The 72089-nt window shown below is 39.8% G+C and overlaps 1 protein-coding gene across 1 annotated transcript; it reads left to right on the top strand.

Annotated features, from left to right (window-relative positions):
* Positions 1-33179: 33179 nt before the first annotated feature.
* On the top strand, positions 33180-70256 carry LOC136882407 (heparan-alpha-glucosaminide N-acetyltransferase). Its single transcript, XM_067155041.2, has 11 exons — positions 33180-33456; positions 44055-44209; positions 47672-47784; positions 47863-47966; positions 51950-52077; positions 52154-52263; positions 55075-55182; positions 60853-61418; positions 61626-61750; positions 63221-63404; positions 69817-70256. Exons 1-11 carry the CDS (start codon positions 33384-33386, stop codon positions 69993-69995), a joined length of 1845 nt encoding a protein of 614 aa, XP_067011142.2. The 5' UTR covers positions 33180-33383; the 3' UTR covers positions 69996-70256.
* Positions 70257-72089: the final 1833 nt, after the last annotated feature.

The raw sequence follows: 72089 nt of genomic DNA, 5'->3' as shown, positions 1-72089 counted from the left end.
TTTACCAGGAGAATCATTTGATGGGGACTTCAGAGTTGTAGTGGCAAAATTACAGTTGGGAAAAGTGGAAAACTAAAGGAGATAAGAGGAAACAAAATAAAAGTATGGGAATTGAAAGACAAAAATGTACAAGAAGATTCTGAGAGACTGAAGCAACAAATCCCAGTTACTGAAGTGGAAAATTTTGAAGAGGAGTGGGCCAATTTTAAAAAGGCATTTGTCATGGTGTGGGTTACTGTAGTCATGTCCTAGTTCGTGAACCATGAGCAACGGCTGAGTGGCCTAGTAAGTGGTCCTGAGAGTCGGGATACCAGTCGTTATGGAATGGGAGTGGGCATCTCCGACATAGTCATAGCCCTCCTTGTGCTCAGGCAGCTAGGACTATACAATCCACCGATGGTCCATAACCCGTTAGAGGAGAGATTCTCACTTGGACTATGTGCAAATAGGGTAGCGTCCTGCTTCATGAATTTACCGAACTCAGAACATTTTAAGCAAGCCTCGGACTTATGGGAACAATGGAGCCCTACTCCCATTTGACAGGCGAGGGACTCCTCAGAAACAATTTGGCAAACGAAATTGAATTTGATGGGGAGCTAACAATATTAATGGGGCTTATGGAAGAAAGAAGAACAGGCTGAGTCAGCAAAGAGGATGCACGTGGATGTGCTAGGAGTAAGTGATATTCGGGTAAGTGGAGATAGCGAGGAAGAGATAAGAGATTAAAAAGTGTACTTGACGGCTGTTAGAAAGGGAAGGGCAAAGTCTGGCGTAGGGCTCTTATCAGGAATACCATTGCACGCAACATAGTTTCTGTTAGGCACATAAATGAGTGAATGATGTGGGTAGATTTGTCAGTTGGAGGAATTAGGACAAGAATTGTCTCAGTATATTTACCATGTGAGGCTGCAAATGAGAATGAAGTTGACAAGTTTTATGAAGCATTGAGTGACATCGTGATCAGGGTCAACAGCAAGGATAGACTAGTGCTAATGGGCAATTTCAATAATAGTTGGAAATAGAACTGAAGGATACGAAAGGGTGATTGGTAAATGTGGGGGAAAATATGGAAGCTAATGGGAATGGGAAGCATTTGCTGGACTTCTGTGCTAGTAAGGTTTAGCTGTTATGAATACATTTTTCAAGCATAAGGCTATTCACCACTACCCATGGGAGGCTAGGGGTACCAGATCCATACTAGGCTATATCATAACAGACTTCGAATTCAGGAAATCTATTAGGAATGTAATAGTTTTCCAGGGATTTTTCGATGATACAGACTATTACAAAAGGAAACTCAAAAATTTTTGAAGACATTCGTCTAACAGAGTGCGGAGAAATTCAAATACCTGAAAAAAAAAATAATTCAAGAAAATGGTTTAGAAAAATCTGCTGAAGAAAGTTTACTCAATATGAAAAGAGTATATGGCATCAGTAAGAATTTTTACAAGAAATGCTTACCTGTAGATCATAAAATAAGGCATACAATATAGTGGTAAAACCAGAATGTCTTTATGCAAGTGAATATCTAGTTTTGAACTTGAAGTACCCACTAAAAAGAAACAAAAATCTTAGGCCCAATACAAACAGAAAAATGGAAATTAAAAAGCAATAAGGAAATATAAAAGAAAATATAATAGAAACAATTAGAAAATTCCTATTATGAGTATATCAAACTTAGCCTTTCCAAGATTGAAGTGATGTTAGTACGAAAGAAACCTAAGAGAAATGAATGTGAGCTGGAACAGGTAGGTGACCGTTGTTTAAAGGGGGCATACAACTAGGTCATCAGCCCCTAATGGTATGTGAACAAAATTTCAAAATGTATCCACTGACTGCAGTATAAAACAAATGACTATGAAAAAAGGGTCATGAAATGAAAATCAGCATATTCTATTCACAATGCCTTAATTACTGGAATGATACATATATGAAGGGGTCCCAAATCCAGGTCACCAGCCCTCATCCCATGATGGTACTAGTAACTGGTAAAGCAGAACCATGGTGTTCCTCCTACAGTGGTACTAATCACAGGTAATATAGACCCATGATATGACAATGGCACCACTCACAGGTAACACAAACCTATGGTGTTTCACACAGGTTACTACTCCCAAGCAATGCAGAACAATGGTGTTGCTCACATAGTGGTACTAATAAGAGGCAATGTAGACCCACAGTGTATCAAGCATTATGGTAACACCCACAGGCACCAGTCAAACCCATCTTTTTTCTCACAAAGTGGTGCCAACCACAGGCAACAGACCCATGATGTTCCTCATAAAGTGGTACTACTCATAGGTAACTCAGTGGAACCGACTGGCAGAATGCACATCACAAACAACACCCAGACCCATAGTGTTTCTCGCGTAATGGCACTGGTTGTATGTAATGTAGACCCATGGTTTTCCTTGCAAGGTGGTACTAATCTCAAGTAACTTCGATCCATGGTGTAATATAAAGTAATCGCATGGTTCTAATATACCTTGTTCACCCCTTTTAGTCGCCTCTTACGACAGGCAGGGATACCGTGGGTTTATTCATGTGCGTCCCTCACCCACAGGGGGTGGAATAGGTAGATAATATAGTGAAATTGAATCAAGGAGAAGTAAAGCTAATGCAGTGAGTTCGCAGTTGCGATCAGCAATATTCTGTAAGAAAGAAGTCAGCTCCCGGACGAAACTATCTTTACATCGGTCTGTTTACAGACCAACATTGCTTTATGGGAGTGAAAGCTGGGTGGAGTCAGGATGTCTTAGAAGTAAGACATGAAAGTAGCGAGAATGATTGCCGATACAAACAGGTGGAACAATGCTAGGAGGGTATTTGGAATGAGATAAAGACTGACTTAGGCACTATGGACGAAGCTGCACACATAAACCGGCTTCGGTGGTAGGGTCATGCAAGGCGAATTGAGGGGGGTAGGTTACCTAAGATGATAAAAGTCAGTCATGGAGATGACAGTTAGGCAGGACACACAACTAGTTACAAATAGCGGACTGTTGTGGTGTTCAGTAAATTCACAGAGGCTTGCAGGTTGAATGCTGAAAGTCGTAACGGCCTATAATGGATATGCATGTGTAGAATGGTATAGAAATAGATTGACAAACATATTCAAATACCTTTGGGAAAAAAAGTCAACAATAACCTGGATTCTAGAGGGCAAGAAAGATTTAGAGAGAAATAAGAGAAAACTATGCATGTAGATATGTTTTAAATATTAGATTTTAAGAATGGAAAGGATTCCAAGGAAGAAGGAAAAGTCCAAAGTGGTCTGAGGAAAGAATAAACCTAAGTGCAATGATGAAGGAATACTGGAAAAAATGGAAGAGGAAATAGGGATGAATTGAAATTGGCATGTGGTCCCTAGCAGGCTTCATCGTAAAGAAGAAACTCGTGTACATGTATTGGTTCAAACCAGACCACACATGAAGTGGCCAGGAGAGAAGCACAACAACTCTGCAGCACAACCACACCCTCCAACAATTCTGTGCAATCTGTGTGGACACTTATTCCACACTAGAAGTGGTCTGTTCAACCATCAAAAATACATCCCACCGTGTCTCAATCTCTATATACTGTCTGCTCTGTGCCGCAAGAATTCCGTTTACAGCAACACTGCTGATGGCAGCACTTACCCCACCCATAGCACATGTTGGTTAAACAAGAGTTCGTCCGAAACGCCAATATAAAATGAAAAATAATCCTTAACACGTTTCTAATTGAGAAGATAATGCACATACAGAAACGAACATTTCACATTTGAGCTTGACTTTAGATATAGAAATGTAAAATGTATAAAATCTTACCAGTTACAGTAGATTAGGATCATCCCACTGGTGCATGGTACGGTACATAAAAATTTCAGAACTTTTTTGACACGAGTAATTGAACACCTTTTCAGTCCTTTCCTTACTGTTATTTACCAGCAGTGGACACAAATTTCTATCACTATTTTGCTGACCTTTGTTCATGACCAGATTTCAGGATACGTTTTATATCACATAACGCAGTGTGTGCGTCCGTCATGTCATTACATCCATCACCCAATCTCAATGCACTAAATAGAGCTATGACATCTCCATAAAATCGTTTAGTGAGAACATAAAATAACCGATTTTGTTACAGATAAGACATTCTACTATAGATTTCACCGTTAGCGAGACAGCACCTGCCGTCTCAGTTTTTCACGTTTTGATTCCAACTGAATTATTTTAATGTCTTGATGAAATCATAATTCAAACATTGTAAATATTTTATCTGCTGGTGAATAAAAATGCACACAATCTGTATTGTTTTGCTGAATATGCTGAGTTCTGTCAATGACGTTGTGGAATGTGAAAAATTTGTAAATTCATTCCATGAAGCGCACCGTTGATTCCGCGTATGGAAAGTCTAAATGTGTTTAGAAACGGGAATGGTTTTCTTTCATGAAGCGAATAGCAGCAGTGATTGCTGGGGAAATATTTTTTCAGCAGAATATTCATCTTTTCGAAATTCCTCTCTTTATTCATAGTACCGAACAGGCTTTGATGTGAAGTCTCTCAGGAGGCGATATATTTCTTTCACATATTTGGAGGCGATTCAATTGCTGTCATTTCACTGTCTAGGAACTGGGACCTCACAGTGGTACTAAACACACAACACACTGTTTTTCACATGGTGGTACTAATCACAGAGCCAGCCCCGTGGTGTAGTGGTAGCTTGCCTGCCTCTTACCCGGAGGAGCCGGGTTCGATTCCCGGCCAGGTCAGGGATTTTTACCTGGACCTGAGGGCTGGTACGAGGTCCACTCAGCCGACGTGATTACAATTGAGGAGCTATCAGACGGTGAGATAGCGGCCCCGGTCTAGAAAGCCAAGAATAACGGCCGAGAGGATTCGTCGTGATGACCACACGACACCTCGTAATCTGCAGGCCTTCGGGCTGAGCAGCGGTAGCTTGGTAGGCCAAGGCCCTTCAAGGGCTGTAGTGCCATGGGGTTTGGTTTTTGGTACTAATCACAGGTAATGCAGACCCATGGTATGCCACACAATGGCACCACTCACAGGTAACAAAAACCTATGGTGTTTTGCACATAAGGATACTACTCACAAGCAACATAGACCCACGGTGCTCCTCAGTGGGGCTAATCACAGGCAATGTAGACCCATTCTGAACGTAGGGGAACCAACCAGTAGGAAAAAAAACACACCATTATTACAAAACCTAGACCCGTAGTGTTCCTCACATAATAGTACTGCTATGTAACGTCGGCCCATGGTTTTCCTCAAGATGGTCCTTGTCGCAAGTAATGTTGACCCATGGTGTACCTCGTGTGATACTAATCACAACTATGGCCGGTTTCTGGAATGACAGTTATCTATAGATGCGTAGTTATCAGCGACTTAACATGGTGATAAGTATAAAATGAGTTTCCGAAACAGTTATCGGCTTCTTCACAGTTATCTGCGCAATGACTGGTTATTGCAGCTAAGTTACCTCAAATACAGTAGAGACAATACACGACACAGATACCGAGGGACAGTGATTAGAGCTCTGTCTAGCTGAGTGATTTGGAGTTGATTCTGTCGTAAGCGCACGTGTATTTCTTTGTGAAGTTTTTGGCGATATTTATGCATTTGCAGTACGTTGACATAAGTAAAGAGTAGCGCGCATTATTCCTTTACCTTTATATCTCCCATCAACATGAGTGGAATGATACGTGCTGTGTTTGGCTGCAATAACTAGGAAGTGCAAAAGGATTTCCAGTCTTCTGTTACCCTCGTGACAAGAAAATTTAAGTAAATATTGTGTTTGCATACATATTCTTCAAGTGACGAGATTTTTATAGTACCTTGTAAACTGACTGCGCGACCCATATTTTAACTGGTTTAAAATATAAAAAGCTTATTGTATAGTGCTGTAGTTAACCTTCAGTACTGATGTGTTGTAGGTTCGATCTGCGAGTTTTGATTTAATTCAGGATAATGCATATGCGTGGCTAGTTTTGTTCCAAATTTCCCCATTTGGAATGCCATAATGTGTTAAGCACTGAAGAAAATATGGGTGACTTAAAAAAATGTACATATTTTGTTGAAACAAAATAATGCAAATTTGCTTTATCCAGATGTAATGGCAAGTATTGTTTATAGGGAAATTTTGAATGTTTTGAGGCTAAATTTAGATTTTTTTTTCTGTTAATAGGCTTCACATTAAGAGGAAAATTGACCAGCTCTTAAATGTTAACTCATTGAATGTGTGTAAGGAATGTGCCGATATTTTTATCGATGAGTCTTAATGTGATGATACAATGTTTTTTAAATGAGAAAAAATCTAGCCATAAAAGTCAGGCAGGAATGCTAAAACTAAAAGTAATGCATAAATGAGAGACCAAGCCCTTTCATAGTAGTCCATTTCACATCTTGATTACATGTCTAATTTCAGTCTTTAAATAATAACCTGTTAAGTAATTCATTAATTTATCCAGAATTGCTTTATAAGCTTAGAAGTTAATATCTTAATAACACTTTCTAGATGTAATTTATTTATCCATTTCCGTGTATGCTTCTCCATTGATATTTGAATTTAGTGCGAATTTCCAGGTCACGCCACTTGCGAATTGTCTTCCATTTTAACAAGACTAAATCCAGAAGTGTCACGTATTGTCTCCTGTATTTGGTTACCTCTATGTTAGAACTGATTCCAACATGCCGATTTGAGGCGCCACTCCGGTTTCGTACAAGGTCTTATTCGTTTCATAAACATTAATAAGTGATAATGAACTGGCTATAATACAAGGCAATTCAAAACGATGTACCCGATTTCATAAATTTATTCTATGAAATCTAATGAACATACTGTGAGATATGCGCAAAGAAAGGCAAACTCTCAAAGTTTAGTTGAGTTTAGATTTCATCCCACGTGGTTTCATTTTCAGCTGTTATGGACGCACAGGAAGCGAGTAAAGAAAATGGCTGTGGCTGGAGAGCAGAAGTCGTTCTGTGTGCTTGATTACCATGTAAACAAGTCTGATTAGTGTTCAATGGCATTTGCGTACCAGGTATGGAAGAGACCCACCTACTGGAAAAACCATTCGTGTGTGGTATGCAAAATTCAGAGACACGAGCTGCATCTAAGCGAAAGTCGACTGGCCATCCTAAGACCAGGGAAGAGAGAGTGGAACGAGTTCGCGCCAGTTTCGTGCGGAGGCCGTAGACTTCCACCTACCAGGCAGAGAGGCAACTTGAACTTCCACAGGCAACTGTTTGGCGCATTCTGCGGAAACTTTTACGAATGATACCTTACCGCTTGCAACTGGTGCAGGCCTTAAAAGATACTGATTATGTTGCGAGCGCCTGTGCCGATTCTTGCATTAATGGAAGAGGGTGGGTTCTCCGAAAGGGTAATTTTCAGTCATGAAGCATCTTTTCACCTTTCTGGGACTGAATAGACAATGTAAGAATCTGGGGAACTTCTTATCCCATCAAGTTGTGGAACACCAACGCGATTCTCCCTAGGTGAATGTGTTTTGTGTCATTTCCCATGAGATGGTTTATGGACCCTTTTTCTTTATTGAACCTACAGTGACAGGAAATGTTTTTCTTGATATGCTGCAACAATGGCTCCTGACACAGCTCGAAGAGGATGGTGCAGATTTCATCCTTCAACTGGATGGTGCCCCTCCGCATTACCATGGCAACGTTCGGAGCCATCTCAACGAGACATTGCCACAACGCTCGATAGGTCGTGCATCTCAGGAGGATCAAATTCATTCGTTGGCCACCGCGTTCCCCAACTTAACCCCATGTGATTTCTTCTTACGGGGTTTCATAAAGGATCATGTTTACATACCACCTCTTCCACTAACATTGGACGACCTTCGTGCCTGCATCACAGCGGCCATTGCAGAGATTGGCCGAGACACACTACACAAGGTTTGGCAGGAGACAGACTATCGGCTTGATGTATGTCATGTTATGAGAGGTACTAACATAGAACATTTCTGATACAACTGAAAAAAAAACACAACAGTTTATCATTCTTAGCACATGTCTCACATTAGGATATGTTTATCAGATTTCACAATAAATATATGAAATCAGGTCCATCATCTTGAATTGCCCTGTATATTCAGTCATTCATTGTAGTTTTAACGTGCTTGGGTGTGCTGGAGTCAATATTTCAGTCAGTACGTTTACTTCCACATTATCACTGGCTTTAGTCACTAATTCCACTTGTATGGTGTCGTGTCCCAGCTGTTTCGATTACGATCTCCTCTGAGCATGACGCCTCTAGTGCAGATATATCTTCCAATACAGGAAATGAATAGTCAAATAAAATAGAACTCTAATCAAACAGATTTTCATCAGGCTCAAATTGATCATTCGGTGCACCCATAATGTTAAGATCTCTTTCGCCAGTCTTTGAATCATGAGTCCCACCAACAGTTAGTGAACACCCAATCTGAAATTATGGAGTATTTACATTTGTACCAAATAAATATCTTAGGCACCTGCATGCATTTAATATAGGCCTGCTGAATAATACAGATTTTTCTTTGGTTTTTTAATGTTATATCCCTTAGCCGGTGACGAGGTCTCAGATTCCCAATAAACATAAAACATCTGGACTTCTTTAATTAAAAATCTTGCAGGGAGCTGTAGTTTATGTTACCTTGTTATCTGTGTCAACACGACTTCACACCATGGGTCAGGTTAGCTCGCCATGTTCGATTGAAATTCTCTAGTGGACTTCAAGTCAGCAATTACAAGAGTTGCATGTTGTGTGGTTAGGGTAAGTAAAACGTCTCAAATGACTAGTCCGTTGCAGTTATTAAGATCTACAAATCCTTAGTTCGAGGAGTACATTAGGGAATGACTAATGAAAAATTTAATGGTATGGCTATTTTCTTTTGGCTATTGGAGATCGCAGTTTGAAACTCTTTCATGTTCAAGTTGTTCCATGGAAGCCCGGAAAAATGGAATTCTTGAAGAGCTTGGCATCTGATCAGGTGAAATTACATGCACATTTTACTTTTTTTTTGTTTACGTTTGTGTTCTGAATCAATGAAAAGTGATCTACTTGGTAATTGCAGTGTATATGTATAATTTTACTGATGACAACAATCAAGGTGAAATTTAAGACCATGTCTCTGTACTGTGAATAAGAAGGGGATATGTAACTAATTTTTTCATTATTAGATTGTACATGAGCCGGCCCTGTGGTGTAGGGGTAGCATGCCTGCCTCTTACCTGGACGCCCTGGTTAGATTCCCAGCCACGTCAGGGATTTTTACCTGGACTTGAGGGCAGGTTCAAGGTCCACTCAGCCTACGTGATTAGAATTGAAGAGCTACCCGACTGTGGGATGGCGGCCCGGTCTAGAAAGCCAAGAATAACGGCCGAGAGGATTCGTTGTGCTGACCACACAACACCTCGTAATCTGTAGGCCTTCGGGCTGAGCAGTGGTCGCTTAGTAGGCTAAGGCCCTTCAAGGGCTGTAGTGCCATGGGCTTTGGGATAGATTGTACATACAGTCTACTCATATTATGGGAGATTATTACATGCTGAATCAGTTTGATTGAAATGACATACATGTTTGCCAACCAGTTCTTATAGAAAACTTCTGCTAGTAAAAAGTAACTTAGATATTACCAAAATAATCATAAAAACATTTGCGTAGAGACATCTTATTGGAGGTCGAGAGATACTAAACACTACTACATCTGTACTGTTTATTACCAGGGCTTATAAATCTGGACATAAGTCTCCAGAAACTTGTTAAAGTTAACAGCGCAGTTAAAGTTACAAGCACATTGAGGTAACTCATAGGTAACTAGTGTACCAGAAACTGGCCACTAGTCTCATGGTTCTAATGTCATCATCCACTGGTTGCTCCTTTTTTCACCTCTCACAACAGGCAGGGAATACCATGGGTGTATTCTTTTATTCTTCTGCCCCCCACCACCACCACCACCACCACCACCACCACCACAGGGGATAGCAACTCTAACATTGAACAAAGTGGCATTACAAGTGTTCAGGAAAACTGAAATTTTGAACTGAAAGGTCCTTCTGTATGCAAAGGTTTCCATGGGTATGAAGATATTAAGAAGGGAAGCTCATAACAAGCACTTCCAATAATCAGATGTTTGTCAGTTTTTACTCTCAGGCCAATAAAAATGACCTTTGTATTTATTTAATAAAGATTAAGTCAGAGCACTGGGGTTTCTGATTGGTGTTCACAGAACATCATGCACCAGATTTTTTTTTTTAAACTATTGATACACTGTGCGAAGCTACTTAAACATGTATTTTTTGGCCGAGTCTACTATCCATTTCTGCTCGGCCATCATATGCTGGGGTCTGCCTGCCACAAAACTGACCTGTCGCATCAGAGCTTTCCTCCATTTCCTGTAGCTGCTTGCCGAACCAAGATATCCTACCACTGTCAGTCTGTTTCCCAGGATATATTCAATAATGTTACTAGCTTTACGTCCCACCAACTACTTTTATGGTTTTCGAAGCCACCAAGGTGCCGGAATTTAGTCCCGCAGGAGTTCTTATACGTACCAGTAAATCTACCAACTCGAGGCCGATGTATTTGAGCAGATTCAAATACCAACGCACTGAGCCAGGATAGGACCTGCCAATTTACAATATGTTACAAGATTGTGAGAAACTGCAAAATGACCTCAATGTGAGATGGACAGGAGACAATGGTATGATAACCTGGTTAAAAATCAGATTCTGAGTTTCACAAATAGGAAAAGTCCTCTCAGTTTTGAGTACTGCGTTGATGGGGTAACAGCTCCTTACGGGGATCATTGTAAGTACCTAGGTGTTAATATAAGGAAAGATCTTCATTGGGGTAATCACAAATGGAATTGTATGTAAAGTGTACAGATCTCTGGACATGGTTATAAGGGTATTCAGAGGTTGTAGTAAGGATGTACAGGAGAGGGCATGCAAGTCTCTGGAAAGACCCCAACTAGAGTATCGTTGCAGTCTATGGGACCCTCACCAGGGTGACTTGATTCAAGAACTGGAAAAATCTAAAGAAATGCAGCTTGAGTTGTTTTGGGAAATTTCTGACAAAAGGGTAGCATTATAAAAATGTTGCAAAGTTGGGCTGGGAAGACCTGGGAGAAAGGAAACTAGATGCTCGGCTAAGTAGTGTGTAATGCCAATATAATGGTCCGTTATTGAACATTTACTCATTCAGGACAAATATTTCAGGTTTCCTATGAGAATCAACAGCTATATCATAAACAGTATGTTCCGAGCTGTCAGCGGAGAGATGGCGTGGAATGTCATTAGTAGACGAATAAGTGAGTGGCGTATTTAAAAGTAGGAGAGATCACAATATGAAGTTGGAATATTTAAGAGAAATTGGGGCAAATATTCATTTATGGGTAGGGGAGTTAGGGATTGGAATAACTTACCAAGGGAGATGTTAAATATATTTCCAGATAAGGAATCTGCCACCTGGACAACTTCATAAACCCTCCCAAGAGTAATGAGAACTAGTTGTGAAATTTCAGCAAAATCTGACAAGTAGATTTTGAGTCTATTAATGTCGAATATACCAACATCCACTTTTATATATACATTCAATAATGTTATTGGCTTTACGTCCCACTAACTACTTTTACGGTTTTCGAAGACACCGAGGTGCAGGAATTTAGTCCAGCAGGAGTTCTTTTACGTGCCAGTAAATCTACAAACACGAGGCTGGCGTATTTGAGCACGATCAAATACCACTGGACTGAGCCAGGATTGAACCTGTCAAGTTCAGGTCAGAAAGCCAGTGCCTGAACTGTCCAAGCCACTCAGCCCGGCACCGATATATTCTTTGAAACCACGGTTACGAGATTTACCGAAGTGAAAACACCTCCAGTTGTATCTATTAGGTGGAATCATTGATTTATTTCTCTCAATTATACTGGCTAGCGATCAAGTGTCATTGTACCAGCCATGTCGTGCTGCAACCAAAACTAAAAGAAAAAGACGCTGTAGTGTATATGGCCATTAGCAAATTTAATCTCCACTTAACAGATGGTCACACACCTGACTGCCACTCTGTCATTAAAACAAGATCTGGTTTCTTTATGTACAATATATTAAAAAACTGGAACAATTTTTTTTTTTTATCGCAAGGTATTAAAAGTAAAGAGCTACTTCTAAAAGTCAAAATGGAGCAACACAGACCTGTTTGAGTAACTCCATTTCCCATCATAACGTGTCGCAAGTAACATGGTAAACGGCACCAAAAACTGCACACTACGGTGATTGAGCTTGTCGAGTATGGATGGGAAGTTTGTCGACACCACGGCCTCTTCTAGTCTTCTTTGAGCTGCTTGATCTACCAGAAATGGACAGAGCTGAACATTCCAACTTCAATGTCCAGCACACCTAGAAAATACAGAAACAACCAGTCAGTTATACCTATACAGCTGACTCAAGAATACATGATGTGCAGTAATAAGAAACTCTTCCCAAAAGAAAATGATCTAACTTCTAACAAAGTATGGGGAAAGTTGTTCCAAAGAAAGGCTACAAAACCATAATCCTCACAAGTGTACAGAGTCTCATGAATCCAGACCATCCAGCAGCACTTTTAATCTCCCAGACTTAAGCAGCAGTAATAGTTCTTGACCTTGCAAGGAGCGTGCACGTGTTCGCCTAGCAGTCACCACTCAATTTTAGCTGTCATCATGAGAGTTATTTTCATATGTAAAAGTTACTTTTAGTAAGAGTCTGCTCAACGTGTACGCGATACATTTACTGGCGAAGTGTCACTGTCATGAGCTAGGCGCAGGTATGTCAACGCACATTTCATACACAAATGTATCGGTAATTTCCTTGACTGTCCCAATTTACTCCAGCTCCAGTTGCTCCCAATTCATGTTTCTTCCCGCAACACCCGACAGGCTGCCACCTTTCACTTACCCAGGTGCGGAGCAGAATCACAGGATCTCTTGGTTTATGCAGGCCCTAAGATCCCCGAACGAAATTAGCGGAATGGTGGATATATTTCACTAGTCAGCGAGTGAAATTCGCAGACATCTTATGGACGCTTCATAGACAGTGTGGTGTTCCTTGTAACTTGTTCTGTGCATTTGGTAACAAAGTTATACTTCCTTCCTTCGATCATTTCATATGTTAAACTTTTGTTTTCATGGTTTTTCTTCCGTATGTGTTTTGTGAATATGTATATATTATATATCGCTTAGTTATAATTAGTAGCAGTAGGTGCTGTAAATACTGTTATTTGACTGTATTATATCATCTGTAATTGGAGAATTAATAACCATTGATAAATAAACAAATCAAATTATAAATACATTTGAAACTACTGGCTCAGTGCTCAATAAAAAACATGAGCAAACATTAACAGTGATTAAAACCTGCTGATCAAGCCATAAGAGTGGGATATTGTGAGTGGTATCTTGCACCACTAATCATTTATTTTACCCACAGCTTATGTTCTTTTCAGAAAAGGCTTGGTTTCATCTTAATGGTCTTGTAAACAGTCATAACTCCCTATTACATGCTAGTTGCTTTACGTCGCACCGACACAGATAGGTCTTATGGCGACGATGGTATAGGAAAGGCCTAGGAGTTGGGAAGTGGCCGTGGCCTTAATTAACGTACAGCCCCCGCATTTGCCTGGTGTGAAAATGGGAAACCCATCTTCAGGGCTGCCGACAGTGGGATTCGAACCCACTATCTCCCAGATGCAAGCTCACAGCTGCGCGCTCCTAACCGCATGGCCAACTCGCCCAGTCCCTATTACACGTGACAAGCTTTAACAGCTTCATTGTAGGTAAAAAGCTGTTGTGAACAAAGTTAAGTAGCGAATATTTAAAACTATTCTAAATATTATATTTCAGCGGTCCACCTATTCAACACATACATAATTTATTAAATCTAGTACATGTTTCTTCCCTTAACCCGTGAGTGGTCGCTATGAGATTTTCTCACATTTTTTATTGTGATGTTACTTCACAGGCATGAAAGGAAGGCAACATCCCTCTTCTAGCCGAGTTTATAACTCGTGAGTAGAGTGATTCACATTTTAAGCACCCCCTCCCCTAGTCAGAACAAAGGTTCCTATATGCCCGTGCATGCTGCGTACATTTTTATGTACACTGCATATGTTATTTTAAGTAGTAATTAGTGTCATCAATAAATAGCTTACTTCATTTTTATCTAAAACTAGCTGATGTACCCGCACTTCGCTATGGAATTCTACATTGTATACAGAATTCTGTGTTAGGTACAGTACACGTTGTGAGCAAGACTGCATTAAATTGCATAGCTCATAACGTTACCCTAGGAAAACTACGGAGAAATCACCAAACGTCTTCTCATGTGAAGACTGTTAGGGAATTTTCATTGTAGTGGTAGGCCCGCTTGCCTACCATCAGTCACAATCAGGTTAGGGAACTGCATTGTAATGGTGGACACTCACTCTCCACCTGCCTTTTTACATCCTCAGAAACACTGTCTTAGTGGTTCCCCCAACTGAAATGAACATAGGTCATTACAATGACATCAGTAGGAATCTGACTTGGAGGCAATTTTTTCCTCCAAGCCAGAGGAGAAACCCTCCCTCCTTACTGCTAATTTTGAATAAAATGAAAGTAGAATTTTTTAAGTGAAGAAGAGGCTCTTTTTAAGAAGGCTCATTTCAGGGTTGAATTTGGCGTTTAGTGAATTGTGGTGCTATAATTTGGAGTATACCTAAATTGTAATTCTAGACCAGGTCATACTACTACTACTACTACTAACAAAGCAATATATAATATATACATATTCACAAAACACATACGGAAGAAAAACCATGAAAACAAAAGTGTTAACATATGAAATGATCAAAGGAAGTATAACTTTCAGTTACGGTACCAAATGCATAGAAAAAGTTTCAAGGAACCATATCGTCAGCATATAGAATAAGCAATGTTTCTTTAGTTCCTAATTTTTTTCCCACGCCAGCAGTTTCAATGTTGAAAAGGGGGCCAATGGGGTCACCTTGCAGGACTCCAGTTGTTTGTACAATTATCTTATACTGTGATTTCACTGATCTGAAACAGGTTTTTATTTTTAAATGTTTTGTATGATTTTGGTTATAGTATGGTTTTCTCCAGTCACGTCTGCGAGTTTTGATATGAGTATTCCGCTGTCTACGTAGTTGAAGGATTTAGTATAATCTATGAAGATTGCATGATATTTCCCTTTTGGAAACCTCAGGTTGTTTTCTATGTCGTCTAATAAAACTTTCACCGCATGAAGCGTCTATTTTCCTTTTCTGAAGCCAAACTGGTTATCAGGTATTTTTTAGTCTATAATTTCTGTTAATTTGCTCGTCAAGATATTTGTGAAGGTTGTAAAACTCATGTTTTCCAGGGCAATTCTTCGATAAGAGTTCATGTCGTCTGTGACCTTTCCCTTTGTAGCGAATCTTTAGCGTTGCTCATCTCCAGTCCTTAGGGATTGTTCTCGATTTTAACCATTCGTTGAAAAATTCTGTCCAGAATTGACCAAGTATGTCCTTTGATGCCTTTAGGTGTTGGCATGCTATTTGGTCCAGTCGCCTTTGTTTTTCATTTTTGCAATGGTAAGTTGAACTTCCTCCCGTGAAAGTATTAGTTCTCTATATTTGTATTACATTTATCTTGGGTTATTAAGTATGCCTGATTCGTTCTGTGGTCAATATGCCGGAGAAGTGTTTTTCCACTTTTCAATTCGAATTTCTGCATTCCTACATTGATAATTCTTTTTAAGAACAATGAAGTGATCGCTTCTTGCATCCTCTGCTAGTTTTATGGTTTCTTCAATGCGTTTTTTCCTTTGTAACGTTTTTGCATTTCCTCGGCTGAGTTGCGTAGATTTCTAGATTAGGTATTGTTTTGGTCATTTTGGCTGTCCATAGTATTTGAAGAGTAATTTTTCTTTCTTTATAGCAAGACTTCTCAAACCATGGTTGTGCTCTCTTTGCAAAAGGTTTACAAGCTCCTCTAATTAGGCTGTTATCTCTAATGTGGCATCTAATCTTCCTTCTGTTTCCTTGCTTCTGCCACAGTCTTTTTGTTTCCTAGTAAAAGATCATTATCTAGAAGTCTTGATACTCTAATTTTCTGGAGTGACTGGAGTATTTTGTCTCAAGTCTATCTTAATTTGAATGACTGCTTCAAAAGGGATATGCTTTCTGATGGGGGCAGCAGCCGAAGTCCACATTCCTTGTTGGTTTACTATTGTAATGTGTCCTTTGGAGAATGTTCGGTTTGTTGCGCTCGTGCCGTTTGGAGCTATATATGTTGGCATGTCTTCTGTTCAGAGTGTAGCCGTCTTCACCTAAAGTTTCAAGTAAAATATCTTGAAGTTTTCTTTATCAATCGGGCAGTTGAAATCTCCTGCCAATAAGACATTTTTGTTTCCTCTTGTTTTAGATTCTGCTGTCATGATTGTTTCTATTATGTCTTCAGTGCTTGTTTGTGGTCTTACATTGCTATTATTGTCAGGTTTATAGTTTCTATTATCAGCATGTTCTCCTCTGTGTAGAAGTTTGAAGGTTCCTAGTATTGGCTTTATAAAACAAGAGACTCCACTGGATGGTCTTCATTTAGTTGGGATAGCATATGAATGTATTCCGTAAAAACCATTTTATGTGTGTCGGTTCTATTATGAATGTTTCAGTGAAGATCATGATATATTTGTTAATTTCTTCTCGCTGTAGGAAGGGCACGACGTGTTTAAGTACTTCAGCATTCCAATTGATCATCTCAAGCTTCAAGTACTCCATTTTGGTACGAGCAGCAAAAAAGAATTATTCCTTTAGCCCAAAAATCTGGAGAATCAACTTTCGATAATTCGTGAAGGCAATTCCTACTTTGAATGCCTTGTTTACTTTAGTTTTTAGGTCTTCCCAATCAATTTCTCCTGTTATGCCATTCTTTTTAATATAGTTTTTCAGAGCATCCAGAGTTGTTCCCCTTGTGGATGGGGAGCAGTAGAATAACACCCACAGTATCCCCTACCTGTCGTAAGAGGCAACTAAAGGAGGCCTCAGGGGCTCTGAACTTGAGAGCGTGGGTTGGCGACCACAGGGCCCTCAGCTGAGTCATGGCATTGCTTCCACTTGTGCCAGGCTCCTCACTGTCATCTATCCTATCAACCTCTCTTGGCCAACTCGTTCTTTTCAGACCCTGATGGTATTATGTATGGAGGCCTAGGGAGCCTTTCATTCTCATGCCCTTCGTGGCCATTGTCTTCCTTAGGCCGATACCTTCATTTTTCGAAGTGTCGGGCCCCTTCCATTCTTTCTCTCTGATTAGTGTTATATAGAGGATGGTTGCCTAGTTGCACTTCCTCTTAAAACAATCACCACCATCACCAGAGTTGTGTTATTGTTCAATCTACCAACAAAGAGCCATGCTACCTTAGGAGCTGCCTTAATACCAGGATCTACAACTTCTTTGGTCCCAATGGTTTGCCTTGGCCTGGGGATTTGTGCGTTTCTTGTTTTTGTAATTGTATTCCACGATTAGTTTCTTCCTGATCTGAGACCTGTTTCTTGTTGGGTAATTCCCACAGGAGACTTTCTTGAATGACTGAGGGTCTTTATACTGTATTCAGCTGTTTCCAATTTCCTTGTCCACTATCGTTATCAATGGTTGCATGCCATCACTTCGCTCATATGTGACTTCTTGTATTTGTGCATCAAGAATGAATGCCATTTTTTCCGTAAGCGTATGGTTTAATTATTCTTCCATTTTATTTTTCAGCACGTCACAGGTCTGTATCTCTTCACATGATTTACAATTTTCTATTACAGTTTTATTTGTTGTTCTAGTGCTCTCTTCTGGAGAAGATATATTGATACCATATTTGTCTAATAATATTCTACATTTATTACACAACAATAGTAAACTTCCCTTTTTATTTTTGAAGTCATGTATGACATGGTTGTGATGGAAGTACAATCGTACCACTTCTTACAGTTTCCATCACAACCAATGGCGCAGCTATCGTTCCCCTTGTCAAAGGATTTCTCACATTGCGGACAGTTTTCTGAATTGGAATCGATTGGCATATTTGCAGTTTGTATTTTAGAGTCACACGTTCACTTTATGGTTCACTAGGCTCACTGTAGTATACGTGTTATCAACTGTATTGTGTATTAACAGATTTATCCATTTCAATATCTTGGGTATAATATACTGTACGTAAATATTTATAATATCCATAGATAACCATTTACGGACGCGAATGAAGGAAGTGCGTATGTGGATGTTATTTTGTATATCTGCGCAGGGCTCTAATTGTTGGTCTTCGCACAGGCTCCGTGGCTGCTGTTCATGCATCTATATAAAGTAGTGTATGACGTGTTTACAAAGTTGAGGCTTGTAATCATGGTGGATAATTCTGATTCGAAGGGATGTGTAGGGACAGCTAAAATGTATGAATTATGGTCTGGTATATTTGGCTGTATGAGACGATGTAACAATTCACAGGTACTAGATTGGGTTAAGACTTCACTAGCTGGTTCGTAAGAGACATTACCGGTCCGATATGATGCGGCTGACGTGACGTGGCCACAACGTGGGTATGAAGTACGTCCGGCAAGTACGAAAAGCACTAGTCTGGTTTGGTTAGGTCTGGGGACAAGCACGTCCCCAGGTTAGGGCCACGAAGCAGCTAACAGGCCTCTAAGCATCCCTTACGAGAACAATATTGTAATTCAGGAAAAACCACTGATAGTGACAGGTTAGGTGTGACAGCATTGCTAATTGAGCGGCTGTTATGACTTCAAATAGTTTCAACCATCATTCGCAAAGGAGTAATTATGAAGTATTTTTTTACTATTCTACACTATGACGCTGTTAAATTTTAATACAGAGCAGCAAATCGATTTTTTTTTAAACGAGAATGGAAAGTAGGCCTATACTGAAAGTTAACTCAAGAGCTGTGGAAAAGTATCCTTCCGCATGTAAGCACATTCCCTGTTCCCTTTTCCCATCTCTGTTCTCCGCCACAACTAGCTTGCTATTAACGTTGTGCGTGTATCGCACAAGTACTTCATTCTCAAATAGTATAACATCAAAAGAAATCTCTTCCTTTCACATAGCTGTACATTGATTACGTACCATACCTATTTATTCCTTTATTGACCCTGTAAAACCTACAGATTACTGATGAATACTGAGGCAACAGAAGCAAGGTTTATTTTTCTTTCATAATGCAATTTCTGAGTGGCACATGGAGACTCAACGACAAGTATGACGATATAAGTATGATTCCTCTCCCATGCAACGACTGCCAGTGGCAGTTTCTCACAGTTCAACAGGCTGAAAACCCACCTATGAGTGGGATTGCAAAATACAGTGTTTCCAGGAATGTTGTCAATATTGTAGTCTCTCCATTCGGATGGTAAAAACAAACTCATGATCCCCTCATGACATTTCTGCAGATGGAGGGCAGTTACGAATATAAAGTACAAATTATTATTATTATTATTATTATTATTATTATTGAGTACGCTAAGGATCCTATACCCACATGTTACGGCCCTTCCTGTTTTACTTACGGCAAGTGCATAGTTGGAACTGAGCTGACACATAGGCCTACTGATGAAGTCAAACGAACAAGTTTTCTGTCACGTAAATCTGGCATGCAGCTCAGTTGAGTTACGTTTTGTTTCACTTTCCTTATCACCTTGATTGCTTGTTTCCATAATTCAGACACTTTCTTGAAACTAAATTTTCAGCGACTTTGGGGAGAAGCATCGTCAGAAATCCTCACGATATAAGTAAAGAACCACAGGCCAGCATATACGATAAGGTACCACAAAAAAAGATACGAATTCCTTTAAATTCCACACGAGCTATATAAACACTGTACGTAAAAACGTTGGTCAGCTGCGCTGTTTTTTTCACCACTTCCACAGCGGATTCTCATCTCATAGGCTACTGTAAACGTTCATAAGAATTTGTTTAGACTTTCTACTTAATTCCTCCCCAATTTTATTAGCTTTGAAGTATTTCACTTGCGGCTCAAGGGCGACAGCTTCACCCACGTGTTGCTCACAGCTGGCAACCATCTATATATATAAAATCAGTTTTGTCCGTACATTGCTCAGAATTTGAAAAGAATGGTATTTCTGTATCGGTCATGTCCACAGTAACAAGGAAATGCACATTTTATTTTACCATAATTTCTGTCTATGCATGTATGTACACGCATTGAGAAAACGGCTGAAGAGAATTTAATGAAAATCGGTATGTAAAGTCGGTGGATGAGCCACTACAATCTAGGCTATAAATCATTTTATTCATGCTGAGTGAAATGGTAGTTTATGGGAAGGCCTAAAATGTAATTCCAGATATTTTTATTTGTGGTTCTATCGATAAATACTTCACAACTAAGTTATATAGAATTAAATTTCCAATCATTTATGTCTTACATGTTTACCATACCGGTTGTGATAACATTCATGAATTTGTATTTTTGTTGCCAACTCCATATCAACGCCGAGCCACTGGAAAATGGGTGAAGAGAATTTTAGGAAAATCAGTATAACGAGTCAGGGAATAAACTACAGTATAAGCTATAAACAATTTTATTCACTCTGGATGAAATTTTAGTTTAGGGGAAGGCACCTAAAAATTATGTACCTATATTATTGGTCCTATCAAAAAGTACTACATAACAAGTGATAGAGAATACAAATTCCAATAATTTATCTTTTATTCAGTTTTACCATACCAACTAGGATAAGAGGGGTAATTCAGAGTCTGAAGAAAGCTAAATGTGAAGGCCTACAATATCGAAAGCACATAACATTAACACAATAACGTTACATTGACCACTGTTGTGATGTTCTTTGTCACTTATGCTGCCGCTCAACTCCGATAGATGGGATTACTGCTGTGTACCAAATATAACAGCCCGACTTAATATTGGCGGGAAATAGTTGGGGAGTAAGAAAACTTTAATATGCCATTCCTCTGGTTCATACATTTTCTGATACTGCTGGTATGTGACACTGGTTCAACGTAGTATCCCAGATATTCGATCCCTACTCTGACGCGCTGTTTTGAATAAGCAGTGTGCACACTTACCCCATTAGCGCTTGAATTATTTTTTTTCTGAGATTTGCTTATTTGTGTTTTGCCGCATGTTTGAGACCAAAATGAACTAATATAACAAGTTTCAGAATTTTGGAATCGCTGATGTTGCCATATGGCAACGCTAGGCGCTTGCACTACGTATTTTTAAACAATGAGTTCTGAAAGTCAAATTAGGTTGCAAAGTGTGTTTTGTTTTCGTGCAGTAACAATGTTGAAATATCTTAGTATTATTTATTGTAAAAATATGGAACATCAGTTTTTATTCACATCACAGCAAAAAAAGAAAAATAGAATTATTGAACAAAAGAGAAAATATATGTTTGCAGTACACAGACACATACCATACGTACAGTTTGTTGCCTGTCAAAACAAAACTCATTGGAACAATAGAATAAAATTGAAAATAAGAAAACGAACAATCAAAGAACTTCAGATGCAGTTACAAACTATAGAGTAACTACAGTAGTCTATTTTCAGAGGCATATAAAAGCCCACCCTCAATACTTGCATTTAGCCACAGAGAGAATGAATCTTTCACCGTCTTCATATCATCCTGCGTATCCCAATAAGAACGCTTGGAGGGCAACCTATTATATCCAGAAATGAAAAGTATGGCAATAAAGCAACAAATTTCATCAGAAGTTATTTGTGGGTCCGTAGAATTTAAAAACACTGCATAAGTTTTAGTCTCTCAAACTAAATGTTCGATCAGCTGGTTATCTGTAAACAATTCAAAAATGTCAACAACAGTCATAAATGTCAAATTTTCACTTGCTATAACTAGGTTCCGGAAATGTCAACAGTCGCCCAATATTGAAATCAGCCCCATCTGTCTATCTTTGTTTGTTATTTGACTTATTTCCTCTATCAGTTATCCGCTCTTTTGCAGCATCGGGTATTGAAACAGATCTTGCATCAGTAGACAGAAAAGGCACTTCGTCCTCTGGTAACACACCGACACCATTGTAACTAATCCTGATCCTTTCATTATTTACAAGCTTCATTTCAGCACTGACACTTCACTGACGAGAGATTATCAATAAGCCCACCATCATCTTCATCACCAGAAGCCCTCATCTGTAAGTACATTTAGATGGCGCGGTTCCACAAAAAGATCACCATCAAGATCTTCAGTCAGTAGCATATCCAGTGCTTCTAAAAGGAAAAATCCCTTCCTGCAATGAAGATGGCATTGTGCACCCGTACTATTTCAAATGCTTACAACATATATAATGAAGTGTGCACAACACTACCGTAAACATAATCAATGAAAGAACTTCACTTATAGATTTTATATCCTTTTTACGTGAAGCCGGCAGCCATTTCGCAGGAATCTTAAAATAACCAAGCGTCCAGTCTTTGTGTTACAACAATAGACTTTAAAATTAAATAAACGTGATTACTCGATTGTAAATACTCTTCTCTAACTGCTGGATGACACTACAATCTTCCAGATTTCTTGTTGCAAACAGTATTAAAAGAACAAGGTGCAAAAATCGTTGCCATATGGCAACGCAAGGCGCTAATGGGTTAAGGCCGAGGCTCACTTAGTAGCCAAGTTAGCTGTAAAGAGGAAGTTTCTCCTCCGCTTTGGAGGAAAAAATTGCCTCGAAGTCAGATAGATTTTTCCACCGCCAGTATAGTGAATTGAGATTTGACTCATCGGGCACTCTTAGGAAACAGTTTAGTAAAAGGGATAGATTTTGCCCTCTGTCTTTCCACTATTCTCCCCCCCCCCCCCCCAGAGGAAAAAGTGTGTTCACGGCACTGCCAAGGGGGGGGCGAGGCCCCCCCCTACCAATATTTCCTGAAACTAGATCGAGGATCAGCAGCTTTACGTACGGTATAAGCAACTTAAGAACTTACGCCAAAATATTAAATTAACGTAGCGACAAAGAATCTACTAGCAAGGATCAGTAGGACCATACATAATTCTCCATATTTGTACTGCTTGAATGAAAGGAACACACTTAGGATTGTGATGCGCAGGTATATTTCCCTGTAGAGGCCTCAGTATTGGGAATGTAACTGTTTTGACAAATGTCAAGAGGTGGTGAAAAAGGCAATTAGCAAGGGATTACTCATTAGGGGGCCAGAACATGACCGAGATTACGGGGCCCATGGCCAGAAACAGTTGCAAGCTTAGAACATCGTGTTCGCTTTTGCACATCGGTTCCAGGAAACAACAAGGTTATAGCGATCCTGAGATTGTACCATGGTTGAGAGATGTGTTTTAGTTGCAGTGTTGGGAAGACTGACAGGATTGTGAGCTGCACGTTAGTTCCTCATTTTGTGCCATTTAAGTAAAGTTTTTTGAAGATGGGCTGCTTTGTCACAAAGAAGCCAAAACTATGTGCATCCTCGGTATGAAAATTTTTTATTATAACAGTAGCAAGACAGATCGTAGATGCGTGCCTAAGTTCAATAGGTAGGCCTATATATTTTGTCAAATGCCCGGGGACTGATTGGAACCTCAAATAGCACTCAAAAGTGTGGACAATTATTCTGAAATTAGCAGGCGTGATAACTCGGTTTCAATGGTTCTGTCTTCTCATCAAGACGGCCGAGGCTTGAATCGCAGTCGATGTACGAAACATTTTATTCGGATTCTGCTTAAAACACTAGATTCCATCCCTTACCTTTCTTTAGTACTTTTGAGCCATAACTGCATCACTGATGGTGTATTATGAATATCCAATAAGACGTGATACTGTATACGCATTTGGGCTTATGCCGTGTCAAGAAAATAAGGTGAAATCCTTTACGTTTTACAGAGAACTATGGGGATGGAGTCTGACTGATGCCTTCCTTTCTTGGATGTTCTAGTAATAACAAAACCAGATGTCTCCTTAGGACATACCGTCTATCGTAAGCCTACCCACACAAATCTATCTTCATGCAGATTCTCACCACCATCCAGCACAAAAACAAGGCATTCTCACGACACTCGCCAGGAGGGTGAGACGAATTTGTGAGCCATCAAATATCCAGGTGGAGATGGACATGATCAAAGTCACGCTCAAGGGTAATAGTTACAGCAATTTGCGGATTCATAGAGCCCTGTATCCCAGAGAAACGACCAAACAAAGCTCACAGAAGAAAGTGAAGGGAACTGCCTACTTGCCTTACATTCAGAACACTACAGATCAAACTGCCAAGGTCCTCCGCAAACACAATATAAAAACAGTGTTTGCTCACAGTCTGAGTAAAACCAAGGACAAATTGTCCCCACTTTTACATCCTGGGCTCTATGAAATTCCTTGTACTTGCGGTAAGGTATACATCAAGGAACATGAACGTAATATCCGTTTCAATCCATCTCAATCAGCCAGACAAATCGGCAATAGCTGAGCATGCTCTATCATCGGGTCATGATGCCATGTTCCAAGATGCTCGAGCTCTTACACACAGACACTACAGGTCCAGGGTTATATGGGAAGCTGTTGAAATACAAAATTTTTTAATCCACCCTCTCAATACTTAATCATGTGATGTTTACAAAAACCATTACAATGTGCTATTACAAGTTACTAGTTTCGGTCCTATAAGGCTGATGATGGTCCTGATGTTTTTGTAAACATCGCATGATTGTTAAGTATTGGTGGATTAAAAAATTTTGTATTTATTTTATGTGTAATCTTAACTCAATACGGTACCAACTATGAAGTTGGTAACCTTGAAAGCTGTTGAAATCCGTAGAAATTCTAACAATTAACAGGGACACTGGCTAACAAATAATACCTGGTTGGCAGCCATTAAGGATTTACACAGGTAGTTCCCTTCCCTGTCCCTTCACTATTGTTATTTCGTCTTTGTGTTTTCCAAATTCATACGTTCCTTATCGCCAGATGTTTCATTCCAGGCTTGTATCAATGTCATACCTGTCTGTCATGTTATGTACACATGTTATGTGAACCTTAGACCGATTCTGATGGTTCGGTCAACTGCTTCGAACGCTAGCACTGTGCCACATCCTGGGAGCCATCTGGTAATGAATGATCGTACCATTTCCACTTATAACGTTTTAAATATCAAAAAGGCATTGTTTAAGAAGCCTTTGTCATGGAGTCAAGATTTTCTTCTGATGACACAGAGCCCAGTTCTCTGTGAAACTTAAAGAATTTCACCTTATTTTCTTGACGCGGCATAAGCCCAAAAGCCTATACAGTATCGTATCTAAAAGTACGGGCCATGAAAGCATCAATAGCAATATCCAACGATTCTTTGGGCTTACATTGTACCTTAAATGGTGAATGGATACAATGGCGTACTCACAAAATAATTTCAGTGGGTCCCAGCCAGTGGTGTAGATACGACTTCCTTGGAAGGGGTTATGAAAAGATTATTTTTGGTTAGAATTTGCTTTACGCCGCACCTTAGGTATTATGGCAACGATGGGATAGGAAAGAGCTAGGAGTGGGAAGGAAGCGGCCATGGCCTTAAGGTACAGCCCCAGCATTTGCCTGGTGTAAAAATGGAAAACCATCTTTAGGGCTGCCGACAGTGGGGTTCGAAGCCACTATCTTCCAGATGCAAGCACACAGCTGTGCGCCCAGTGCACGGCCAACTCGCCCGGTGGATATAAAAAAGCCGGTCCTACCGAATGCGGTGACTGATCTTCAGTAGATACTGATGGTTTTGATTTTTACCACGTACAATCATAGCTTCTGTACTCTTAACATAAAAAGGCTGCATTATTGTGACTATTCGTACAACTGATATTGTTCTTCGTTTGTGAGGAATTAGAATCTTCATTTAATTTGTTTTCTTAAAAAGAAGGAACCACTTTGTACTACACCCCATGAAGGCCATAGATATAGATTACGGGAGACTCAAGGCCAACTCTACTCCACCCACAAACAAGGCTGTATCTTCCCCATCCCATGCCTTTCTTAACTCTACCGGTGGCAGGAATCGAATGCAGGATGCTTCAATTCAACTTCTAAAAGTAACCAGCCTGATCCGCAGTGTAGGGGTAGCATGCCTGCCTCTTACTGGAGGCCCTGGGTTCAATTCCTGGGCAGGTCAGGGATTTTTCCCCTGGATCTGAGGGCTGGTTTGAGGTACACTCAGCCCGCATGCTTATAATTGAGGAGCTATCCGACAGATGGCGGCCCTGGTCTAGAAGGCCAAGAATAATGGAGAGGATTCATCGTGCCGACCACATGACACCTCTTAATCTTCAGACCTTCAGGCTGAACAATGATCGCTTTGTAGGCGATGGCCCTTCGAGGCTGTTTCGCCATAGAGCTTGGTTTGGAAAAGTGAATAGAGAAGGAAGAGACACGCATGCAAGGTTCTTTAGCTTCCAGCTAGTTCTTCCGTCCAGTCTGGTGCATTTAGGACAGTTGGAAAATGTACGCCATAATAAATGCTCCTCATAAAACCTTTGTAAAAATAATAACAATCTATGTATAACAATAATCACAAACGCCTCCTTTTCATGTGGCTCCATTGGTTGAGTCACTGTCCCGAGTTCGCAGGTTCAGATTGCAGCTTGGGTCAGTGGCCCTTAAAACTGTGTTGAAATGGCAACAGCTCCATGTCGGTTTCTGGCACATTAATAAAAATTATACATACGAATATTAGCGTCACAAGACTAACTGTACTACTATATTCTGTATCCCAGGCTTACGAGGTAAACTAATTAACAATTTGCTTTACGTCGCACCTACACCGATAGGTCTCATGACGACAGTTGGATAGGAAAGGCCTAGGAGTGGGAAGGAAGCGGCTGTAGTCTTAATTGAGATACAGCCCCAGCATTTGCTTAGTGTGAAAATGGGAAGCCATTTCAGGGCTGCCGACAGTGGGGTTGGCTGTCTGCGGCTTGGTCACTCCAGCTCTGGAACTTTGGACTGATAGATTGGCGGCGTAGTACTGTTAGTTGAAGGTGAGAAAATGTGCGATTTATCATTTGATCGAGTTATTTCATATCAAAGCATTGCTTTTAATCGTGCCATTGTAATGACCTATGTTCATTTAAGTTGGGAAAACAAGCGGGCCTACCATTGCAATGAAAATTCTCTAAGCCAGTCTTCATATGAGAAAAGACTTCTCAGTCACGTTTCTAGGGTAACGTTAAGAGCTATGCAATTTAATGCAATCTTTCTCACAACGTGTACACTACCTAACCTAGAATTCTGTATACAATGTAGAATTCCGCAGCGAAGCACGTGTGCATCAGCCGGCATCAGCTAGCTATGAATATTGAGCATGCTATCGCAGCCAGTATTGCCAAGAGTTTTCTTGGGTCTATCTTAAAGGTCGGAAAAATTATGCAAACTATAAAAAGCAATGGAACGAACTCTAACAAAGCTTAAAAGTACCGGTACACAATGCAATAAGATATCAAACTCATGTTAAATTATTACAGTGCCTCAAAAAAGTATTGGTCTGCCCATAGCCGTGGTACGAACGGAACAGTATAGAACAAATAATGGTGCATATAATGGAATTACTCGTATGCAGATATCTAGGACAGTCAAGTACATCACTGGGTTGAATACGGTACGCAGTCTATGAGATTCATGCTTTTTGCAAATGGAACAGCAATACAACAGCGTGCGTCATTACACGCCAAACAAGTTTTGGACTAGTAAACAATATCTAACAGATGACTTGAATTGTATTGATAGGAGGATTTTATAAATATTTTCTTTTGTAAAGTCGTGCTATCTGACGTAACTGGGGCTCGTGTGTGTGTGCTGACACGTTGGAAGGTAATATTCAGCATTGTTTCCGTGTTCAGCCAGCAATGGGAAGGAAAATGAAAAACAACCGTGGAAGGAAGAAATTGTAGTGTACTATTTAAAAAAAAAAGTCAAATCTTTTAAGGACATAATAAGTGAAATAATTGAATCGGTTATTGGTAAAAGGAAGAATGTCCAAGCAACCCTGTTTTGAGAAAACTAGAAAAAACTGAATAGCATTCATACTATTGGTCCTGGAGTTTTGTGATATATTGCAAAGTTGTAAAGCTATGCAGCAGGAACATTATGACAGCCAGATAGAGGGCATTTTCACAACTGATTAAAATTAATTTGAGGTAGAAAGCCTTTGACATTCTTCCTTTTTCCAACAATTCAAATTTTCGAAGGTATTGAAAACTATTTTAAGAGAAACACTCGTTTATGTCATCATAACCAATTAGTTTATTGCGTATAAATCCACAACAGATACAAGGAATACTTCTTAGCTCGGCACATAACACTCAACATTGCAATTCCTTACATGAAAACATTTTGTTTTAATTGTCCTAATCAATTTCTACATCAGACTGATCACTTCTGGTTGACCACTGAACAATATTATTGTAAAATTCCTGATACTCTGAAGGAATGTACTTGATTTTCTGAACATCTTCGATTTTCTTGCGGTTGAGAGGAACTACTTCTTTGTATGCTTTGTCCTCGGGACCTGTCGGTATTTCTAGTCCCTTAAGAAGCCTGAAGGAGCTGAAGTTTATTCCATCAATAAACTCCGATGCACATATGTAACCTGGTAGCTCTGGTTTGTAGATTAAATATCTATAGCTTGCAAGAGAGAACTTAGCTTTCATTTGGCTATCCGAGGCAGTACAACTTCTCTTGGAATATGATGGCCACCACTGCTTAAATTAGACTATCTTCATATTCCATGACTTTGGCTTGATATGCATGAGGCTTCTTTCTACAATTCTCTAATTTCAACATACTGTTCAACTGAATACACCCTGTCGCGTCTTCGTAACACTCTTTTGATGAAAGAAATATCCCTGTCACAAGGCAAGAAAGGGTGACCTCGTATAGGAAAATAATGTTGAATTGCCTGAAATTTTCCAATCATGGTAAGATACATAAAAAAATCGAACAGTGTTGTTCCTGATTTGTCCAGCACAGGAATCACTAAAAAGGTAAAGTTCTCTAACTGTGTCAGGAAGTCTACATAAATCATACAAAAAGGTGCACCCTCGTTTGGACCGAGTTGGAAAAGATTAATATGTTTACCTATCTTGAGAATAACATCTCGTTTTGGAGCATTTCCTCTATTGAGGTGTCGTACCCTATTATTTGGAGACTGGCCATTAACGAGTACCGGTAGTGTTAAGCGAACAATAGCTTTATCACTTATAGCATGTAAACTTGAATAAGCTTTCCAGCACACAGGCAACTTCTCAGAATCCTTCATAGCGTAAAATTTAAATGTACCCTTTTTCACAAATCTTGGTTCCACTTTTCTACTTCTTGCTACTGGTGTATACTCTTTTTTTGCTAGGGGCTTTACGTCGCACCGACACAGATAGGTCTTATGGCGACGATAGGATAGGAAAGGCCTAGGAGTTGGAAGGAAGCGGCCGTGGCCTTAAGGTACAGCCCCAGCATTTGCCTGGTGTGAAAATGGGAAACCACGGAAAACCATCTTCAGGGCTGCCGATAGTGGGATTCGAACCTACTATCTCCCGGTGTATACTCTATCAGTCCCATAAGGTACAAATCTGTCTCCTTAGTTCTGCCATCATACACTGTAGAGATAGTCATTTGCTGCTCCTTCGTAATTCTGTCAAAACACCTCTTTGGGCAACTGCAAGAAACATAAGATATTAGGGAAATAAAAGCAAAGTTATTGTACATATAAATTATATCCATAATAAACAACATTATCACACAAGGGCAAAAAGCTTTTGAACGATAACCGAGTTATAGATACTGTTGAAATAAAACTACACGGTACTTACCGACATTGAGGTCCAGTAGATTTTGGCGGTACAATAACACCTTTCGAAGCAATGTATTGCTGGCCCAAGGACTTGGCTCTCTTGCGTTTCTCTTTGCTATAAGCAGCTGTATTTCTAATGCCTTTTCTTCTTGGTAGCACTTGATCGTCAACAGACTCACTTTCGCTCATTTTAACGCTATTAGTCACTATAATATTTCTAAATTTACTGTTTATCACCAGCAATAAATTGCAAATGGCAATGAATAATTCATCCAACACCAATAGAATAAGTACACTCTCTCCTCGTAAGATTGCGCTCCCGTACAGTGGCGCTGTTCATGGCAGTGAGTGGAACAAAGACGAAAGTCCGGACAATCTTCCCTTTTCCACTCACCCAAAACTATAATGTCCCACAGATTCCAGCGTTTTACACGGACATTCATCCTTTATCTACCAATCGACGCGTCCATGTATCGCGAGCAAATAGTATCTCTCAGCTTAAATTTGAGAAAATTGGACATTCTTCCTTTTTCCAATCACCGATTTAATTGGAAGAGCTGTTACAACTGTTAAAAAATATTGTGTACAGGTGCAAAAGAACAAAAACAAAACAGATCAAGAAGTGGCCGCCCCTCAAAGTTATCAGTACAAGACAAACGTCAAATTGTGCGTAAAGTGGCTCAAAATCCTCAGCTAAGTGCGCCGAGATAGCATCTGCGTTAAACCAAAATGTGGCAGTGCAAGTGTCCTCTGAAACTATCCGAAATGTGCTAACGTTAACTTAGAAGTTAGCGGCCATCGTATCTAATGGAACCATTCACAATGAGCCGACGTAAACTTAACTGCGAGTCCGTAAAATTAAGGGATTGCAAACTCCAAGCTCTTGCAGTTAATTTTACGTTAACTTTAAGAACCAGCCAATCAGAGCATAGGTAAACATTGTATTTTGTGCACGATATAATGACTTCTTTCGACGAAAGACTTGTAATTCGCATTCAAAATAATCTGTGTGTATGTATGATAAAAGGAAAAAGAATTACAAAGACGCTGTACCGAAAAATAGGTGGAAATAAATATCCTGTAGCAATGAAATCTGACGGTAAATGGCGGGAGACAACAGCCACTGTGAAACAAGGTGGTTCCCTGATTGTGTGGGGTTGCATAAGTGCGAATGGTGTAGGTGCATTAGCCTTTATTGAAGGGACTCTCGATCACAAAACATACGTTAACATCCTCAAGACTCTTCTATCAAGTGAACAAAAAATGAGATTTAGCAAAGTATAGGCCTACATTTCAGCAGGATAAACGACCCCGAACACGAAGCTATGGCTGTTATATAATACACCGCGTTGCATGGAAACTCCACCACAATCTCCCGACATCAACCCCATCGAGAATTTGTGGCACTATTTGGAGCAAAATTTGAGAAAACATGCACTCTCAAACAAAGCTGATCTGAAAGAAGCCCTACTCACCGAATAGAATATCATACCAAAGGAAACTAAGGTAACCTTGGTACGATCGATGTCAAATAGGTTAGCTGAGATCATAAAGAGGAAAATAGGACCTACTATACCAAGTACGGTACTGAAACGTTCACGAAGCATCAAGAAACTGAGTTATGTTAATTCAGGCCAATACTTTTATGGTGGCAAGTGAAAATGATTGTTTTAAGGTACGGTTTTTTAGATATTTGGAAATGGAATGTTTTTCTTACAATGTGCATGTCACAAAAGATAATATTCAAGGATTCTAGTAAATGTCAATTTTGATCATTCCCTTTTATTCCTCGTCCTCGCATGTAGCATACCGGTATATCGACAGACCAATACTTTTTTGAGCCACTGTATTTCTTTTGCTACATCACCACCGAGAGCAATAAATATTCACAGCCATCTATGTATGAAAAATAAAGAGTTGGTAACGAATATTGTGAAATATTTTCCATATATATATTTTTTGCTAGGGGCTTTACGTCGCACCGACACAGATAGGTCTTATGGCGACGATGTGATAGGAAAGGCCTAGGAGTTGGAAGGAAGCGGCCGTGGCCTTAAGGTACAGCCCCAGCATTTGCCTGGTGTGAAATGGGAAACCACGGAAAACCATCTTCAGGGCTGCCGATAGTGGGATTCGAACCTACTATCCCCGGATGCAAGCTCACAGCCGCGCGGCTCTACGCGCACGGCCAACTCGCCCGGTATTCCATATTTTTACAGGACAGAAGTGTATAATTGGTCAAGTTAGTTCACCAGAATATCTAACCAAACTGAGGGAAGCTAGTCATGGCCGCAGCAACAAGCAACATAGGAACTACTACTATATATATATTTATTTATTTATTTACCACTGCGGAAGCCTCTCCACTGACCTGAGAAGTCTGGCTAACATCAAAGGGACCGCTCAGGTCTGGAGTTGACTCAGTATAATTGAAGTGCGATAATTGAACATTTAACTTATACTGTTACGTACCCCTTCGCAAGTTTTCCAGAAGGGAAAGCATGGTTCCTTAAGTTTGAATGGGGAAGAAAAAAAGTAAAATGAATATAATATAAATACCGAACGCAAATACGCGTACCGGTAGTATTTGTCCTCACCGGATATAATTTATGCAAATATAACACTACAGGTACCTATACTTCACAGCTATGGGATTAGTTCCAACTGGACCAATTTGACACAAACCTACAGGCCTATTCCAGGTTCCAACCTTATCACAGCGATAAGGATACAATCCTACTGTATTCACTCCAGCTTATAACACACTACTTCGCGAAGAAATATATATGAATCATACCTTAAAATGCTTGTGGAAGAGAGATGTGTTCATTACCAATGCCAGGGACCCACCCAACCCTTTTATAACCTAATTAATATTTCACGCGCCATTGACTATTACCCGGCCAGTTGCGAGCACAGCGATAAGTTTATAATCTATAATGAAGCAATATTTTAGCTCAACTGCAAATCTAAGATTAACTTAGAGCGAAAGTTTACAGCCTTCAACAATTAACTTTAAATTATATTCAATCAATTATCTTAAGACTTAAAATACTGTTAATCTAAGTACTTGTATAGCCTTACCTGTTATCTTCGTGTTATGAATACGGTTGAAACCGACTTCTATCTTCTAGCAGCACTTTCCGAGTTACACTGACTGTTGACCACAGAGCTGCAAAGCAGTGAGTGGGGAGTCGAAGGAGTGACGTTCCTGCCGGTCGACAGCCAAAGAGAATAGCGGGCGACAAGCCGACAAGCCAAGAAACAGAAAGCAACTCTCTGCGAAAGCTAAGAGGTTGTTCGTACAGATCAATGAGTAAAATGAAAAGAACCGTATAACCTCCTTGACCAGAACCGGAACTGCTCCTAAACGTCAGTGTGTGGTCAGCTGATATATTGCGTATTTTGTTGTGTTGTGATCAGATGTAAATATTGCAGAGGAAAATGTTAATTTAATTTGATTATCTGTGTCTTAATTAAAGGAATGGTTTTTAAATAGGTTCGATGAGAGAAGTTAACCAATATACAAGCTAATTTTGACTGATGATTTTAAACTGGCCAAAATACTTATATGGTACAATGCTTTATTGAGGATGTGCTTGTGTGGTTAGGTGATATCTTCGTAGACTTTTGCGACCTTACAGGTAAACTATCAACAGTGTATCATTATTCATATGTAATAAACGTAATATTTTATAATTATCCTTGTAACCGATGAGTTTTCTTGAAGGCTGATCTTATTCCACAACTGTAAATTAATTTACTTCGAATTAAGATTCGTTGTCGAAGCTTAAAATCTGACTTTGCTCTGAAGAAGTGAGACATTATATATGACAGTACTATTCTGTTCTGTTATTTTACGGAGCGTGAATGAGTCTTTCCACCTAACCTAACTTTTTTCCATTATTATTCCCGGCTATGTATGCTCTGGGGCCATGCTCTGATATTCATGTATAGGAAGAGGAATTAGTGGATGAAATAATTTGTCAAGGGAAATGTTCGATACAATTCCAATCTGTTTGAAATCATTTAAGAAAATACTCGGCAAACAGTCGATAGTAGGAAATCTGCCACCTGGGGGACAGCCCTAAGTGTAGATCAGTGGTGATTGTCAAATCAAATCAAAATCTCTTTATTTGCAAATGAGGTGTCTACCTCGGTGGCAAATGGTACACTAAAATACATTATTGTCAAGCACTAAATATTAAATTAACAATAGAAGAAAATTTTCCTATAGCCTAATACAATACAATTTATGCTAACAAATTTTTTCTATTAAACACACAGCTCATCCTTAATAAATTTATATTGCTTACAAAATTCTACTTATATCATCTCCTGTACTACTTAAAAATATAGTCATCTGATATACAGTATGTGGAATTACTCCAAATGATACTATACAACTGGTATAAGATTAAACTTTACACAGCATTTATTTACTTTTTTTTTTTTAACCCATTCTGGAACCTAAGTAGCATAACGACCTGCTGCATCTTAACCAGAGCCCCTTTTGCCACCAATTTTCAGAGTTCCTGAAGGGCCTTCACAGCTACCGTAGCGGTCCCAGGGCCCTCGAAGTCCCCACTGTACTTCACCCCTACAGGCAGTCCCCTACTTTGGCTGTCCAACTCCTTAGACCAGGGGATGGAATTAATTTAATCACACACATATTTTTTTTTTTTTTTTAATACAATAACCTGCACTGGTCAAATGCCCTCTAACACTTCATTTATTTTTTCTCTTGCTGTTTATTCTCTTCTTGAATATCTGTACAGATTTTGGAAAAGGATCAAACATTACCCCTGGTAAACTGTTCCACTCGTCCACACCCTTCCCAATGAATGAAAATTTACCCCAATCGCTTCTGATAATTTTATATTTTTAATTTTTAATTTAATTTTTAATTTTTAATTTTAAATTTTTAATTTAATTTTAATTTTTAATTTTATATTTGTGGTCTGTCCTGCCGATATAATTATTTTCCAACTGAAGCCTCTCTAGGATATCTCCCCATGCTTCTTCTCCTGTATAGGCTCTATATAATCCTATAAGTCTAGTTTTCGCCCTTCTCTTACTTAAAGTTTCCCACCCATGTTCCTTTAACATTTCTGATACACTACTCTTTCTCCTGAAATCGCCTGTTACAAATCTTGCTGCTTTCCTCTGCACACTATCTATTTCTTTTATTAGGTATTCTTGGTGAGGATCCCAAACACTGTTTGCATATTCCAATACCAATAATGGACGAACCATACTTAAGTAACTTTTTTCTTTTAATTCTTTATTGCATCCTTTAAGTAGCCTCATTATGACGTGTAGCGATCTGTATGCTTTCCCAACGATGTCATCAACATGACAATGTCTGAATATCCTGCTTTAATATATTCTTCATTATTCTCATACATCTAAAATATTGGTCAAATTACTGTAATTTAATTAGAATAATTGAGGAGGTGGCGAACAGAATGATTTTAATCATGTAAACAAGAATTTTCAGTAGAGACAAAAAAACTTGTTAGCTGTAATATACCTTTAAAATACTAAGGGCTGGTTCTACCACCTGCTAGTAAATTAATGGGCAGTTTACCCTCCTTGTAAAGATTTGTTTCTGTTCATCCACTACCAATTAGTCTTATCAGCGGCATAAATCAAAATTACTGGCGTTTAATTTGTTGATCACTTTGCGTGACATATAAAATCTTACCTGTCAGGCAAGTCTTGAGAACTGGACATTATTAGCTGTCTTTTGTTGTGACATACAAACATTATCTCAGGTTGTCGATAAAAACATGTAACATGATCAGTATTACATTGCAGGTTTTTAATCATCATTGTATTATTATTATTGGAATGTTTGAGGTATTTTTATCATTACCTTGTGCCTGTGTCCTTAGATTACCTTAGACCTTACAAGTTAACTTTTGTTCAGATGCGGGCTATTTCTTCAGCATCGTAAGCTATTCAATTATTTGAAACTACAGGTACCATCAAACGGGGTGATTTTGGACGGTTTTGAGGTTATTTTCATCTTCACTCAGGAAGGGAATCTTAAATTGTATTGTTTATCATCCTAATAATGAGGAATATATCCAATTAATACAATACCCTAGGAACGAAAAATATACGCCAGCATATGTGTTCCTGAGAAAACAGAAAGTAGTATCTGAATTCACCCCGTACATCAGGGTGATTTTGGACGCACATGCTTTTTAAACAGCTGTCCGAAGTTTCAAAGCGTAATAGGTGATTTCGGACACAAATAGTCCTTTATTTTAATTCTATGTTTTTTCTGCTATAGTGTTGTGATATTTAAAGTGTTCTGAGGGTGTCCAAAATATGACTAGCTGGCTATAATCATTGTAATGATAAATGTAATGTTTCACTGATCGATCTTTATTTACTGATAAGGTAAATGTAAAATTTTCCGGTCTAAATCGAAATATTTTTGCTAGTTGCTTTACGTCGCACCGACACAGATAGGTCTTATGGCGACTATGGGAAGGAAGCGGCTGTGGCCGTAATTAAGGTACAGCCCCAGCATTTGCCTGGTGTGAAAATGGGAAACCACGGAAAACCATTTTCAGGGCTGCCGATAGTAGGATTCGAACCTACTATCTCCCGAATACTGGATACTGGCCGCACTTAAGCGACTGCAGCCATCGAGCTTGGTAAATCAAAATATTAATAGTTATAAACTGCACAGAAATCCCGCTGAAAGACCTTAATGATTTTTTCTTACAAACGATGCAAATCGTAATGCAAAACAAAAGAAAAAAAAGTCGATACAATGAACATGTAACTGCCATGGCCTATAAATCTAAAATACATTTTCTCTAGAAATAAACATTCCTCTCTTCTCAACTTGGGCCGGAAGTCTTTTCGAAATTTCTTCTTTAGCTATTGTATCCTCATTAGGGATGTTAGGGAACACAAACACTCTTCTGCTGTTTTTATGTGGGCAAAAGTATTTGACATCCACATCCCTGGAACAAATATTTGAGACCACTCCAGAATACTGCCTCGTATGCTCTTTGTTCCTCAACTTGTATTTATAAACGTCATTATCTTGGTCATTACCTTCATTGTATGTTACATCGCATTTATTTTCACTGCTGCTGCCAGCACGATCACTTGTTTCTGTACTGCTTTCATCACGGAGGAAGCCACAGCTAGAAATTGACTTCCCAGGAAAAACATTTCATCTGTGGTGATGGGAAGTAGCAGGTTGTGTTGGAGCGTAACGAGCTTCCCTGAGCATTTCCTTCTTCCTCATTTAGCACAGCACTGGTTATCCTCCCATTTTTTTGGATTTCCTTTCTGCACTTTATTTTGTAGGGTGGACCAAGGTATAAACCAAATTGAGTGAGTTAAATCCACCTTTTCAATACAAATAATGTTTATTAAATAAACATTTAATGGGACTAGTTTCGACCTATTTAAAGGTCATCTTCAGCCATATCGCACGTAGAACAACGTATTTGAAACACAGTTGTTTTAAAGATGGTCTTAAAACATAGAAGTTTGACACTATGAAAAAAATGTTTTTAGAATTTCATTTAAACACTTTTGTTCACTTTGCTGTGGGAATATATGAGAAGATAGTATTCTTCGTAGTATTCAAGAACGTAGATATAAGTCGAAATTCACAATCTTGATGAGGTATGGAATTGGGCATATATGCATTAATGTTGTTGTAGTAGAGAAGAAGTCTTGATATTCTTCGTATCACTGCGAAGTGTAGATACACTTTAAATCATTTATAATCTTGATGACATGTAGAATTGAGCATATTTGCAAAGATGATACCAACGGAAATAAAAAGGCATATGGAAAATCAAATGACATCATCTAGACAAATGACAAGCAAACAGAAAGCACCTCAGCCCCCGCCTCAGAGCAAGGAAGAGGAATAACACACACCAGGAACGTCCCACAATAATAATCAAAGATCTTATACCATTGAAGGAGGCGATGCATGGCAAATAAGAAATTCCAAACGACAACCGGAAACTAGCGGTCAAAGAATCAAGAGGATTTATCACAGAAAAAGAACGAAGGGAAGTAATGCAAGAACGAGAACCCGGAGACTACTGAATAGAAAATGAGAGTAACTGGAATATATCCCTTTCCCACGGATATTCTTTGGCTCACTATCTATCGAAACCAGGAGTAATAATTTGCTTGTAGGAACAGTTGTGGGGTACCTTCACTAAATAATTTATTTTGGAAAAACCGTTTAAGTTAACACTTTGAAATTTGGCAAGAGTAATACATGTACTATACTAATTCTTTTTTTTTTTTTTTTTTTTTTGCTAGGGGCTTTACGTCGCACCGACACAGATAGGTCTTATGGCGACGATGGGATAGGAAAGGCCTAGGAGTTGGAAGGAAGCGGCCTTGGCCTTAATTAAGGTACAGCCCCAGCATTTGCCTGGTGTGAAAATGGGAAACCACGGAAAACCATCTTCAGGGCTGCCGATAGTAGGATTCGAACCTACTATCTCCCGGATGCAAGCTCACAGCCGCGCGCCTCTACGCGCACGGCCAACTCGCCCGGTATACTAATTCTAAAATGATACAATTATCTTACCTAATTACACACAGGAACCCCCAGATCTGTGTGGAACATCAAGAAGCATCCAACACGGCACAAGGTAATGTCACATTGCTTGCACTTAAAGGCAAACTGAATAGCTCTATCTGATGGGGCTCATTTTTTCTTGTTCATACAGAGAACACAGGACTTCACCGACCCATCTATCTTGATAAGAGTGTGATTATTTGCTGGTAAAGGGCATGATAAGGGAAGGGACTGTTTCCTGCCCAATCATTTCCTGCACAAGATGCTTCCTAAATTCCAGCTGTGTATGCCCATGTTTTGTCCTAGATAGAGAGTTAGTTGCATCAAATAACGTAAAGCTATTTATGATTTATAGACATTGATTACAAAACCAAACGCATACTTCCACCACTTCTTACAAGGCCTACCAACTGTGTAGTAGCTCCTATTCTGATCTGCTCGATCAACCCCTCCCATGTACTTTGTATATTTCTGTATAGACAGAGGACACTGCACTTGAACCCTTTCCTTGGATTTTACCACTTTCCTCTGTACCTCAAACTGTACCATGGGGTCAGTATTTGTTGACAACATGGTAATGTCTCGCTTGTCTTTCCAAACAGTTGCAAACACATTTCCACACTGCAAACTTCTACTCTCCCCTTGTTTTAGTTTTAGTTTCTTGGGATATTTGAATTCAACTGGCCAGTCTTTTCTGTTGGTATTCACAGTAGCACATGCATAAGTGCCTAGGATATAGAGTTCATTCATAAGTCTAAAGATGTGAAAAAGCTATCTAAGTATACATGATGATTCTTCTGCAGATAGTTTTTCATTAGATTTAGCAAAACTTGTTCCCCAAGTAAACATCCCTTGTTGCAATTTTCCTTCTTTCCCAAGTAAACAGTAGCCTCCAAGACATAGCCCCCAGGTGTTGCTAAAACCCACACTTTGAGACTCCATTTAGTGGGCTTTTTAGGAAGATACTGCTTCAAAAAATAGCCTATCTCCCCTTGAAACCAATCATAGCTTCATCAATGGAAAGTTCACATCCTGGTCTTAACTTTTCTCTAAATCTAGATATCCCATCTAGAATAGGCCTTAGCTTCTGAAGACAATCATACTCTAACTCTCCCAATTTCTTTTCATCTTTGGGGTCCGTCAGATGAAGATATTTACAAAGCCACTTAGACATACAATTACTAACTAAATTACACTGAATGAGGTTGGAAGAATTTTTTTTTCTTTTTTTTTTTCAGGTAGCTGGTATATCCCCATATAAATAAGAATACATATAAAAGCTTTCATTTCTTCAAGTGTAGTGTTTTCCCAATCTTTCTCTATTATTGAACCACTTTCTCTCTTATGTAGGTCACATGTAAGTTTCTAGTGTCAGCTAGTTTTGAGAAAAAATCCCCATGTTCTCAAAATATTCAAATTCAGTGCTACCAGTTGGAAGATTATGTACAGGTCCATAGTCCGAAACAAAATTAGCTGGGGCATTGGAACTAATATTGTTTGTCCAAGTAGGCCTAATAGTTTGAGCAGGGACAGTACCTGAATTAGCATCTCCTGTCCCATCCAATGCATTTTGAGATTCTTCAGGTTCACCTTCCACACCAACTACTTCTACATCACTTTCACTGTCCTCACTACAAATTTTGAAATCACTATCACTGCATTTGTCGACAAACTGATATAATTCTTCACGAATATTGTCTTCATTCAACTCGCTATATGCAGCCATCTTGCTATGATGTGTTTACATTCAGTCAGCTGTCTGTTTTCCCTAAGATAACCTATACAAAAAGGCAGTATTTTAGCAAGTTCTGCAGATCATTTGTATCTAGGAAGTGTAGAGAATTCATTGGTGCCAAGAAGTTATATGTTTGGCCCACAGATGGCAGATGAGGACAGTTTGAAACTCGAGTAGCTTTACTACGCAATCCATGGGAAAGAGATATACGAAAGGAAAAGGAGAGAGGAAAACTAGGAGTGCTCCTAATAATATTCATGATGCAACCACCCAACGAACCAGACCGATAATAGGCGCTAGAAAAGGCGATAGCAAGATAAGGGCAGCATAGTCAAACGCATGTAATATGTAGGAAGACTGGAGCCAAATACAACCAAGGAAGACATATGCGAATATCTCAAGGAAAACGGCATAGACGGCAAGATGTTCTGTGATACAGTTAGCAAGAGGCCAACCGGCACAGCATTTAAAATTGGAATTTGTACAAAGACCTAGAACGAGTGTATGATAGTTCGGTCTGGCCCACCCCTGTAGTATGCGGGCATTTTTGAAAATGTTGGAAATTTTGTAGTATACAGCAATGACAGAGCTAGAGCCATGACTTTAAATGTAGAGGGGTTGAGAGGTGCATTCAATCTAACGTCAAGTAACATACTATAGGAATTTGGCATATGTGTATTAACAGAAACATTCATCAGGGAGGACTCTGTAATAAATGTACCAGGTTTCCACAACTATCATGTGTACACCAGTCATCTCGAGAAAAGGCGATGGCCAGCAGGAGGGGTATCAGTACTCGTCAAACCTCGTCTAATCCCATGTAAACAACTGTTGAGAGATGAAAACCTATTGATTTTACAAACAAAAATGTTAATGATCAAGGCAGTATACTTCAGCCCTGAACGCACTGCAGTAGACATAGTTGATACGCTTGGAAATGTGTTGCATATGATAAATGAAGAAGAAAAGGTGTTAATTGCCGGTGACATGAACTGTCCAGTAGATAAACACAGCTGGAAAAATGAAGAAGTTATGGACTACCTGAGACACAGTGGATTCGTGTTGTTAAACAAGAAACAGGAATGGACATATGTTGGACCAAAGGGTGGCAGCACAATAGATTTAATAGTTTCAAGGGGACTTATAACATCGGGAACAACATAGCTGGTCCTCAAAGAAGGCACTGTTGTAAGAAAGCACTTACCAGTGAGCACAGACATAATCACTAAGAAAGAAAAAGCAACTGACCCAAAAAAAAGGAGTCAAAATCAGAAAGAACATAGCCATACACAAAATGAAAGCAAAAACAAGCTAGATTCACCAGGTGAAGAAAATGATAGATGAAGGTGAAATAGATTCCGCAGCATGGTGGATAGCGAATTGCTATGAAGAAGCGGCTCCTCTAAGCCTGGGGACAAGAAAGTCAAAACCGTGGTTCAACAAACAACGTTATGAGGCAAGGAGAAGTACCTTAGAAAAATTGAACATGGCAAGAGAAAGAAGGAACATGGAAAACGTGGAAGAGTACAGGCAACAGAGAGCTCAGTACAAAGAGCTCCTGAAGAGGAAAAAGATTCAGTACATAGATGAACAACAGAAAAGGATCATAGAAGAAGCTAAATTGGACCCATACAAGGTTCTACGACCGAAAATGAGCAAATACATTCTAATATCAACATGGAAACATGGAAATCACATCTCAACAAAACAACTGCTTCAAAAGACACAAGACCAACACTCAGCTGTCCAGAACACAGAGAACCACTAGATGTCATAACGGAAGATCAACGAAGGAAGCAGCAATAGAACACCAGGACCAGATGGAGTCAGAAATGAGCATCTAAAAGAGACAGTGAGAGAAATGTTACCGGTGTGAGTGCCTTATTGAACAAATGTCTCGAAACTGGGAGGGTCCCAACAGACTGGAGGAAGGCAACAATCCGAATGCTGTGTAAGGGGAAAGGACACACAGATGACCCGAATACCTACAGAGGGATCGCGGTGGAACCAACAGGTTTGAAATTCCTGACAAGGATCTTAACGAAGAGAGTGATGAATAAATTGGATCCACTGTTACCAGAGGAGCAATTTGGGTTCAGACGGAAAATATCTACAACGATGGCATTGGGGAATTTACTGAATCACATTTGGTCTTATCCTAGAAATGCCATGAGGTAAATTATTTGTGGCATTCATTGACTACTCCAAGGCATTTGATTGGGTAAACAGAAGGTTACTCATAGATAAGCTGGAGAAGTTAATCGGAACATCTAATGTCACAACACTCATATCAAACCTGTTGGCTGAGAATTATATACTGGTGGACGATGGCATTGGGTTGTCAGACAGGACGCCACAGACTATAGGAGTTCTTCGAGGTGATCCACTCAGCCCTTTTTTTTTTTACCCTCCGATGTAGTGTCGAAGATAAAGGAAAAGACTGACACAGAAATGTAACTGTATGCTGATGATATGGCAATTGCGGCTGAAGACATAACAGAACTACAACGTGCGATTAACTTGCTAGCGGACTAGACAAACAGGAATGAAATGAAAATAAATGAGGAGAAGACTGAACTTGTCGTATTCAGGAAAGGAGGTAAACTAAAGGAAACAGAGCACATGTCGTGTAATAACGTCCACCTTTGCAGAGTTAACAGTTTCAGATACCTAAGGGTAACCCTACAGACCACATGCAGCAGTTTCAGGATCCATACAAGAGCTAGAATGATTGCAGCTCTGAAAGCGATGAATGAAATTGAGAACATCGCACAAATTGCAGTAGATACAGCCTTGGTGCTTTTTCGAGTAAACGTACTACCAGTGTTAACCTACGTGCTTAAGGTCATAGGGGAATTTCTGAGTGTGAAACAATTAGAAGATCTGGAAAAGATAAAATCCAGATACCTGAAGCGAATCCTGAGTTTATCAAAGACTACAAGATCTCAACTTGCATATGAATTTAAATCCAAGAATTTCATTTTGTTTTGTCCGTATTGAACTGAGAACGTAAGATGGGTAACTTAAAGGGTCCACCTTTTCAATACAAATAAATGTTATAATGTTTATTTACAACATATTTTTACTTGGAACTAGTTTCGACGCTATTTAGCGTCATCTTCAGCCAAAATGTGAGAAATAGGCATAGGCGTATACATGCAGACATGTACATTACACAAAATGTTACATCATTATGATTAAATAAGAGTAAAAGAGACATAAAATAGTGAATTACAAGGTCAGAGGTAGTCAGTCATCAAAATGATCCATGAAGGGTGAATCAAAACTGTACAAACATGAGTTAGGACTAAAGAACACAATCCCCCAAAAATCATACAACACAACAAAACTACGATGTTGGGTTATACATGTAAATTTATATTTCTAGGGGTTATTTGATGGTTCCCTGGCATTTGTAATGAACACATCACTCTCTTACAGGTAATACGAGGTAAGATTTGCATCAGTTATCTTTCACTGTAATTTCATTTATGCTGCGGAGTGTATATTGGAGTTCTAGCGCGACAACCCTTTTTGATGGTAAGTGATAAAAAGAGATATTATGAACAAGAGGACTCTCCCAAAACACGTTTTAGGTTCATTCCCTTGATGGGCCGATGACCTAGATGTTAGGCCCCTTTAAGCAACAAGCAAGCATATTCCCTTGATGAAATATCACTAGCTGGTCTTCCTTGGTAGTGCAGCTGTTGGCGATATATTGCCAGCCAGTCTTTTACTCGTGAGGGTAGGCATTGCAAGTTATCACCAGCGGATCGTATAATGTATTGCTTGATTCTGCGTTGCTGACTGTTTAATGAACTATTGAGCGTGTGCATTGTAAGATTAGTGTATGAGGTGTAATTTGAATACTAATGATTAATTTAATTTGGTGGTTATAACCAACATTGTTTCTTTTAATCCAGATTTTGGAAACCTTTTATTGAAGATGGCTGAATTAAATTGGGACAGTGGTGTGTGTAATGGAACTGGCCTGAAGATGGATGAAGCCTGCTTCCACGTGATGTCTCAAAGCCCTCAACCCATCACCTTGTTCAGCCAGGTAGAGGAGTGTTACATGGTAAGTGCTTGTTGATCAGCTAACTTTTTTCATGTTTGAAATGACAGGATCCTGGTTACAGAGCAGCAGGTGGGAAGACAGTAAGATACCGACAGTGAGGAGGTAAAGGGTAAGTTTGGTTAGAGGAGGATAGGTTGCCTTGGAGAACAATGGAGAGAAAGAGTAGTGAAAGGAGACATATGTGTCGATGGTAAAGCTTCCTTGCCCATGTCACAAAAGATATGTTAGAGGTCCAACACGTCGGAGCTCAGACAACTTCACAGTGCCAACATCAGCGCATTAAGCAAGAAAGCTACAGCAGGACGTTGTATGTTCGAAAGTGGACAAAACCTGAATCATATTTTTTCTTGCTGTGCAGATTGCACACCTACACCCTCCTACAAATGAACAAGAAGCAATAGTATCAAGACCATTGTTCGGCTTTGATTAGGTTAGGGTCCAGAGTTCAATGGCAAGCAAAGGTGGTCTAGGGTTTTGACTCCCAGGTTATCCTCCACAAAGCAGCATACAGGCCTGTAGTATCCTTCATGACAAGGCTTAGTTAGGTTAAATTTCAGAATTGGAACAAAAGGCAAGGCTGTTAAGTGGCCTACAGACGTCTCTAGTATCCCCAGTGACAAAACTCTTGGTCTGCTTTGGTTAGGTCTGGGAAGTGATGCCCCATTGATCTCTCTACATAGTACCTAGGCGAGTGAATCTCATCAAGGACAGAGCAGTGACATCCGGCATTTCACGAAATATGGCAGTCTTCTGGTCAGACTTCATGACAGCTATGTCAGAGACAATAGAAACTATGTCTTCATCACTGCCAGCCAGTAAGAACACAGAGTTGCATCTACAGATTTACACAATCTCTGTTTTAATTCTTTTATAGAAGTTTTTTTTTTACAATTGGCTTTATTGAAATAATAACAGTAAGTTATCATCAATACGGACCAAAAATGATATTTATTACATGTAATTGGCCTTATGTTGCACCAACACAGATAGGTCTTATAGCGACAATGGGACAGGAAAGGCATAGGAATGGGAAGGAAGCTGCCGTGGCCTTAATTAAGGTACAGCCCCAGCATTTGCCTGGTGAGAAAATGGGGAAACCACGGAAAACCATCTTCACGGCTGCCAACAGTGTAGTTTGTACCCACAATCTGGAAGCAAGCTTACAGCTGCGTGCCCCTAACCCCACGGCCAACTCAGCCAGTTTTTATAGAAGTAAGAATACTTCTCAGGGCTGGTTGGTGGGTCTCTGGCAAGCATAAAGATAGGATCTCTCCTCGGCTACGTCACATCATTGGTTGGTTCGAGCCCCACGATCGGCAGCCCTGAAGATGGTTTTCCGTGGTTTCCCATTTTCACACCAGGCAAATGCTGGGGCTATACCTTAATTAAGGCCACGGCCGCTTCCTTCCAACTCCTAGGCCTTTCCTGTCCCATCGTCGCCATAAGACCTATCTGTGTTGGTGCGACGTAAAGCAACTAGCAAAAAAAATTTCTATGATTTTTCTCTTTCCTAAACATGTGATCTGTAGGAAGCGCCAGCTACTCAGTTTATAATTATTTCAGTAAGATGTGTGGAACTAAATGAGTCCACAGAGCTAGTTGCATATAGAGGATTGTGGAGGCCTTTAGTTAATTCACAGATGCTTGCAGACTGAATGCTGAAATGTGTAACAGTCTATCATGAAGCCAAGACAGGAACGCGGTCATGCGCTACTGTTTTCAAATAGACAGGCTCTCTCCTCATCAAGGTAGTACTTCCATATTAATTTCTCCTCAGCCCTTAACGAGCTCGTAGCACCTAGTACCGAAGCGTAAGATAAAGTTAAAAGACTAGGATCTCAGCACAAGCACACAAGGAGAATAGGAATCAAATAGGTCAATATAGGTAATGTGAGGGACATTCAGAATATAATGTAACACATTTTATAACTTGGCCAATTTCAGTTTTAAAAAATTTGAATTTTCTTTGGGACATCCTTGAATATTTTCGCTTTGTCTCGTAGAGTTTAATTAATTTCCGATAGGTGACAGCGTTATAACTAGCCTTCAAAATGGTGTCTGTAATTGAGTTTCTTTTGACCGGGCGAGTTGGCTGTGTGGTTAGTGGTGCGGCTGTGAGTTTGCATCCAGGAGATAGTGGCTTCGAATCCCACTGTCGGCAGCCCTGAAGATGGTTTTCCATGGTTTCCCATTTTCACACCAGGCAAATGCTGGGGCTGTACCTTAATTAAGGCCACGGCCGCTTCCTTCCAACTCCTAGACCTTTCCTATCCCATCATCGTCATAAGACCTATCTGTGTCAGTGCAACGTACAGCCACTAGCAAAAAAAAAAAGTTTCTTTTGGCAGAAAACCAGGGCATCACAGGCACTTGCAGAGACCTAGCAGTGGATAATAGCACAGTGAGACTTCTCCCACGACAATGCAAGACCTCACACAAGTCCGCGCCGTCAACAGGAGCTCACAAAACTTCAGTGGACTGTTCCTCGTCCGCCCTACAGCCAGGATCTCATGCATTCTGACTTCCATGTATTTGGCTATATGGATGATGGGGAAGTTATCGATGAAGCACGACATTCGCTCCGACAACATAAGATTAACTTACAGATTATGATTAGCTCCGACATCGACCAGTCGAGTGGTACCATGCAGGCCCTCACATTATGGTGGCATAAGGCCATAGCATTGAACGGAGATTATGTTGAAAAATATGGTATTGTAGCAAAATATTGGAGAATAACATTGTGTATTAGAATCCTGAATAAAACCAACGTGTTTAGGAAAAGAAATAAAAAGTGTTGTATTATGTATTGGACTCCTTTCGTAGATACGAACAAACAAGTGACAAATTGAGTGATCTGTATAACATGTCACCATTCAAGTTGGCTCAATGGTTTGGATCATGAGGCTGTGAGTTTGCATTAGGAGATGGTGGATTCAAACCCAACCGTCGGCAGCCCTGAAGATGATCTTACCTGGTTTCACATTTCCACACCAGGCAAATGCTAGGGCTGTGCCGTAAGGCCCTGGAAGCCTCCTACCCATTCCTAGCCCTTTCCTATCCCATCGTCGCCACAAGACCTAACTGAGGAGGTGCAATCTAGAAAGACTAGGTAAAAGAAGAAATGCCTGTCATTGTGTTTATCCTGTTCAGTGTTCATTCATTTGATTTATAGGAATTTTGTAACTATCTATCTATCTATCTATCTATCTATCTATCTATCTATCTATCTATCTATCTATCTATCTATCTATCTATCTATCTATTTATTTATTTATTTATTTATTTATTTATTTATTTATTTATTTATTTATTTATTTATTTATTTATTTATTTATTTATTTATTTATTTATTTATTTATTTATTTATTTATTTATTTTTTATTTTTTTATTTTTTTATTTATTTATTTATTTATTTATTTATTTATTTATTTATTTATTTATTTATTTATTTATTTCAGTGCAAGTTCCTAAAGTGGGCTGATATCCCAGCTGCAGGGAATGTGTCCCTGATCGTGAAGACTGTGTATCCTGTTAGAATGTATTTCGAGAGCGACGGACTGCAACGGTGCCAGTGAGTATAATATTCTTCAAGAGTACTTGCTGCCAGATATCTCCTCAGTTCGCTAATAAATTTCCTGTTTTATTCCAGCACTACTTACAGGTTTGAGGAGCATGGCCAGTACATATGGAACATATCGGAGAACAACTGTAGTAGTATTGAGGTCTTGGAGAAGCCCGTCAGCGCCTACTTCCGTAAGTGTCAGGAAATAATTTTAAAAGGGCAGCTTGTAATATTCATATAAACAGTTCCAGAAACCTCATTATCTGTTTCAGTAGCATGCCTCAGCACAATGAACTCATAAACCAATGGTAATACATTTTTGAACACATCTAAACAAAGTCTAAACCCTTAAGTCGAGTTGCCAAAAACCAATGGTTGTAAGTTTTCTAACTCCTTATGCTTTGCTGACTGAGGATAACCCATTGGTGAGAAATTTTTGCATCGTATATATGCGTATGTCTACCTCAGACCTGTCTACTTTTGGAAATCAAAAATAGGAAGATTTTTTAATTCTTGGATTTCATCACATATATTCCACCACAATCTAGATGAAAGAAGGAGAGGATAGAAGGCATTACATTTAAAATCTTAAACTAAGCAAACATAAAAATAGTTACAAAAAAAAGGTACCTAATCATTCTCATTTATGGCACACACATACGAATAATATTATATCACACCGACGCACAAAACAAAATGCATAATAGTTCCCTTTATTAGAGTGTAAAATGAACGAAAATTTAATTTTATAGGTATAACTGAACACTTGGAGATAACGTTTGAGATGTTTTTTCGCCATAACGTAAAGAGAAAATACCTGAAACTGTCACCGACACAACTCCCTGAAATACATGCAACTTCATTAAAATTATGAAGTAAGAATGAATACAAATGCATAAGAATACGCCAAACTACCACATACAAAACAGATCAATGTGTCTCATACATTATTAACATATGACTTTGACAGGGGGAAAAGCGCAGAAACACAAGAAAAAACATGAGGTCTACAACTCCAACGAAACTACGCGCAGAAACGATATTAACAGGGCACAAACCACATAATAACAAACTCTTCTTTCGTCTTGAATAACTGAGTCGTTAGTGCGCGTTAATCTCCCTTTCTTGTGTCCTGAATTCCCAGCTATAAAGCACACGCTTTTGTGGTGAGCAGCAAACACAATACACGAAGGTGACGGACGATACACTCGGGAAATAAAGTATCAAATAAATAAGCGTGAAAATGAGTTGTGTAAATTACACAAGCACATAAGAATTTATCCTAGGGGAAGGTTATTGACTGTACTGGAGGTTATATTGGTCAAAAATAGGAAGAAGTAAGAATGAATAGGAAAAACGGGAAGTTTCCGGGTAAATCGGAAGGGTTGCAGGTATGCTACCTCTTAGTCGTATTTCGTGATACGGAGTTGGGGGGAGGGGGGTGAGATGAATTTATGTCACCCCTTTATGACCAAATGCCCTTCCTGACGCCAATCTTAGTTGAGTACCGCAGACAGAGCTCAACTGCTGCTGCGATATGCAGCCATGACTACATACAGAAAGAAGAACCCCTCGAGGGACGCCAAACACTGACATTGGGCAAGAGAGCATGCATACAATTGGAGAAGGAGGAAAGAAGAATCTTGAGACATATATGGGGCACCAAAAAGCAAGGTGAAATCTGGGTACACAGATCAAGGCAGGAACTATATGTGAGTATAGAACCAATCTCGAGTGTGATAAGAAAGAGAAGGTTAGGATTTGTTGGACATCTCATGAGGATGGATGACAGTAGGCTGACAAAGAAGATATGGAATGCAAGGAAGTCAGAGAAGATTGGGAGACTACTGGCGTAAAGGAAAAATATCCACTGATGACAGTACAGGATAGGTCCAAATACAAAAAGCTCATGGAAGGTCACAGATGGATGGACAGCAGGATCCAGATTCAGATCACGGAAGCAGAGAGAAAGAGGAGGAGTGAGAGAATGAAGAGGTATTGGGAAGAAAGAAGACGTGTCGAACAAGTCACTCGTGATCCTCAGGGGTCGTGCTGATGATGCTTGTTGTTTTAAGGGGCCTAACATCGAAGGTCATTGGCCCTCTCAGGGGTCGTAACGAACCAAATAGAATAGAAGATGAAATGAATTATGGTGAATGAAACTGGATAAGGAGGCGGAAGGAATCAGCTGTGACCTATGAATAGGAAGTCATTATTATTCGGCTATCAAGTCCCTAACTTGTAAATTGTGTAAGAATGACTTTTAAGCACCATCACATTGTATATTTCATCCATTTAATGTCATTTTATTAGCAATGGTCTATATTTTGTATTATACTATATGTATATCTTTGTTCATTTGACCTATTGTGGCTGATGATGGTGTCCAAAGACATTGAAACCGGTCTCTAATAAAAATGTTGTAATCTTGTTTTAGCAACATATTTTGTATTGATATAAGGGGGATCATTGTACTCTCCTTTATTGTATGTTAGTCCTGCACTTCACTGTCACAGTTTCCCCATTTTAGCAGATCATCTGCAAACAACACTGCTTTCATTCTTCTCTCCCCAGTGGTCTTCTGTATTATATCATCCATCACCACTATAAACAGTAGAGGTGAGAGGGCACTTCCTTGGTTTACACCATTTGTGTTAACTTAAACAATTCAGTTCGTTCGGTTCCAACTTTAACATAGCTTTTGCATCCATCATACATATTTTCCACCCTCATTTACTCTTTTACTCTCATAGCTTCCCAGATCTTGTTTCTATGGGCCTTGTCTAGGTGTCCATGAAGGCCATCACCAAATCTTCCCCACGCTCATAGTGCCGTTCTTGTAGCTGTCTCTCACTGAATATGAGATAATAGTTGACCTTCCTTGTCTAAAGCCATACTGTTCTTTTCTCAATTCTTTTTCCACTGCCTTTCTTATATACTTTTCCAGTACTTTATCTTATATCTTGGCACAGTGATACGTCAGGGTTATATCATGGTAGTTATGACATTTTCTTCTGTCTCCTTTTTAAAAAATGGAAACTGTTACACCCTTCTTCCAATCTTCTGGTACTTTTTCCTCATTCCACACTACCTGCATCATTCTGTATAGCCACTGTGTACCCACTTCCCCTGCAGCTCTTATCATCTCCACACTTAACTCATCCGCTCCTGGTGCTTTTCCCAGTTTCATCCTCTTCACAACTTCTTCCACTTCTGCCCAGGTTAACTTCTCCATTTTCTCCTCGCACCTGTCATCAATTTCCTCGATATGATCTTCTTCACTTAATTCAACCACAGTTAGAAGGTCCTCAAAGTATTCTTTCCAGATTAGTTTAATTTCTTCCCTTTTCTCCACTAGGTTACCATTTTTATCCACTATTCTGTCCACTTTATATAAATAGTTCTTGGGAAGGGCAATGGGGTTATTATTAATATTGAGAAGGGAAAAACATGCTTTGGACTTGACTCGAAACTTTTCTAAGGATTGTAGGCTATTTACCGGCCAACAGCTGGAAACTGCAGATGATGATGATGATGTAGGGTGATTGCTGATAACCCACTTCAAAGGTTGGCACCTCTGCTTTCTTAAGTATCACCAAACATTTTACCAATCTTGAATATATTTTAAACAATTTTTAATCACATACTGTTTTATTGTATCTGTCAGTTTTTGTATTGCACGCTTTTTAGTTGTAGATGTCCCACAACTGGGCGAGTTGGCCGTGCGTTTAGGGGCGCGCAGCTGTGAGCTTGCATCCGGGTGATAGTGGGTTCAAATCCCACTGTCGGCAGCCCTGAAGATGGTTTTCCGTGGATTCCCCATTTTCGCACCAGGCAAATGCTGGGGCCGTACCTTAATTAAGGCCACGGCTGCTTTCTTCCCACTCCTAGCTCTTTCCTATCCCATCGTCGCCATAAGACCTATCTGTGTCGATGCTATGAAAAGCAAATTGTAATTAAAAAACAGAAAAGAAAAAGATATCCCACGAATCAGGACGAAACATACACTACTGTAATTAGACATTAAGTCCAAAACAGACAATAAGCTAAGTTTATGTAATCGTAGATCAGCCATTAAAAAGTATTGGAAGGTGGAAATCATCTCTTTAAACCATTACAATATATGCTCCTATATGCCTGGTTGTTGCTGGAATGAAATTGTATTCTGTTTCAGCTCTCCTGGGAGCATTTATCTTCATGCTTCTACTTATCCTCTTGTGGAACGTGGTGAAATGGGCCATCGACTCTGAGTGGATGACCCGTCTACGAGAAAGAGCCATACCCTTTTCAGAAATTGAGAGCGTGAGTATGACTTCCGTCTGCTTGACGCTGGTTTTAGCTTTGCCCAGTTCTAACTTGCATTCGTCCTCTCCTTTAGGATTTAGGCAGCCCTAGCCCGAGTGAAGGTCCCACACTAGTGAGGTCTGAAATGATGCCTGCAGTTCGACGCCAGAAGACTAGGGTAGCATCTCTGGATACCTTCCGAGGGTAAGCTCCTTCTCATCTTATTTCTCTGTTTTACTCATGATAGATGATCCTAGTTAAAAGTAGGGTATCAAAGTGGAGTGATGAAAATCAGAATCCTCCTTCCACTTATTCCCTGTTGAGTGTTCTTTTAAAAATCCCATACTTCGATCAATAAATTTTGTGCAATGTTGTGCCTAGAAGGTTTTGTAAAACAAACATTACTTGTGTATATACTGGTTTCAGTATTTTTGATCGGAATTGTTTTAAATCTTCTTTTCATCACTGTGATGAACGAGATTCAGAGAAAAGTTCATCAAACCATTGGAGGTAAGAAAATGAAAGTTATCTTGTTCGCGGACGATATATGCTTGTGGGGAGACTCTGAAGAAGACCTTCAAGGACAAATAAACTCCTGGACAGAAGCTGCTAAAGAATATGGACTCATCTTCAGCCAAGATAAAAGTGAGATTATGGTCATGAAGAGATACAGACAACCAGTGGGACACATTGAAATGGTGGGGAAACAGCTACAGATGAACCATCAATTCAAATATCTTGCAAGTGTTATCTCTGATACTGGTTCTATAGACAAGGAAATTTCCCACAGAATTCAGGCAGATAGCAACTTTTACAAAATAGTTAAAGATATAATATGGAACAAGAAAATACCAACAAAATGTAAGAGAGGCATATATGCAACCTATTAATACCAATCCTGACCTATGGTTGCAAAACATGGACTATGAGAAATAAAGATGTTAGTAGAATCCAGGCAGCAGAAATGAGATTTGTCCGTAGTATGATCGGTAAAACACGGAGAGACAGAGTCTGTAATGAGGAAATCCGCAAAAAGGCTCAAGTTGTAAGACTGGAGGACAGAATAACAGCGCAGCGACTGAGATGGTATGGACATATGCGACGCATGGGAGATAACAGATTACCGGAAAAAAATGTATGATCTAAAACTTGAAGACAAAAGACCAAGACTCAGGTACAAGGACATGATGAAGATTGACATTCAACAGCGAGGACATACTTTGGAAAGCATCGAAGAAGCAGAGAAGTTCAGAGACCGCAGCTGGTGGAGAAGCCTCGTTCACCGACCCATCGCTTAAGATGGAACGACATGGGATATGTATGTATGTATTGTTTTAAATCATCCTGTTCATGTCGGTATCTTGTGATCTTGCGTCTATAAACATGAAACGCACCAGTTACAAACGTTAAGACAACGTAAGCTTGCAATCTTTTCCCACGTTGTGCTGTGTCTTACTGCATGCTTTGCTAAATTGTTTCCGTGGTGACATTTCTTGATATGGACTCTTTCCATGTTGGGTTCAGTGAAGGTAATTTGAGGGCGATCATTACTAGACTGATCTGGGATGCTTGCGTTTCCATCTTGGAATGTTTCATGCATCTCCTAGCACTATTAGCACTCGCGCACGCATCTCTTTGTACACACTGACGTCTGTGGTGAATATCAGCTGCAGGAATTTCTTCTTTAACTAGGAATTCAATGACAGTACGCAGTAGGGTGGGCCGAAAAAACTCGAATTCTTTTTTCCAAGTAGTAATACCGCGGAAAAGTTGCTAATTGGGGAGAATAAAACGGGGTAAAAAAAGAAACAAAATAGGTTCATTTCTTCCGGTCGCGCACGTACTATAAAGTTTGGCAAAATTCGGAAAAAAGTATATTTTTACGATAATTTTCTACCTTGCTCAACTTGTCAATATTTAAATCTAATAGCTCTAGTCACCTCTTACTCGAACCAATAATGATTTAGAAAAAAGAATGGTTCAAATCGGTTAAGGTCTTCCGCTCGTGCGACAGCCGTCAAAAATCTAACATATTCTCGCGCTCGTCATAACTTGCTCGGGTTCAAAGACTCTGACGTTCAGCCCACCTACCACTCTCGCCACCACGCCGTGCTATTGTTGTGTCAGTCTGCACTTATCCCTCGTGTTTGATGTGTGTTTCATTTGCTCTTCCAGTTACAATTGTGGCATTTGCATCTACTGTATTTCAATGTTTGTTTTGTGTTATGACATTTTTGTGTAACTTTGTGACTCAACGGTGGAATACTATGCTTGCGTGCCATTCCACATTAATTCACACACTACTCTCGCACTACACTACGTGACAGTCAATCTAAACATTTAACCTCCGATGTAATTGAGGCAATTATGTTGATAATAATGGAGATTTATCATTTGTCCGACTCCTTGGCTGAATGGTCAGCGTTGAGGCCTTTGGTTCAGAGGGTCCCAGGTTCGATTCCCGGCCGGGTCGGGGATTTTAATCGCATCTGATTAATTCTTCTGGTTCGGGGACTGGGTGTTTGTGTTTGTCCCAACACTTTCCTCTTCTTATTCATACAACATGCTACACTACCAACCACCACAGAAACATGCAATAGTGACTACATCCCTCCATATAGGGTTGGCGTCAGGAAGGGCATCCGGTGGTGAAACAGGGCCAGATCCACATGTGCAACACAGTTCACACCTGCAACCCTACAAGTGTGGGAAAAGCGGTAGAAAAAGAAGAAGAACGGGAATTTATAATTTAAATAAACAGTTGAACACCCATTGATTCAAATACGTATGAATGTTATGTAACTAGCACTTATCTGGGTCATGTTAGCCGGGCAACCTGTAAAAACGGCAGGGCGGTGCTCCCATGAAGAAGGTCCTAGGGAGAACACTTGAGACACACAGTTTCAGACATTTCAAATCTTGCTTGTTGATTCTTGTATGTTATTACCATTTTGATATTTCACTTTTGGCTACAGTATTACCGTAGCGTGACTTGTTTTCCTTTTTCAATTTCAGGATCGCCATAGCATCCATGATATTTGTAAACTATGGCGGAGGGCATTATTACTTCTTCAAGCATTCTGTGTGGAATGGACTGACTGTGGCTGACCTTGTTTTTCCATGGTGAGTTACACATGCATTTGTAAACAGTTTTCAGGTACACACTTTTGGCTTATGAGTCCACTTAAAGGCCAAGAAACGTTAGTCAAGGCGTACTGAAATGTGCTGAAGAGCACAAAATAAAAGTGTAACACCTGGATTCTTTGGAGAAATACAAATTTAATGTATTAAAATTATATTCGAAATGCATAATGTCTTCATGAATTCTTGAGGCACCTCTTATTACATATTAATATACCATTATTTAAAGAGCCTCCATGGCTCAGACGGCAGCGCATCGGCCTCTCACCGCTGGATACCGTGGTTCAAATCCCGGTCACTCCATGTGAGACTTGTGCTGGACAAAGCTGAGGCGGGACAGGTTTTTCTCCGGGTACTCCGGTTTTCCCTGTCATGTTTCATTCCAGCAACACTCTCCATTCTCATTTCATAGCATCTATCAGTCATTAATATGTATCACTTTGGGAGTGGTGACCCCATCGTGCTAAAAGCCTATATATGAATCATTCATTACATCCCTGACCCAGAAAACAGGTTGTAGGTTTTCATTTTTCATACCATTATTTAAACAAGAACCATAATATTAACCAAGAAAAGGACATGTAAAATGGGAGTTAATAGAAGTTACACCAGGGCTCTCCAACGTTTTCACGTACTGGGGCGCACCTGACTCTTGGCTATGGAGGCACGAGCGGGCGCCATTTGTTGATGATGATGATGATGGTGATGATATAGAAAGATGTAGGCTAATATTGACTGAATATTTTTAAACCTATTGTACTTGCGTATTTAGTGTGAAATGAGACATTGAATGTTTTTCCCCAAGTTAAGGAGCAGTATTGGTTCCCCTCACATTCACTATTAAAACTAGGCTTGTAAGCATTTAATCATGATTAAAATCACTGTATAAAATAATAATGCAAATTAATAAATGATGTATACTTTTTGCAGTCAGTTCTTCACTGAATATAAATAAAGTTTAAATCTAATTTAAAAGGAACAACAACAAAAATGCACTTATAGATAAATAGTATACTGCTTCTTGTCACGATACAATCATAATTCAACTGAGGATTCCACGAAATTGTTCCTCAGCCATGAACAGCAGATGCTTTGTAAGAATGTTGAGAAGGAAGAATTTACGAAACATTCCCAATGCGATTGTTTCCTGAAAAGTGTTCTAACTGGGAAATACCAAGTCTCGACATATTCACTTCATCCCTCAGCCTTTCTCTACAATACCTGTCACTCAACAGGTAGTATAGATTAAAATGTGCAAAGCTGTCACAGTACACGGTGTACTTCAGAAGCACATAGCACCTGAGATAATATTCTGAAATATCACAGGGTGTGTTCTATGGCAAGGGTAGTGCCAAAAATTTCAAGGGAAAATTTAACAGTTGCTTGTAAGATCATGATAATCCTAAACTTTTAACTTCAGTTAATGTTGGTACAATTTAATCTGCATTTCGAGGGCGGTAATAATAATAATTTCGTGTGGCTATTACTAGCCGAGTGCAGCCCTTGTAAGGCAGACCCTCCAACGAGGGTGGATGGCATCTGCCATGTGTAGGTAACTGCGTGTTATTGTGGTGGAGGATAGTGTTATGTGTGGTGTGTGAGTTGCAGGGATGTTGGGGACAGCACAAACACCCAGCCCCCGGGCCATTGGAATTAACCAATTAAGGTTAAAATCCCCGACCCGGCCGGGAATCGAACCCGGGACCCTCTGAACCGAAGGCCAGTATGCTGACCATTCAGCCAACGAGTCGGACTTTCGAGGGCGGTAGAAAAGTATAACAGGGGCGCTGTGGCACCCGCGGGACAGGCCTGAATTACACAAACTGTTTCCTTTGGTAGCATTCAAATTACCCTCCTACAACACTTTAACACACCCCTGGCCACTAACAAAGTGCGCAACCACTTGAAAATTGCTCTGGACTCTCAAAAATGGGTATTGCTACCATCTGAAGCAATAACAGCTTGCATGCTGTTTAGCACACTGCCAGTTACAGTGGCCAGATCATTGTGTGGTGTAGCATCCGACTATTTAAGAATAACTGCTCGCAACTCGACCAAGGTATGAAAATCTTATCCGTGGGCTGGATGCCCAAGCTGGTCCTACACATCAGGTAGGGTTTAGGCGAGAACTGCGTGCTGACCAGTTGACAGTGACAATTTCTGTCTCCTGTAAGAATCATGCCTCAAGCAGTGTGGGGACTAGTTTTTGTCATTCATTATAACTGAGTCTTCTCCAATATAGGGAAAATAGCACAGAAAATTGGTCTTGGAATATGTTTTGAAAAGACAGTAATCATGTTTACTGACCGACCACTCATAAACAAAATTGCCATAGGAAACCAAGAAATCAAAATTGTAGATAAATTTAAATATCTGGGAGAAATCATAACATATAACCTCAATGAAAAGCCAGCATGGAATAACAGAATAAATAAATAGCAATAAAATTAAAACACTACAAAACAGTCACTCAACAAGAAATAACATACGCAAGCGAAACCATCTTCAAAACAACTAACACTGCACAAATAGACAAAATACTAAAGATAGAGAGAAGAATTATTAGAACGTGCATCAACAAATCATACCAAAAAGATGGACACTGGAGAGTAGCTTCTAATGAAACAGTCTACAAGGAAATAGAACCAGTAATGAGCACAATCAGGAAGAAACGCATTTCATTTTTTGGACATCTAATCAGGACACCAGAGAACAGGATCATCAGGAGAATAATAGAAAAATTATGGAATAGTAAGTGCAACATTAAGTGGATTACAGAAGTCAAGGAAGATATGGATTAACTACAAATTACAGTGGAAGACCTAAGAAACAAAACCAACAAAATCAGGAAACCCACAGACAAGCAAACCAGAATCAACAAACAGACAATAGGAAGGGTGATTTCCGATGAAGAAAGAAGGATAAGATCAGAGAGAATGAAGAAGTACTGGGCTGACAGGAAACTGAAAAATTCTTTGAATAAAGTTGGCTAGAGCGGTCCAATGAAGGCCATAAAATGTAAATAAAATAAATACGGAGCAATAAGGATGGTATGTTCAAAACAAATCTTCTCTGGGTACCGGTGTGTATGTACTGCCCCATTCGCAATGAACCCCAGCTCAGTCCAGTCAGAGAAGTGATGGAACTTCCTCCATAGGTTGTTCATTCTGAGAAGGTACAGGTGGCATAACACCCCCCAGATCTCCTTGTTCTTGTTCTTTAAGGTGCCAAGTCTATATTTTCTGACACCGTGCTTTGTTAGTTCAAGTCCTGAAAAAGAAATTCGCCATCAGAATGTTAGCTGACATGGTAGGAGGGGTGGTGGTATACAATTTCTAGTCTCTAGATTGCGTGCCGGCAGCCTGGGTTCAATTCCAAAACTCTCCGCAGTGCTCATGTGAAGTAAGGGCATATAACGCTGTTGATGGTGATTAGTCATCAGATGAGGACATTAAGATTTGAGCAGACCCCAGGGGCTCTGAACTTTGGAGCGTGGGTTGGTGGCTGTGTGGCTTTGGTCAACTCTTGTTCTTTTCTGACCCCGACGGTATTAGCTATCGAGGCCTTGGGAGACTTTCATTTTCACGCCCTTTATGGTTCTTGTCTTTCTTTGGCCGATATCTTAATTTTTTGAAATGTCGGACTTCTTCCATTTTTTCTTTCTTATTAGTGTTGTTGTATAGAGGATAGTTGCCTAGTTGTACTTCCTCTTAAAACAATAATCACCACCACCACCGGAGCAGACCCTTCGGTTTTATTCGACAGGAGTAGGCTATGTGCCTGCACTGGGTTTCACACCCTCCTTACTTCATCATCCTCCTACATCCAGACATGCAGTCACCCCTGGGTATCAAATGTAGAGGCCTGCAATGGGTAAGCCAAACATGTCCTCGGACACTCCTGGCACTAAAAGCCATGCGATAAACTTTCCCTTTAAATAGGTCGAAACTAGTCCCGTTAAATGTTTATTAATGAACACTATTTCATTTGTATTGAAAAGGAGGAATTAACTCATTATTATTATTATTATTATTATTATTATTATTATTATTTATTTTTAATTTGGTTTAATCAAAGTTCAGTATGGACCCATAAAATGAAATTAATTTCTCTTGATTATTAGATGAGAGACTTCATAATTTTCTAAACCACCTTTAATTAAGCTTCTGGTTCAAAGATCATTTCCACATAATTTTGTCAATTATCTAGCGATTTTGCTTAAACGTAAACAGTTTCATGTTTTGAGACGAATTTGTAACATTTTGCAAAATGTCGCTATTTTGCGCATTGCAAAAACCAGGTGCCTCTATTAAAAATATAATAATGTTACTGGTTTTATGTTCCACTGCCTACTTTTACAGTCTTCAGGGACGCCAAGGTGTCGGAATTTTGCCCCCCAGGAGTAGTTCTTCTATGTGCCAGCAAATCTACCGACACCGGGCTGGCGAATTTGAGCTCCTTCAGATACCACTAGACTGAGCCAGGATTAAACCTGCCAACTTGGGCTTGGAAAGCCAGTGCTTTAACCGTCTGAGCCACTCAGCCTGGCACAGATTATTTTTTTCTTACGAAGTATACTTTTAATTGTAAAATTCGTAACTTTTCATGTAATTATACTATCTCTTAACTTCTTTTAAAAAGATCTAGAACAGGATTTTCTGAATGGCGGCCTGTGAAGCTGTATTTTGTAGCTTTTGAAGAAATGTGAAGAAAATTTACAAAAAATATTTCATTGCTTCTTTAAAAATGTATTTATTTTTATATCCTTTATAGACCCAAGTCAGAACTAATTCATTCTTTAATATTATTTCCTGTTTTTTTTTTTAAGTATTCACTTGGTCCGAATAGATTATTTTTGGTGCGCGTAGAGGCGCACGGCTGTGAGCTTGCATCCGGGAGATAGTAGGTGCAAATCCCACTATCAGCAGCCCTGAAGATGGTTTTCCGTGGTTTCCCATTTTCACACCAGGCAAATGCTGGGGCTGTACCTTAATTAAGGCCACGGCCGCTTCCTTTCAACTCCTAGGCCTTGCCTATCCCATCGTCGCCATAAGACCTATCTGTGTCAGTGCGACGTAAAGCCCCTAGCAAAAAAAAATTTTTGAATTTAAAAACTTAAAATCCAAACTTCAGAGGAAAATGAGCCCTCACAAATGCCAGTGTTGGGTTTTAACGATTATAACAATGGCTATGGGATCCATACCAATTCTTGAACTTCATGCCAACCTCACTGAGGACATTTTATGCAATGTAGCATGCAATGAATGCCAAGAATTACTTCTTTTTTTTTTACTATTTGCTTTACGTCGCACCAACACAGACAGGTCTTATGGCAACGATGGGATAGGGAAGGTCTAGGAGTGGGAAGGAAGCGGCCGTGGCCTTGAGTAAGATACAGCCCCAGGATTTGCCTGGTGTGAAAATGGGAAACCACAGAAAACCATCTTCAGGCTTGCCGACAGTGGGGCTCAAACCCACTATCTCCCGGATGCAAGCTCACAGCTGCACGCCTCTAACCGCACAGCCAACTCGCCCGGTCTCAGCTTTTTTCACTGCTGCAAAAGATGTTCCCCTGTGAAGTCAGACCTCCTTACTCTTTGCATGTCTCAGCTTTCCAGTTTGGAAATTAAATAAATCTGTGTTGTGTTCCAGGTTCCTGTGGATCATGGGTGCAAGTCTGGTGATCTCGCTGCGATCTCAACTGAGATCAACTCTGCGCAGACGTCAGTTGTTCCTGAAGGTGCTGCAGCGCTCCGTGATACTGATAGCCCTCGGACTGATCCTCAACTCCATGGGAGGTGGGCAGAGGTTAGATCTGTCCTCTATGAGGCTGCCGGGCGTGTTACAACGCATCGGCGTGTCGTACCTGATCGTGGGCACCATCGAGACGATGCTCATCAAACCTCAGGGCTCGTTCCAGATTGGCCGATTGCTGGTGGTGCAGGACGTGCTGGACAGTTGGCTACAGTGGCTCGTCATAATCATTCTGACAACTGTGCATATATCTCTGACTTTCCTGATGCCAGTTCCAAACTGTCCGAAGGGTTACTTGGGACCAGGAGGGTTACACTACAGTTTGACTGAAGGTGACAAGTATACCAACTGTACCGGGGGAGCTGCTGGCTACATTGACAGGCTTGTATTTGGAGAGAAGCACATTTATCAACACCCGACCTTCAAAGAAGTCTACCACACTTCACAGCCTTATGATCCTGAAGGTAATTGAAAAGAGAGAAATCTTTAATCCTGTTTCTGCTATAGCATAACATTTTTAATTCTTGAAACCGACTTTCATCCTAGTAGGTTGTGTTACGTACATTAAGTATGGTCGTGAAAATTCAATATTCATTTTTAATTCTCTTAAATCCAAGTGTAGCATATACAATATGGTTACTTCTCTTATATTTTAATTTTTCTTGTTGCAGGTCTGCTTGGTACTCTGTCATCAGTGCTGTTGGTATACCTGGGTGTGCAGGCTGGGCGAGTGATGCTGTGTTATCACTACACTTTCTCTCGAGTAGCTCGTTGGACCATGTGGGCTGCCATCACTGTGAGTATTCAGCTGCTGCTAATTATAGCTAGAGGTGGGAAATTATGCCATTAGTTGTTTCTATTTAGAGCAAGAATTATATTAAAAATGGCATTTTAGAGCATCAGTTATTTTAAGAACTAGCATTTATTAACTATAACCTGTTCCGCTGTTTTATTATTCCTTTGAGAGGGGCAAATGGAACTAAAATATTAAGGCTATATAAATTATGGACATACATAAGATAACATAATCAGTATTACATTAGAAGTAGCAAAACAAACTACTAGTCTCAAGGCGAGTAATACACACGTCACACATCAAAATGACAAAAGTGGCAAGGAAAACTGGGGAAGGAAAAATGAAAGTAATGATGTTTGCAGACGACCTGTTAGTCTGGGGAGAAAAGGAAGAGGAGGATATCTAGGACCTGTTAAGTGCATGGGAAGATGAGGTGAAACAATATGGTATGAAATTTAATGCCAACGAGAAAGAAGGGGAGACCTACGAGAGGGATAACATGTGGAGGGGAACAGCTTAGGATGGTAGAGAGTTCCAGGTACCTGGGGAATATCATAGAGGAAAGTGGAAGAAATGATAAGGAAATAATCGAGCATGGAAGACGAGCAGGAGTGGTCCTGACAAGTGTCAGAAGTCTGGGTAGGAGCAAGGATGTCCCTCATAGAAGTAAACGAGTGATGATATATAGGACGTACTATTTACCTATTCTGACGTATGCAGAAAAAACTTGGGTAATGAGGCAGAGAGCTGTGGCTAGGATACAGGCAAGTGAAATGACATTTCTGAGAAGCAGGATAGGAGTGACAAGAATGCATAAGATGAGAAAGTTAGAGAGATAGAAAAAGAAGAGCCACTGCAGAACAGGATAGAGGCATCTAGACTTAGATGGTATGGTCGCATGAAGAGAATGATGGAGGAAAGGATACCCAGGAGGACGCACAAAATGGAGATAACAGGAAAATGGCCAAGAGACAGGTGGATAAAAGGAGTGAAAGAGTGCGTACAGAGAAGAGGAGAGGACTGAGTAAGAATGAAGAGGGTCAAGTGGTGGGAAGACAAGCTAAGAGGAGATGGAGAAGCTAATGTTCCAAGCAGACTTGGCCAACAGCTGAAAACTCCATATGATTATGATGATGATGATGAGTGTTGTTAGCGAAATACACTCGACTAAATATGGTATTCACGTGTTACGTTTTTTAAATTTACCAGGCGAGTTGTCCGTGCGGTTAGGGCTGCGCAGCTGTGAGCTTGCATCCGGGAGATAGTGGGTTCGGACCCCTCTGTCGGCAACCCTGAAGATGATTTTCCGTTGTTTCCCATTTTCGTACCAGGCAAATGCTGTACCTTAATTAAGGCCACGGGCACTTCCTTCCCACTCCTAGCCCTTTCCTATCCCATCATCGCCATACGACCTGTCTGTGTCGGTGCGACTTAAAGCCAATTGTCTTTTTTTTTTTTTTATTCTTCCAGGGTATTGCTGCTGGCATCCTCTGCAACTTCTCAAAAGATGAAGGTTGGATACCTGTTAACAAGAATCTCTGGTCCCTGTCTTACGTGCTGGCTATGGGCAGTATATCGTTGTTGATGCAGAGCTTTTTGTACCTGGTGATAGATGATCGAAACTGGTGGTCTGGTGCTCCCTTTCACTATGCTGGTACGTATATCTCATCTAACTTGGACACATGCTTTCTTAAGAAACATCACACTATACTCTGACCCTCTGGTTTTCCTAGCGAGCACTGCTTTCAGCAAGCTGTTGGTTATTGTTATTGCAGCACTTGTGGGTTTTAAGCTAATTATTGTAATTAAGGTAGAAAGGAAGGACCATAAAAAGAAACATATAATACAAAAGGAGTTCAATATAATAATGTAACACATTTTTTTTTAAAGCAGCTTTTTCTTTGAGGATTCAAATACAACATGTTATTCCTCAATCCTTTTGCTACAATACCCTATTTTTCAACATAATCTCTGTTCAATGCTACGGCTTTACACCACCGTATTGTGAGGGCCTGCATGGTACCAGTGGTCCACGGGCCTCACGGGAAGACCACAGGTGTTTAACAAACGGACATCACGTCGCCTTTGCTCGGCGGGCTACTGTGAGTCAGATCACCGCCCAGCTGAATGTTGGAAGTCAGGAACCCATTTCTACCAGGACTGTAAGGAGGCAACTGCTTTGCATAGGCTTCACCAGTCAACGACCAATTCTTGTCCCTTTGCTGACACCTCAACACAGAGCTCAGCGACGTGCATGGGCCCGCGAACATCGGAAATGGACCATGGAACAGTGATGGCATGTGGTATGGTCCAATGTATCGTGGTTCCAGTTGTATTGAGCTGATGGGCGTGTGAGAGTGTGGCGTATGCCTAATGAAGCTATGGATGCTATGTGTCAACAAGGTTGTGTCCAGGTGGGAAGGGCTCAGTTCTGGTCTGGGCAGGGTTCTCATGATTGTAATTAGGCCCTGTTGTCCGACTGCAGGGAGGGCTGACAGGTACACGTTATGTGGACCTTCTTTCAGACTATCTGCATCCCTTTCTGGCCCTAGAGTAACCTGATGGAGATGCCATGTTTCAACAGGACAATGCGCCATGTTACCTCTTTGTGGTGGCACGCAGGTAGTTGGAGGAGCACTCCACAGAAGTTACGACCATGGATTGGCCCTCCAGATCCCCGATCTTAATCCAATCGAGCATTTAAGGGATGCTGTCGATGCTGGTGTATGCTCCATGAACAAGACCAATTCTGGGTAGCAGTACAAGATGCGTGGGTCCAGATCCCTCCAGAACAATCCCAACATCTTATAGAGTCGATGCCTCACCGTACTGCTGCCGTTTTGAGGGCTCGCGGAGGAGCAACCCGTTATTAATGTCACATTCAGTGTCTTCTCATGACTTCTGGCCACTCATTGTATATCGTCATTGCCGGGACAAAACCTCCTATGTGATAATAATTTTGGAGATATACTGACCCGCAGCGCATAGATTATGAAGAGCGAGATTGCCTTGACCATATTCACACAATATTGCACCTTAGATGACAGAACCTTACCGGCCAAAGTTCTAAGCTAAAATATTTCACATAGGAGGTTTTGTCCCGGCAACGACGATATATTGTATACTACATAACTTGAGAAAAAAAAATAGATTAACCACCTAATCAATACACAAAATAATCTAAAAAAATATTTATCTAACAAAAGTGGACATGTTTCGGCTCTTAATGATTTCCTTATGTGCTACTGATCTTATTTAAGTGTTTGTGTGCTGACGATGGCTCCAAGAGCCGAAACATGTCCACTTTTGTTAGATAAATAATCTTTTTAGATTAGATTATGTATTGATTAGGTGGTTAATTTTTTTTTTTTTTTCTCAAATATTTTTCCTTTCTGTTATTTCTCCTGCCTGCTCTGGCTTGTCGTCATATACTAGCTGATCAAAAGTTTGAAGGCATCCATTCAAAACCATTCTCCAAAGTGTTCTTTGGATACATTGCTTAGTAGTGGACGTAAATACAAGGTGGGAGAAGACCCATCCGTCGCCTTTATTAAAGCTCTAACTCTGTGTGGGGGAAACTGTATACCAGATGTGGAATGTCTCCAGCGGGATAATAAAATCTATTCTTCTTGCAGCGTTGTAGCAAGTGCTGTTGGGTGTTGGAGTCTGCAAAGAAGTCGCCATTGTTGTTCATCCCAGAGGTGTTCGTTCAGTAGGATTGACGTCGAGGCTTCGGGCTGGCTAGCCCATTTCCGGAACCTTTTTGTCTGCACTCACGAACTGACCCCGCTTTGTGGCAGTGATCATCTCCGAACTGGTCTTCTACCATAGACAACATGTAGCTGGGCAAAATGTTCCTACATAGTAGAGTCTTGAAACTCAACCTAAAGTTGACTGAGATGGTGTAGAGTTATAAAAATGTTTATGCGGTGTTATGTAAAACTAACTTCTTCTTCATCATCATCATCATCATCATGAATTCCTTCCAACAAGCAGAGTAGGATGTTTAAGAACAATGTACCTCCATTTATTACGGTCTTGGTATGCTTCTTCTATCTAGGGCATCCCATGTATCTCCTCTCTTCTCTAGGTCTATCCACTTTTTTTTAGCACATCCACTTGATCTTCATCCCGAAACGATTTTTCCAAAATACTTCCTTGGAGTTTGAGTCGCCTACATTTGCTTAGCATTTCCTAGCCATTTCAGCCTTACAGTGCTCAGCCTTTCTTCCATCGTCAGGCTGACCTGCAGATCTCTTCGTATCTGATCATTCCTAATTCTGTCCTTCCTTGTTTTCTGTACAGTTGATTTAAGGAACTTCATTTCACAAGTTTGCAGTTGGCTTACCTCTCCTTTATGTACGACGCAACTCTCGAGACTGTGCGTCATGATGCGCAGGAGATAAGTCTTAAACTGGTTCTGTTTAGCCCTCAGAAGAATTCCCTATTCCCATACTATGTTCCGTACTTGATGGAAGAAGTCGGATCCTTTTTGCGCCCTGTTCAACATTTCATTCTTGGCACTTCCGCCATTTGATATTGTACTCCCCAGATATTTAAAGGTATTCACACATTCAATCTTCTCTCCCTCAAGGGTGAGGTTACAAGGTGTATTTGGCCTGCTAACTTTTCTTAAACTTTGTGTTCCAAAGCTCCAATTTCCTTTGAACATCTTTCTCAGTTTCTCCCCAAGTGGCAACATCTTCAGCAAAAACAAATGCTTTAAGAGCTTCCTTATCTATTCCTTTGAGTTACTTTATAATAGTATCCATGAGTGGAATGAAGAGCAATGGGGAAAGATAATTCCTTTTTTGGATATCTCTTCTTGTTTTAAACCACTGAAATCTTCCATCTCCTACGTGCACACTACTTTCACAACCGTCATACAACATCTGAACTTTTAAAATTAATGCTTCTGGGATTTTATACATACATACATACATACATACATTATCATTATAGACTGTTATACCTTTCAGCGTTCAGTCTGCAAGCCTCTGTGAATTTACTAAACGTCGCCACAATCCTCGATTTGCAACTAGTGTTGTGGCCTCATTTAGTTCTGTACCTCTTATCTTTAAATCGTTAGAAACCGAGTCTAACGATCGTCGTCTTGGTCTACCTCTACTTCTCTTACCCTCCATAGCAGAGTCCATTATTCTCCTAGGTAACCTATCCTCCTCCATTCGCCTCACATGACCCCACCACCGAAGCCGGTTTATGCGTACAGCTTCATCCATCGAGTTCATTCCCAAATTAGCCTTTATCTCCTCATTCTGAGTACCCTCTTGCCATTGTTCCTACCTGTTTGTACCAGCAATCATTCTTGCTACTTTCATGTCTGTTACTTCTAACTTATGAATAAGATAGCCTGAGTCCACCCAGCTTTTGCTCCCGTAAAGCAAAGTTGGTCTGAAAACAGACCGATGTAAAGATAGTTTCGTCTGGGAGCTGACTTCCTTCTTACAGAATACTGTTGATCGCAACTGCGAGCTCACTGCGTTAGCTTTACGACACCTTGATTCAATCTCACTTACTATATTACCATCCTGGGAGAACACACAACCTAAATACTTGAAATTATCGGCCTGTTCTAGCTTTGTATCACCAATCTGACATTCAATTCTGTTGAATTTCCTACCTACTGACATCAATTTAGTCTTCGAGGGGCTAATTTTCATACCATACTCATTGCACCTATTTTCAAGTTCCAAGATATTACACTGCAGGCTTTCGGCACAATCTGCCATTAAGACCAAGTTGTCAGCATAGGCCAGATTGCTTACTACATTTCCACCTAACTGAATCCCTCCCTGCCATTTTATACCTTTCAGCAGATGATCCATGTAGACTACGAACAGGTGAAAGGTTACAGCCTTGTCTAACCCCTGTAAGTACCCTGAACCAAGAACACATTCCACCATCAATTCTCACTGAAGCCCAATTTTCAACATAAATATCTTTGATTGCTTTTAATAATCTACCTTTAATTCCATAGTCCCCCAGTATGGCGAAAATCTTTTCCCTCGGTACCCTGTCATATGCTTTCTCTAGCTCTACGAAACATAAACACAACTGCCTGTTCCTCTCGTAGCATTTTTCAATTACCTGCCGCATACTGAAAATCTGATCCTGACAGCCTCTCTGTGGTCTCAAACCACACTGGTTTTCATATATATTTTATATGTATTTTCTAAATCCAAAAACACTATGATCAAGTCCTTCCCTTTTCCCCAATACTTTCCTTAACTGCCTGAGTGAAAAAATTAGGTCTGTGGTTCCTCTATTTTTCTAAATCCACGTTGTTCCCCTTCAAATTGGTCTTCATTCTGTATTAAAGTAATGAAAATTTTTAACATATAGAGCCTAAAAGAAAATATGAAAGCCAATCAAAAAAGTAATGAAAACTTTTAACATATAGAGCCTAAAAGAAAAGAAAAAAGGCATTCAAAAAATTTCAGAAAAATGAAATTTTCAGCCAATTTTGTTGTCTGTCCAGCTTTTAAGTCCTCTGCAATTATATGTACACTTTCCCTTTTTATCCATTCTCTTTAGAACATTCAGCTTCGTTTCATTTTTCATTCACAGCCTTCAACGTGCAACTTTCTCTTATAACGTTTTGCTTCCATGGAAAGGAATTCCTTTCTATTGTGGCAATTCATTTTTGAGTGGATGTCTGAGTAACTGATGCAATCTGTCCCACCTATAGTAGCTACTATCTGAGGGTAGGTAGGAATTTCCCTGTGCAAGTCACTTGTCACCAGGAATGTTGTTATGTATTACACTATGTTTCGAAACTTATTCCCTCTAGTCATACCGCTTGACCCGTCTAAGTATAGAATTAGAACAATTAAGACTAATTTCATGATTCATCTGTTACGGATAGGAAAAAGACATTTCTGTAGATGTCGAGTTTTTGGGACTCTACTGTATCATTTAACGTGCTATGTAGTATTACAACCAAGACCCTTCCATGTGAAATGCACACAAACTGTCACCACATCTAAATCCTCCTATCTGATTGCCACGTCTTGCTTCAGTTTACACATTTTCAGTCTGTCGCAGACCAGTGGTGGTGCTGTGTGCTGTTTTAAACACCAAATTCGCCGGTTGGCGTTCATTTGCAAAATTGCGGCTTATGGGTGAGCGCCTGGAACTTGATCCTTAGTTTCCAGTACTTCCCGGCGCACAGTTTTGGTGCTAGCTACACAATGTTCTTCACGGCTCAATGGTTCCTGGTGCCTGCCCAGCCATAGCCCTTTTTCACTTCACTATAACATCCTCTACAATCAACTTGGGGAATTTAAGAAGTGAGGAAGTACATAGCAACTTACGGTAACAAAAGTTGTGTGCAATTTATGTGTGCGTTCAATATGACGTTCTTTTCAACCTTGAGGAGTTCTCGCTGCTTTAATCAGGATTATTATATGTAAACTTATGAACAGTGTATTTTATATTAATCATAAGAAGCACGAGTTTTACTTTAAAGTGTGATTGTTGTAACTTGAAGAAACAGTGGATGTTTTTTCTATTTTTAAGACTCTAATTTTATGGCTCAAATGTTATTCTGAGCATCTTTTAAAGTGTACTCAGTGCATACTCATTAGTTTGATTCTAGGACTTAAAAAGTTGTAATTATACTAGATCGTTGTCAGTGTGTGTTAGGTTTATTTTAATTAAAACTGTATGAACAGCTGAAGATGTCTGCTAGAAGATGAAACATGTACTGCATATTTTTAAAGATATAATTAATCGCTAAGAGTGAGTAAAAATTGTATTGATTGGTTGAAATCCTCAAATCTACATATTTTGAACAATTCCGTATGTCGGCTTTCGGTCCAGAATGGAGGCATTCAGAACGGTTCTGTAAGTCTGCGCCAGTGAGTTAATAGCAGCATTCATAGTGACATCTAGGCTCTAATTTGTGTGTACTGAGGGGTGTCAACATACTTTTGATCAGATAGGCTACTTATGATCTTTACCTTCTTGTCTTTGAGATACGTTTGGTGTACCCTCTCTGTTGCTTATCGATTAATCAACACTTTTTTTTTTTTTTTTTTTTTCAGGAATGAATTCTTTGTTGTTATATGTTGGTCATATAGTAACCAAACACACATTCCCTTGGAATTGGAAGCCTTACTACAACAACCACACAGAACTACTCAGCATGAACTTGTGGGGGACCGCACTGTGGCTGATCATCGCTTATGTTCTCTTCCGCAAGAATGTATTCGTCGCCGCCTGAGTTTTAGAAGGCGTTCTCATTTTTTTTGAATATGCAGTATATATACACATATACTTCTGCCTCTTAATACTCCATGAGGTCCAATGTTTTTAATTTGTACAAAGTTTTATATGGCTCTCTTCAAAGACGAGCAGTGAAGTGTGTTTGTGTTTTGTCGGCATCGTGCTTTTAGCATAATTGTACATCTTTTAATACACAACATTGTATTTATTACACTTGTGGTGCTTTTAAACAATATAATATATATTGCTAATTTATCAATGTTGTATTTTGAATTCTTTAGCTCTTGACCACATAAAACTTTCCTATTACTTCTCTGTCGTTCCAGTGAATTTGTCTGCTCCAAACATAATTATAAGCAATGAAAAATAACAACCATTTTTTGCTATTGGCTTTACGTCGCACCGACACAGATAGGTCTTATGGCGACGGTGGGATAGGAAAAACCTAGGAGTTGGAAGGAAATGACCGTGGCCTTAATTAAGGTACAGCCTGGTGTGAAAATGGGAAACCATGGAAAACCATCTTCAGGGCTGCCGACAGTGATATTCGAACCCACTATCTCCCGGATGCAAGCTCACAGCCGCGCGCCTCTAACCGCACGGCCAATTCGCCCGGTAAGTAACAAACAAATGACAAATCCGGTCCTATATAGAGTAACCGTATTTGGCTGATTACACAAATAATAAAGAATGAAATTTTAACCTAAATTAAAAAATAAAAAAAAACTTAGATTCAACAAAAGCATTGCAGCACAAAATGTAAACAAATAGGTTAGGAAACTTGACAAACGGAACGGACGTCGGAAGTGGCATGGAACATAGCCTTCTGCTATCAAAGAAAACGGAGGGTAATTGCCCTTGGTTTACAACATTTATTTTAGAAAAAATTACTCAATTAGAAATTCAAAAGTTGAAAGACCTTGGACACAGTACAAGGGAAATTACATGTTATGTTATAAGATATTATCACTAAATTCAAATCATAGGTAATAGATTTCATATTAATCCATACTGAAGAGCAATATGGTGTAAAACAAAAGCTAAAGGTTTCCACCTATTCAATACTTTTTGTTGTAACCTTAAAAAAAGTTACGTATATTATATTTGTTGAAACTAGTCTTACCAGAGACCATCATCAGTCAAAATCAAAGTTAAGGCAAGACATAAACAAAAAAAACAAAAAAAAAGCAATATATATATATATATATATGAAGCATGCATGAAATTAACGACAAGTAACGATTTTAAAAACACTCATCACAATCACACGTCCTATATGTCATTTATATATATATTTCTTTTTTTTTTTTTTTTTTTTTTTTTTCTCCATTAGCCGGTCCCTTCGAATTGAGAAGGGAGAGATAGGTCAGGCAAGGTCCTGCAGCTCTATGACGTACGATACTGAATCTTGGCTTTACAATTGGGTAGGTGGGGACTGACCTTCCGTAGACGCGACCACGCCCGCCAGATCAGAGAGAGGCCTAATGGAAATCGGGAAGGAAATTCCCTGGAATTGACTGGGGAAACCTTTCTAGTGGTTTAAAGTTCCATTAATACATACAGGGCTGCCGATTGTAGGATTCAAAACCACCATCTTCCGATGCATGCTCACAGTTACGCGACCCTAAGTGCACGGCCAACTGGACCGTTGGGAAGACCTCTTTGAAGTTGGTTGGAGATTGGGATATCAGCCTACCTCTACCAAATTGCTCTCACGAGGCTGAATACCGTTGAACTTTGTTATAATGACATCGGTTTCAGCGATAACTTGTCTATAACATCATGTTTTCTGTGGTATGGACTAATTCCTCATAAGAAATGTGTTTTTCAGCTTTGCTTAATACAATAAAGGTATATGCGTCTAACTCGCATATTACATAATTTTCGACCTCAATTTGGAATAAGATTTTCTAAGAACCATAGTGTTTTATAGAAATCTGTCAGCCTGGCAAATTCTGTCCCCTTTTGCCATAGACCTCGGAAATGCAGGCTGATTCTCCACCCCACTGTAACTTGCCCGAATTCTTGTGGTATTGATGATACCTGCATGCAGTCAGTTTCTACAAGAACTTTCCTATAAGTGCACGCATTT

The sequence above is a fragment of the Anabrus simplex genome, chromosome 10 (genome assembly GCF_040414725.1).
Source record: "Anabrus simplex isolate iqAnaSimp1 chromosome 10, ASM4041472v1, whole genome shotgun sequence".
In the NCBI taxonomy this organism is placed as follows: Eukaryota; Metazoa; Arthropoda; class Insecta; order Orthoptera; family Tettigoniidae; genus Anabrus; species Anabrus simplex.
Note: the sequence above shows the minus strand (reverse complement) of the source record. Positions and strands in the feature narration are given on the sequence as shown.

What these genes read in the sequence shown, in the direction of transcription:
- LOC136882407 (XM_067155041.2), top strand. Translation starts at nt 33,384, where the DNA reads ATGGTACAATGCTTTATTGAGGATGTGCTTGTGTGGTTAGGTGATATC. An exon ending in AGACTTTTGCGACCTTACAG is followed by an intron (nt 33,457 to 44,054) that starts GTAAACTATCAA and finishes CTTTTAATCCAG; the next exon opens with ATTTTGGAAACCTTTTATTG. An exon ending in CCATGTGGGCTGCCATCACT is followed by an intron (nt 61,751 to 63,220) that starts GTGAGTATTCAG and finishes TTATTCTTCCAG; the next exon opens with GGTATTGCTGCTGGCATCCT.